We start from the raw sequence: 71,157 nt of genomic DNA, 5'->3' as shown, positions 1-71,157 counted from the left end.
ACAAAATATTAATTTTTCGTTAACTTTAATTATGTTTCATTAGCACTAGTTCTAGCTGTAGTAGTGCTGTACGCCTGTACGCACATCGGTTAAATGTCTAATAAAGCTTACATCACCCCTCTTCAGTTAACACCTTTTTGGTTGTATACTCTAATATGATATTATATTGAGAATATATCCTATATAAAAAATGTAGTACCGTGTTGTATTATAAAATATAATGTTTTGAACTTTCTCACCTGGTGATTACCGATAAGTTTAGGTTGAATGTCTTAATTTTTATGATGGATCAGAGTTACCAATTAAATATTGTTATATATCACTACTAGAAAAATCTGCATAGGGCACAGCACTGAAAATGTGGCTATTGCTATCAAATGGTACAGTTTGGACTTCGGAGTGACTATGGATATCCAAGTCATCGATTAATTAGATGGGGTTTCTATTGTTAAAAAATCACAATTATAGTAACAGTGACTCAACTATAAAGTGGACCCCACAATTTAGCGCCGGTCTTCTTTGTTGGCTTGATTTTTTTTATTGGCTCTTCTTTGATGAAATAAAATCACTTCTTCACACTTCTTTGTTGGAGTTTAGGGGGAACTAGACATGGATAGAAAGAATTCAAATGTATAGTACTGCTGTATCTTATCTTATATAAGTTCTATTATGCGATTAATTGGTATGAAAGTGCGGACAATCCTAAAAAAAGCAACCCTGTTAAATATGAGATTAAAAAGTGGGGAAAAGACAAAAGCGGGATGGTTATCTGTAATGAGGATATATAATCCCTGGACCTAGAGAATAATTATATATATATATAATATGACCTAAACTTTATCACAGAGAAAGACAATACATTCTGGACCTTATCTTGTATATATGTCCAAGAGAGAAAAACAAGAATGAAGAAGGCTGGGGGAAAAAGCATAATGAAAGGTACAGCTAGTACCAACTTGCATTATGCCACATGCATATATATTCACCCCTCTTTATAAATACCAGACTTATATGCTCAATTTAGAACCCACATACAGTTATAATAAACTGACTCTAAAATTATTGAATTTTAAAGAAAGTTAATTAACATATATATATATATTATGCTGACCATCTGGCTCAAGTTTTGCGTGCCATAAATCCTAAGGGTGCGTTTGGTAACGTTTTACAAAATAATTTTTTATTTTACAAATTCTAAAAATGATAAAAATATGTTTGGTTGCTGTATTGAGAAAATGGTTTTTGAAAAGCACAAAATATAATTTATAGTTTACAATGTAAATTAAAAAAACGACTAAATAATGTTTTCAGTGAATTTAGAAAACATAGAGAACACAGATACAAATAAAAAAAATTTACAACTGAAAAAAAAAATGAAAAAACATATGATCTGAACCTCCTCACCACCTAGCCAGACCCACCTCCGGCAACAGCCCTACCTCCCGCCGCTGCCCACCTCACCCATCTCTCTTTATCTCTCCTATATTCCTCTATTTCTTTCTCTCTCCCTCTCTCTACCCATCTCTCAAAAAATATACTTTGTAATCCCTCTATAGTTTCCAATTCTCGCTTTAATAAACGGATCAAGACTCTCCGTAACATCTATAGCAGGAAGCTCACGAGCCTTAACAACCATTACATAGAAAAAATACATTCATTCAACTAGATCATAGGTGCTTGCAGTCTTATCTCCATTAATAATACGACCACCAACAACTCTTCCACCTCCAAGATAGTCGGGCCGGCTGAGGTGGGTTAGGTTTTATAAAACTTCTCTATTTTTTAATTATATATTTTATGAAATTGGTTAATAATAATTTATAATTAATAATTTTTGTAAATATAATTATTTAATTGTAATAATTGATTACTATCAAATGTGTTTTATATAATTACGTTATTAGATGTCTTCTCATATTTTGAGAATATAAAATTTAATTTGTCATTTTTATTTTATAATATAATTTTTTAAAATTATTCTGTAAAACAAACAGGCCCTAAAAATATTATCAGATAGACCCTAAAATATTAAGCATTAGAGAGTAGAGTATGAGTCATCAATTGAGTCAACGGTCAAAGTCGTGCTTTATGTTTTTTTCCTGACCGTCAAAATCTTGCAACGCACATGTTTTGAATAGCACACAAGCCATTTTCCATTTCCATTTCCATTTTGACGACGTTCTGAGAGATTAATAAAATAGGGTAAGTGGCAGACAGCCAGACACAGCCAATTTCTGGTGGATACCCATGTCGAATCTTCTTTCTGTCTTAAAAGTAGACTCAAATAACTTCCTGTTTGCCTGCTCTAAATTATTAGTTATCACTTATCAGCAAATTTATAAAAAAAAAAACTTGAAAAGTTAGGTTAATAGGGTTTCTCTCACAAACTAGGCTAGCTAGCTAGTATGCCTTGGATCAGTTTTAGACACATCTAAGCCATCTAGGCGAGCCAAGAACAAGGATAGTCTAACCAAAGCACATACATCGAGGGTCAATCATTATGATAATATTACCTTTTCAATTAATTATATTATTCCATTACAAAATATATCTTATATATACCTACGTACCCACGTGTATATATATATATATATATTGTTTTATGTCAAATGAAACTTATATATCGTACTTAGTACCTTTTCACTTAACAACTAGCTAGTATGCTATGTGCACGTTGGTGTTACTTTTTAAAAACATAGTTTATAGTTTAAAATTTTAAATATTAATATTAATATACGTATTATAATTTGAGTAAATTAATAATATAGTATTAGCATTATAGCATGCCACCAATTATCTACAAAAATTTCTTAATCATATATTCGAACAAATGTTTAATGCTATCAGATTGTATATTGAAAAAGCATTTATCCTAAATATAGAATTTTCGAACAGTTATTCGCATCCGCAGCTGAACCACTATATATATATACGTATTTGTATATTCATCTTGGCCAATTCAATTACTCAATCATAGAGGAAGACCATACAAGAGCTCGCAGCAAAAGAAAAGACGTACCATATACAAGAACTTATATATTTTCTATAGGTGTACAATAAGGGAAAAAAGAGAGAAGGGGGAGAAAAAGCAGACTGAAAGGTATAGTACAAGTGTGCAACTTGCATTATTGTGATAGAATTAGAATATTTAATTCAAAATTAATTGAGAATAAGTAAAAAGACTCAAGATTTATAAGTATATATGCTAAGTTTTAATTTTTCGATGTAAGACATTACTCCACATTACTCTCAACACGTCTTCGCACGTGTGGTGAGATTTTGAGCCTTACACGTGAATAAATTATATTGGATGACGTGAAAGCACGTGTGGTCGTTGGGCCTTACACACGGATAACCTGGTTCTGATACCATGATAAAATTAGAGCATCTAACCCAAAACCAATTGACAATGGGTTAAGAGGTTCAAGACTTATAAGCACATATATTAAACTCTAATTTTTCGACGTGGGACATTACTCCATATTACTCTTAACATATTGTGCCACTACATAGCAGAAGCCATGCATATTCACTCCAACACTTTGTTTATAAATACCAGACTTTCATGCTCGCTCAGAACCCACTGAATTGCAGTTAATAAACTGACTAGCTAGCTCTAAATTACTGATCAGAAGATCGATCAGCTGAAAGAAAGTTGTGCTAGCTAGCCGATCATCATCGATCATGGCTCAAGTTATGCGTGGCTCCATCATCATGATGCCAAAAATCACCACCGTCCAAATTCCAGGTTGCAAGTCCTACCAACATAAACCCATGATGATTATGTAAGTCATCTTTAATAATTCCTTTCCTAAATTGTTGATTTGTATGTTTAAGTAGGTCTTTATAGAAAAATAGATAAATAGAAACCATTTATTTTGTTAATTAATTAATTAATGTTTGTAAGGTTGTTTTAGCTTATTATTGTACTGACTACTGATCCATATGCAGGCTGCAGACTCATGACGGCCGTATGCATGTAAGGAATATTGGTCACTCCAAAATGTACGTTTTGCTCATCACACGCAGATCAACTACAAATTAAGAATGAATTTGTATTAATTAGTTAGAGAAATTAATTTGAACATTTTTAAAATTTTTGGTTATTGTTGACCTTGGTTTCATCGATCAGAACATGTGAAGCGAAAAAGCCAGGGACTACCAAAGGAAGAGGTGGACAGATTAATGAGACGAGTAGGAATGTTTCTGATCTGAGCAGCCAATCAAACACCAACAACGCTAACAGTGACAACAAAAGCAAAGGAGATGCGAGTGCTACTACAGAAAAGTCTGTGGCTGCCAATTGATCGAGATGGATCTTCGATCTAGCTCCATCGATCTGGCCGGTCTCTCAACTAAACTCAAAGTCGACTGATCGAGAATGATGGGGTCGCGATCGTTGTAGCTACTAGTAGTACTCGTGCCAATATTTAAAGTAGATGAATGCTACTACTCAATAAAGCTGAGTAGTACGTAGTAGCTATGTATATATAATAAGGTACGTAGTTTCTACGTACGTGTGAGCCTATGACTACGCTATAATAAGTCTTCTCTCTCTCCCCCACATATGTTTGTGTAATATTATAATCTGATTAGTGAAGTGTTTTAGCATTCTGCAAGGTTCGATGTATAATAAATAAGATAATTAATTTGGTTTCTCAAGTGTTTTAGCTGTAGTAGTGGGATTTCCACGTCCTATCTTCATCAGCAAATGGTCATGTGCCAATTTCAGTGGTCTTTGCTCTTGGGCTTGGCTGTTCTCATCCCTTGTCAAGCTCGACTGGTTTAACATAGCCTTTTCTGGTCCAAAATGGTTTGCCCTAATTTATATTGGCCTATTTTGCTATGTTTGATTCATGTGATTATTTTGGATCCCACAAAGGGGATGAGTGAAAAAATAGAGATTTACCCTTAAAACTCGGGAAAGGAAGCAGCGGTGAGCGCTACAACCAACGCTCCCTTGTGTTAAAAAAAGGGAACGTTTCTGATCGCTCAAGATCAGATGCACATGTTTGTTGGTGCGTACTAATCGAATCTCTATAATATATAGCTTTCTAGAAATGTGTTGAATAGAGTCCTAAATATTGATTAGATACATGTATATATTTATGGAAATATTGTAACGGCTCAAACCTTTATAATTAGGAGTAATTAGGTGTAAATAGGACTGTGTAACTTCTTTATGAAACCTACTTGTCTTGTAATCACGTTATATATAGCCCCAATGAGAAAGAATAATATATGAAATACTTACCAAAAAACCTATACTGTTTGACAAAATGGCATATATAATATGAAAAATTAAAAACATATAGCATATATATAAATAATTATAAATTCTCAATGCATGTGGGAAGGAAAACAACATATTAATTAAAATTAGTTCCAAAGTTGTTGGCCTTAAAACCTCTTGATCGAGTCCATGGGAAAGCAAATCAAAGAGAATATGCATGTCCCAACTAACGTTAACATTTGAATATCATTGATGGATATGAAGTTATATTTCTGTACGTGATTTTCAGCCGAATAAAAAAAACATCGAAATGATACATTTTTCTTATTTATTTATGTTCTGGGTACGTAATTTTATGCTTAATACTAGTTGACTTAGTGGAATACCTGCAAAATTAAAATGTATTAACTGCAAGATAGCAATATTGAGTATTTTGGCAAAACAATAGAAGTTTCTTTTAGTTGCTAATGGCTGTCGTTAGGGAGTTCTTACAAGGAAGATTGAAAGCCTATCGCACGATGTCAGTCAAGCAATCAGTTCAGAGTCTGAACCTAAAGTGAGTACTAAATATATACTTCATATAAGATATATATACAAGCATGGGAAGATCAAAGATGTCACACAAAATAATTTAATAGTGATTAATTTTAAACCTCCTAACCACTCACTCATATAGAAACTTACACTTCCTTTTATACGTACCCTCATATGTATACATAATAAAAGGTCATTTATAAATAAGTCAATAAAAAATTTCAATATTACAAATACCCAATTTGTCGATATTTAGGTTATGGTTTAATTCTGAAATTTTGGATTCCGCAAAATTTCTAAATGATGTTAACACACATAAGACTAAACATTAATTTTAATTAATTAGCAAATAATCTAATCAAAACGAATAGCATGTATGATCGATAATGGAAGACTCGTAACTTTATAATTATGACTAGGCTTATCATGCCTTAACAGTATATTGTAACACAATTAATGTTCAAAATTCTCCGTATAAATGTGTATTTTCAACAAGTTCCGCAGCTTAATAGTTATGGTCCACTGTGGCCGCTTTGACTGAGTCGTCCTTGGAAGAGAACAAAAAGAGACGACCAGATCAAAAAGGATATTTGACCAAAAAAGATAAAAAAGGATCGATTACAATCAAGTCAATGTCTAGCTTTGGTCACCTAATTGGGAATTAAAAACTACTCAAAAGAAACCACAAAGTCACACACACATGTGATGAATATATACCTGTAAGGCTTATATATATACAAACTCTAACTTTCGGTTGCATATATACGTACAAATAAGTATTTGGTATTGTTGATTGTTTGATAAGAATATATATTATCTATATAATATTAATATAAGACGTTCAAACACTTGTTCAAAGTTTGCGTAGTCCGCACCTAATTAAACCCATATATACATATAATATAGTTTTATATAGACCAACTAAATTCATAGAAAAAGAAGAGAGAAAGAGGGGGGGGAAACCAGAATGAAAGGTACAGTACAAATCGCATCATTGTGGCATTAAATTAAGAAGCCATGCATATTCACTCCTACCCTCCTTTATAAATAGCAGACTTTTATGCTCGCTTAGAACCCACATGCAGTTAATAAACTGAATACATACGTACATATAGCTCTATATTACTAATCAGAAGATCGATCCGCTGAAACAAACTTCTGTTGGCTGATCATCATCATGGCTCAAATTATGCGTGGCTCCATCATCATCATGCCAAAAATATTCACCATGGTCCAAATTCCAGGTTTCAAGTCCTACCAGCATAATCCCATGATGATTATGTAAGTCATCTTTAATAATTTGTTTCCTAAATTTTTTATTTGTTGTGCGTTTAAGTCTTTATATATAGAAGCAAAATAGAAACCATTTAATTTGCTGATTTTAATTAATTTTCGTATGTATATATATATATATTGCTTATTATTGTATTGGTCCATATATATGCAGGCGGCAGACTCATCACGGCCCTATGCAATCCCAGAATATTAGTCACTCCATAATGTACGTTTTGCTAATCACATGCATGCAGACGTACTGCAAATACGTATTTTGCCAGTTTTTATTTCCTTTCGTCAATCGGATTCTTGGTTCTTTTTTTTTTTTTTTTCCACTACTTCAAATCTTAGCAAAGCCAACTAATATCATAACTAATGTTTAAATTAGTTTGTGTTATTCTCCAAACAGTGCACTATTTACTGTGGCTGACATGAGCCACCTAATTCCACTAAAACATAGTTACAACAGTTATAACTAAAATGAAAAATAGTTTCTGCGAGGGTTAAAGTTGTAAATATGTCATTATTTTGGCTATTGATATGTTGGCCCAGCTAATATTTATCGGTTGGTGAATTGGTAGCCTTATGTTTTCTGACAACTCTCTCCTTCCTCACCATTGGTTTCAAACCGATCCCCCTTTTGTTTCCCTGTTAAACAACCAAATTTCAAACTGGTACATGGTTAGTGAGAAGAAAAATCCATAGCAACTTATGCTACCACCAATATGAGCCGCCGCCCACCTTGTAACTGATGAAGGAACTAATTGCAGGCATCTGGCAGTGTGGGTTTGATTGACAACTATTTCATGGCTAAGGTTTGTTAATAGCATCAACAGATGATTATTGGTTCCTATAGTAGTTGCTTACTGTGTGTGTAGCTCTATCATACCAGAAACTTTATCTTTTCACAATTGATGGAATTTATGGATTGTAAATTGGTTGTTTTTAGCAATTCCTCATACTATCTGGGAAGGTAACTGTGTTCGGTGCAATATAACCAAGGAACTGGGAAGGTAACTGTGTTCTCTGACTTGCCCAGTTTTTCCCCAAACTCTATTGTCATTATGCTTTTATTTAATTATTGACCTGTGAAATTTGTTTTTGGCTGAAATTTGTTTGTGGCTGAAATTTGTTTTTATGTGAAAACAAATATTGTAGGAGGTTAGATTGAATTACATTTTATCAAAATTAAAAAATATTGGTGTTTGAGAAAACTAGGATTGAGGACCGGACCTACAGTAAACTCGTGTTTGTGTTTAAGGTGGAAGACAGCTATTGTTGTACTTGTATACAAATTAACCTAGCTGTTGGTTTCTTTGGTGTGGAAGGATGTGTAACAACAGTGGTGAGAGGGAAACTTTTACCCACTTGGCGCCATGTCTGAAAGTTCAAAGTGAATCAAATCCATTTGCCCAAATATTTTACCTCCAAATGTTGTAAAAGTGATGGGAATATATTATTTCTTTAACAAAAAAAAAATTGATTTCTAAAATAAAAGAGGAGTCGGATTATTTTGGGCCACATCCCTAAGCCATTATTTGGCCATATACGTGAAGGCATTATATAAGAGACTTGCTACTTCAGTGGGATACAGAACTTTATTTGTTCCTTTATTGTCTTTTCTTAAGAACTGCGCACCTAGTGGGTGTTAGGTGAAGGTGAGAGTTAAAGTTTGTTTGAGTAAGCATCAGGTAATTAAAACACAACTGGTTTTTGTTTTGTTTGGTTGTAGAGTCAAGATTCTCTTCAGTACATTAAATACTATTGGTGCTGGTAGTGATGTATGTATGCGCGCTATTATTTAGTTTATTCATTACTGTGTTGTAGGCAATCCTCACATATAACAGTCCACCTTACTGTGTTGTATCAGTATGTTACTTTAAGTTTGCAGGTTAAAGATTCCACAGCAACTACTTCATATTTCTTGGACATTTGTGTTGTAGCCTTCCTCTAGAAAAGTATCTAGTGAAAGTGTGTTTTGCCAAATGCGAATATTTTTATGCTCTTATAAACCTGCACACACACACACAAGGCCTAAGTCTATTGCATAAAACCTGGATTCTTACTAGGGTTATGAATCTGGATGGAATAATAGGGCCTATTCTAACAGAATAAATTGAAAATCCTAATAGGGCCTATTCATACATGCTATACACATTGATATAAAAAAAATGACAACACAAAATTAAAATAGTGAGATTGAATCTTCAGTAGAAGTAATGAAACAATATTATTAGAAATATATGTCACTAAAAGGGGTGTAACAAGTATTGAATGAAATGTTTATTCATGACATGTGGACCAACAATGTTTTAAATAGAAGTTTATGCTGAAATGTTTCTTTAAAAAAGAATTTGAATAATGTCATGTATTTTAGAATTGGACTACTTTTAGAAGACTAAGAACACATTTCAATAGTCAATTGTAATGCTCTGTAGTCTTTGGCATCATTACAATTGTATATTTCAGAGAACCGGTTCTCTCCTTTAAGGACTGAACCTACAGTTTTCTTGCGTTTATTTTAACTGCTTGAAGACCGATCCTCACCAGTTGAGGACCGGACCTCTAGTACGTCCCTTTCAAATTTCTGGGGTTGAGAACCGATTCTCTCCATTGAGGACCGGACCTCTAGTCAACAATGTTTGTTTTAAGGCTTGAGGACCGGACCTCACCAGTTGAGGATTGGACCTCCAGTAAGTCGCTTTGAAATTTCAGGGCTTCAGAACCGGTTCTCTCCTTCGAGGATCGGACCTATATTTAACTATTTTTGTTTTTAAGGCTTTGAATCTGGATGGAAAGACATTTATATATGCTATTATTTTGATGTTATACATAATGTCTAATGGATTCAAATAACCTCACTAAGTAGTACAAGAACAGGCTGTTGCTGTTCTGAGTTGAACAACAGAAAGAGGACATTGAAAGAGGAAGACATGCGATGGATCAATGCCGTTCTGAGTTGGACCGAGTTCGAAACATGCATGAAGAGGAGATTATGCATCTGCAAAGGCAGCAGCAGTACATGGAGATGCACTTTGAGACTCGTGTTACAAGTGCTCTTGACAATTACTTCAGGAATGTTGTTTTGCCTACTGGAAGCACGCAAGCAAGCTTGGGTGCGTCACTACAAGTCTTAGCAGAGTGTTTCGAACCACAGCTTCAATGACCACTTCCAGTTCGTGATGCTCATAACCCTTTTGCTGCAAATAGGTCCTATCGTGGTAGTTTTCAGAATGCTTCCTCCTCTCCAAATGAAGGCACAAGTTAGCACGGAAGGCTGTCAGCTGCTAGTGGGGGGAACTTTGCCTCTCGAAAGTGAAATAGTTGGTGATACTGCCAGAGAGGTGTGTGATAGCTAGACTTCAATATATCTGCTGCAACACTTTTGTTTTTGAAACTTATTTTGGATAGTAGCAGTTGCTAATATATCTTAGCTTGTTGGCCAAATATATAATAGCAAGTGTACTTCTTTTGGGCATCCTAGCGTATGGTTGGTTAAGTCTGCTATGTTAATTTCATCAGGGATGAAACTTGCATTTTCAGGTTGTAATTAATGGTTGGTGAATGCAGACTTTTTAAGTAGTTGTGCATATTAGAAAAATGCTTTAGAGATAGCATTTGCAGCAGCAATGTTTGTAATTCCTCTGGCACTCATCAATATGAATATATGTTTATCCTTACGTTTGGAAAACAAGTTCCATTTGATTAGCTTCCCATTTGGTCTTTTTGGAATGTATGTTCTATGATGATTTTATTAGCCACAAAATCAATTCAGCAAATACAATAGTTTCAATGTAGCAAATCCAAGTAATGAATCCACTGTTTGTCATTAGTGTCTTCCAATTTTAATCAACCAATAATTTTCATAACAGATGGGGTTGAATTGTATTAGTAATTCCATGTCACCATATGAATATTGGTGGAATATGTTCAAACCATATATGGAATTAGTTGGTATTATTGGTAGCACATAATCTCCAGGTTGCCACCAAATTGAAATAAATTTCAAACCATTTGTGAAAGAGTTGACATGTTTAACCAACCACTGCAGCAATGGTGAAAATCACTGTTAAACCAATCATTTTTTGTTTAATAAGGCATGACTAATCAGTTTTTTATTATATATTTAGTTTCACTAAACCACCAACAAAAGTTCATGTTAGTTGCTTAAGCCCTTGTCTACATCAATGTCAAATTTGATCTTTGCAGCCACCAAAACCTTGAGATTGGCATGTATTGAGTATTAGCCACCTCAATCTGTACAACTAACAGCTTATTAGAGGCTAGTTGGTGGCTAATAGCTTAAACAACTAAACATTAGTTGTTTAATGGAGGGAGGATACCCTTGAAATTGGTTGGCTTTGATAAGAATTGTAGTAGTGTTCCTTCCATATAAGCCTTTCAGTTCTGTTTTAGAACATGATAAAGAAAGGTGTTCTTGTAGAAACCAAAGTGGTTGATCAAGAAGTATTATACAAATGATAATGCCCAAGTTAATTAAAGACCGCGTACTTTTAGAGACCCTTAAAAAGAATCAAGTGTTAGACTGAGAGTAGTACATATGTTTTAATTGTTTGGTACGTGGTTTATATATGATTATGAATATTTGAAAATTAAGAATTAATAATATATATGTATTAATTAATTACAGAAATTCATTTTAAACAATTTTTTCTAATTTTGGGTTACTGTTGACTTTGGTTTCATCAGAACATGTGGACCTGAACGGTCTGAGACCACCAAAGGAAAAGGTGGAGAGATTAATAAGATAAAAAAAACAGAGACAAATGGCAACAAAAGCAAAGAAGATGCCAATGCTACTACAAAGGAGAATGAGGCCAAAGGCCTTCCATCGGGTGTCTCAACAAACAAGGTCGACTGAGAAGGCCATGGCTACTATCTAGTGGCACTATTTCAAGTAGATGAATGGTGTGGTACTCAATAAAGACGGAGCCTACTCAATATATAATTAGTAGTACTAGTAGCTCTGTATAAGCTAGTTGTAGGTGTGAGCCTGTGACCACGATATGAATTAAGTCTCTCTCTCTCTCTCTCTCTCTCTCTCTCTCTCTCTCTCTCTCTCTCTCTCTCTCTCCCTCTCTCCCCCCTACATGTTTGTGTAATGTATTGTAGAATGTAATCTGGTTAGTAAAGTGTAAATGTTTGATCGATGTACGTATAATAATAAGATAATTCATTTACAATTGGTTACACAAGTGTTTTAATTAGTTTTCAATCTCTCTCTCTCTCTCTCTCTCTCTCTCTCTCTCTCTCTCTCTCTCTCTCATATTTATGCATACATGAATATATAGACAAATCAATACTTGTGGATTAAAGCGGGTATGATAAAGTTATCAAACGACTTGGAATATATATAAGTTATTATATATGCCTAAAATGAATAACGAAATGAAAAGAAAAGAAATATATACAATATTGTCATCTGTTGAAATTGAAAATTAAATAGCCAATTAGTCTGAGTGTAGTCTGAGTGGGATGTACTGAAAGTGTATTTTTCTTGCAGTTGGCGGCTCGGAGAATGAGCGAGCTAGTTCCTGTGCTAAGAACCCTACTAGACATAACCAAGAAATAAAATTTCGGATTTCAAGGAAATTTCGATGAAAATTTCGATGAAAATTTCGACGGAAATTTCGAAGATTTTTAAATTTCGACAAAAATTCGACGGAAACGACGGAAATTGTTATCAAAATACGGAAATTTTGAATGAAATTTTACCATATATATATTTAACATATTATCTACTACATTGATAAAAAATATTGAAGAAACCAAATTATATGGTAGGTTTCATGTGATATGTGATGAATATAATACGCGCTAGAGGCAAATACTATTAAATAAAATTAGTATATTCTTTAGGATATGATATAAGATATTAGGGTTAGGCCCTTTAGGGTATTTTTTATATAAAAATGTATTAAAGTTTAGAATTTAAAAACAACTAAACGAAATCTCAAAAAAGCCGAATCAAATATCAAATCCTTTTTTCTCTTTTCAATTGCCCAAAGGCTCCAAACCTAAATTAACCTTAAATATATATTTTTTTCTTTTTCTTTTTCTTTTTTTGTTCTTTTTTTGTTCTTTTTGTTTCTTTCCTTCTTTTCTCTTTCCTCCCTTTTCTTCCTGACTCCTTTTATTCCTTGACGCCTTTTCTTCCTTGACTTATCACTTGTCCACTTATCTTCTTCTTCTTTTTTTTTTTGGTCAAAGACTTATCTTCTTCCTCTGGTTGTAGTTCATTTCTCTCTCCTCCTTCCAGTATTTTGCATCTCATCGCTTCTCAGTCCTCCCACTTCCTCCCCGATCTCTCCTCCTCTTCCTCCTATTCTTCCTCCTCTCTCCTCAGTCCTCCCACTCCCTCCCCGATCTCTCCTCCTCTTCCTCTTCTCCATCTCATATCTCTTCTCTTTCTCATGACTTTTAGACAAACTTTGGATCTCTTTCAAGACCATAAAATAGAATTCCCGAGCTTGAAAAAATGAAAGGGACCTGAGAAATAGACAGGGGAAGGCAGAGGAAGAGCTGCTGTAAATGAGCGAAATTTCGTCAAATTTCGCCGAAATTTTCGAAATTTCGATAATTTCGGCGAAATATTACCGAAATATCAACGAATAGGTGATAAAATTTCCATGACCCCAAAAATCGAAATTTTATACCTTGGACATAACTAAGTAATTATAACGATTTAATTATATTTACACCCGCTGAGGTTTATCGTTTTTTCACATACACTTTTTGAGATTTCAAAAATTACACATACACCCCCTAAAGTTTTAAAACTATTGCATAGAACCCCCTACAAGAAAAAAAAAAAATTTGTATTGAGGTTAGACCTTACACCTTGAGTAATCTTATTAGGCTATTTAACCCCTTAGCATGCCTTTTTGCATAATTTCTCATCATTTTTCGTCTCATTATAGGGGGTTATATGCAATAATTTTGAAACTTCAGGGGGTGTATGTGTAATTGTTAAAATCTCAAGGAGTGTATGTGAAAAGACGATAAACCTCAGGGATGTAAGTGTAAGTGTAAGTCAATTAATTAATTAACCCCATCCCATATATATTAATCAAGTCTGAGATGGGATTCGATTTAAAATGAAAACTCAAGATGGGCACAGTGGAAATATATATGTAAGATTGTGTAGCTAAGCCCTACCTCATTTAGCAAATATAATTCAGTAATTTGAAGGGAAATTTTGTGAAATATATAACTCACTTAACGAAATGCTTGATAAACTTTTTTAACTCTCATGCACATTCCAAAATAAATTTGAAGGGGCACAATGGTATGATATGTGAGATTGTGTAGCCTTACAGACCTACCTCATTCGATTGATCAGCAGATATAATTCAACAATTTTAAGAAAGTATTGTGTAAATTTCTCTCGAAAGAAAATGATTAGGAGATCAAAGTAGTATTTTCAAAATAACATTATTATTATGATTGTAAAAAAAAAAAAAAAACATTATTATTATTATTAAAAAAATTTAATTCATTTATTTTTATTCTTTTTTACTTACATTAATTGGAGAGAATCAAACTTTGGAACTAACCTAATCCTAACACTTATCCCACTCACCCTCATCACTTGGGCTAACTCTAAAAACTTAGTTATTGTTATTCAATAGTGCTAGGGATTCAAACTTTTTTTGACAACTTATTTTTCTCAAGTTACGTGCATGATATTTATACATTGGACATTAAAAAATAAAAAATAAAACTTAAAAAAAAAAATACAATATCCAAAGTAATGACACATAAAGTGGAAAAAAAAGTTGGGACACTTAAAATTTTTCATTTTTATTATTTTCTTTGTCATAATCATTCTTATTCTTTAAATGACATCAAATAGTTAAAATCTCTTAAGGGGTAGTATTTTTGGATGGCACGAAATGTAATTTTGTTGGTCTTTGGGCTTGTAAGGCTCTCGAGAATGGGCCTGAAAAGTGGGTGCCATACCCATATAAACTATCACTGTTGTGGGCCGGAACATTTAGAGCCATATCCATATGAGTGTCATTCCAAAACCCATATGTGGGCATCAACTAAGAGCCAAATCCATAGCAGTGGGCCTTGCGCGCATGGGTTGGACAAGGACAGCAGGCAGTGGGTCCCGCATGCATGCATAAAAAAAGTGACACGTTGGGCCACGCGTGCACGCCACCTACAGTCCAGATTAAGTAGTCTTGGGGAATCAACGACCTCGATTCTCCGAATGGCTATTTTTTTCTTTGTAAATCAAAACACCAAACAACTTTTTGGAATGATCTGGACGACCAGATTAATCTATCAGTCGGAGATCGATGGCCAGAATAATTTGTCCCTTATAATTAATCAGTTTAATTAATAAAAATTTAAAAAATATGTTAGAAAAATTAAAAAAATAATTATTATTATTATCTAATATTTCCCAATGGCTAGTTCAACATTTTTTCTATAAATAACTCAGTCACACTTCCTCATTTCATACATTTATACTTTCTACACAAAACTTGGTGGGAAAAAAAAAAATTCTAATTTGAGAATTAAAAACAAATATTTAAATGTATTCCATATTAGACTCATATTAAATAGGAAGATTTAGAGTTCAGTTCATTTTATGAGTCTTTTTTAGACTAAGACCGGTAATAATTTAGAGTTTTTAATCAAGTCCTTTTATTTTTTCTTTAACAGCTTTATGTTATATTTTAATTTCAAAATTTTGGGCGCATGCAGCCTCTACAAAGCCCACTTTACACCCTAAGAGAGGAAATACCCTTCAAATCGAGAGAAATACTCTTCAAATCGGGGGACAACTTTATTATTAATTAAAATGATTTTCTTATAAATTAAAAGGACTTTATTATGAATTAAAATGATTTTCTTATAAATTTTAAAACACCTTCGGTCTCCATCTAAAAACTGTTTTTATAAAGAACTCAAGCTTAATTATCTCTATTAATAATTTTCAAAAATATTAAAATTATAAATTGTAAATTAATGACCACTTAATCCAAATTAGGCCTAATCTACTTTAGTACAACAATATAACTCTCAGTTATAATTATCAACATCCTTGCAGCTAAAGTATATATATCACTCTCAAAATTGTCTAAATTGTTTAGACAATTTTGAGATCCATATATGATTATGGCTCTCACCAACCACTGGCGTAAGGAAGTAACAAAGTGCCTTATATACTACATGTATATTTACCACTGCTTGAATCCAGTAGCAAATAATACTGTTGAGTGTTTGACTTACTCCAAGGGAAGTTAACAAAATTAAAGAATTCTTTTGGCCTGTTTCTCAAGTGATTTGGATCCAAGGACATGTTAGGAATTTTCTAGCTGTTTAACTCACACATTGTGCAAAACACAATTAACACACACAGAAATAGACACAGAGATTTATAGTGTTTCAGCTAAACTGCCTACATCTACTTAAGCACACACACTTTCAATATTTTGAGAAAGATTTACAAAAAGGAAGAGTAGTTCTCTCTGCACACTCAACTCTCAGCTCTCAGCTCTCAGCACTCTCAGCTCTACACTATGTTCAACATATATGGCCTTCGTACCAAAGCCCTTTTATATATGCATGGGATGAGGCCATTTAGTCAAGGCTCCAACCACTACTGTCTGTCACATTTAATAATGAGTTGAAAGCATGCACCAGTGATTCCAACTCTGCCAAACAGCTTTGTCTCCACATTAATGATAACAATCTTCCACTAGGAGACAAAGACACTTCATCAGTGATTAGTGATTAGTGGTGTGCTCAAAATCTATCTTCAGGCTAGAAAACCTATTGAAGTTGAGCACAGCTTCTAGTTTCTCAGTGGTAACAGTCTTTGTCAACATATCAGCTGGATTTTTGCCGCATTGGATCTTCTCAAGTGTTAGCACCCCATCTTTTAAGAGAGATCTGATGAAGTGATAACGAAGTCCGATATGCATGGTCCTAGAATGACATGCTGAATTTTTTGCTTGATGTATTGCACTTTGACTATCACTATGCAGAACATTTTATCTGTATGAATCCCAATTCTGTTAACAATCCCTGTAGCTATATGATCTCCTTACTGGCCTCTGTCACAGCTACATACTCAGCCATCTGTAGTGGATAGAGCAACAATATTTTGTATCTGCGAAATCCAACTAACTGCTGTGGTGCCAACTCTGAAGACATAACCAATAGTACTTCTTCTACGGTTTACTTCTCCTGCAAAATCTGCATCTACATAGCCTTGAAGTTTCAAATTGTTTTTTCCAAAGCATAGACATTTGTCAATAGTGCCTCGTAGATATCTTAGGATCCACTTCACTGCTTCCCAGTGAGTCTTTCTTGGATTGGACATGAATATGCTGACAGCTTTCATTGCATGGCCAATGTCGGGTCTCGTACAGACCATGGCATAGATAAGACTTCTAATGGCTGAGGCGTAAGAAACCTTAACCATGAAGTTTCTCTCTTCTTCTGTTTGGGGAGATTGATCCTTGGATAACCGGAAGTGGCTAGCCAAGGGTGTGCTAATTGCTTTGGCACTGCTCATGTTGAACCTTTTCAAGATATAGCTAATGTACTCAACCTGCGACAACTGCAAGGTACCATTTTGCTTGTCTCTTGTGATCCTCATGCCAATGATCTGTTTTGCTGGACCCAAGTCTTTCACGTCAAATTCCTTTGATAGTTGCTGCTTCAAATTTTTAATCTCGTCCGTGTCTGAACCACTACTAGCATGTCATCAACATAAAGTAGTAGAATCATATAACTGGACTTGTACCTCTTAAAGCAGCAACAATGATCAGCGTTGCACCTGTGGTATCATTGCCTCTGCATGAAGCCATCAAACTTCTTGTACCATTTCCTAGGGGCTTTTTTCAGACCATACAAGCTTATCTTCAGTCTGCACACGAGATTCTCTTTCTTTTTCATAGAGAACCCTTCGAGTTAGTGAATGTATATTTCCTCTTCCAAGTCACTGTGAAGGAAGGCGGTTCTCACGTCCAACTGCTCAAGATGCAGTCCCTCTGAAGCAACAATACTCAAGACTGACTTGATAGTGGTCAGCTTCACAACTGGTGCAAAAATATCGGTGTAGTCAATACCTTCTTTCAGATGAAAGCCTTTGACTACCAAGCGGGCCTTGTACTTCTTTGAGCCATTGTGCTTCTCTTCTATCCGGTACACCCACTTGTTGTGAAGGGCCTTCTTTCCCTTGGGCAACTTAGCTAGCTCCCAAGTCTTGTTGGAGATGAGAGAATTCATCTCATCTTTCATTGCAAGCTCCCACTGGCTAGCATTTCCTGCCTGACATGCCTCATCATAGAACTCAGGCTCTCCTCTATCAGTGAGCAACAAGTAGTTTATATACTTCTTGTTTGGCACATGAGGCCGAGAAAATCTCTTAGGTTCAGGAGTAGGAGGTGGGGGTTGTGATGCATCAAACTACTGGGTACTGCTCTGCACTACATGTTTTTCTGGTTCGGGGCTCACGGGACTATCTGGAGCATCATCCGGATCTACATATATTGGATCACTCTGTTTGGAGTCACAAGAATCTGTTGCAGCATGTCGGTTTTTGTACATCACCTTTTCGTTGAAGATCACATCTCTGCTCCGAATCACTTTCTTGTTCTGGTCATCCCAGATGCGGTAGCCGAATTCATCCCCGCCATAACTGATAAAGGTGCCTTTCAGGGATTTGGGATCAAGCTTGCTCCTGGCTTGATCACTGATGTGTGCGTAAGCAACACAACTGAACACTTTCAAGTATGAAAGTTCTATCTCTTTACCACTCTATTCCTCCTCTAGTATCTTGTGCTCCAAAGGTACTGAGGGACCTCTGTTGATTAGATAAGTTGTTGTGTTGATTGCTTCTGCCCAAAATTGCTTTGGTAAACGTTTGATTCAAACGCTCAGCTACACCATTATATTGTGGTGTACCCGGCACGGTTCTCTCCATTATGATGTCGTGCTTATAGCATAACTTCTTGAAACTGGTGTCCTCATATTCACCACTGTTGTTAGATCTCAGCTTCTTAATCTTCAAACCTATCTCATTTTCTACCATTGTTGTCCATTTTCTGAATATATCAAAGACTTCTGACTTGTGTCTCAGAAAATAAACCTATACCTTCCGAGAGTGGTCGTCAATAAAAGTCACAAAGTATGACTTTCTGCCAATGGATGAGACATTTGTCGGTCCCCAAACGTTGGAATGGACTAGCTCAAGTTTCTCCTTCTATAGGGTTCGAGCACATGTCTGGAAGCTAACTCTCTTTTGCTTTCCCAGTATGCAATCTTCACACATGTCTATTCCAACTAATTGCAGACTTGGTAGCTTCCCCTTCGAGTGCATGACTTTGAGTCCTTTCTCATGCATGTGACCAAGTCTCTAGTGCCATAGGTTTGAGTCTTCTTTTCCTGTGGCAACTAAAATTGACTTGCAAGAATATGCTGTCATATAGAGGGTGCCGCTCTTATTTCCTCGAGCAATTGTCATTGCACCCTTTGAGATCTTCCAAGTGTCACCATGGTAGGTTGTAGTATGACCTTCATTTGCCAACTGCCACATTGAGATTAAGTTCTTCCTCAGGTTGGGAATGTATCTGACATCTGTCAGCTTCCATACAGACCCATTCAACCTAATCTGCACTTCACCTTTGCCAATAATATCGTAAGGACAATCATTACCAAGATATACTTTTTCAAAATTTCCAGGTACATACCTTTTAAGTAACTCTTTACGTGAAGTGGCATGGAATGATGCTTCAGAGTCTAACACCCAAGAATCCTCCTTGCTCTCTAAAGAGCATATCAATGCATCTTCTGGTTCTGAGGTAGTGGCAACATTCGCTTCTGCCTTTGTTTCTGGTTCCTTCTTTGAAGCCTTGCATTGATCTTTGTAGTGCCCGATCTTGCCACAATTCCAACACTCGATAGTCTTGGAGTTGTTGGAATTGTTAGGATTCCTAGATCTCTCACGATTGTTCTGTTTGCCGCGACCATTTCCTTTGTTTGAACTTCTGCCTCTACTTTCCACATTTAAAGCCAATCCAGAAGCGAAAGCACCATATGACTGCATCTTGATCTCCTCCGCCAAAATCATACTTACGGCATCATCGAATTTTAATTTCGATTTACCTGCGGAGCCACTTATCGTAGTAACTATGCCTTTCCAACTTTCAAGTAGCTGCCCGAGAATTAGCAAGGCTCGAACTTCATCACTGAATGTGATTTTAATGCATGTGGGCAGGAAAACAACATATTAATTAAAATTAGTTTCAAAGTTGTTGGCGTAAAACCTCTCGAGTCTATAGGAAAGCAAAAGTGGGTATGAATGTTCCAACTAACGTTAACATCTGAATATCATAGTTGGATTAAGACTCTATTTGGGATTGCGGTGGAGAACCCAAAAGCTGTTGTGGATGACAATTCTCAATCACCTACAGCAGTTTTGGTGTTTGGTAAAAAAATTAAAAATTGATTTTCTCCACAGCAAAAACAAAAAGCATATTTCTATGTGCTTTTGAAAGCTACAGTGAATCACAATAATAATGAATATTTTATTTTACCCATAATACCCTCATTGATTTTTATAATTCTTATTTGTTTATTTTAAATTAAAAAATATGTTCATTGTTAGTTATATTTTATATTGTGATAATTAATTATGATATTTTCTTCGTACGATTAAAATTATAATATACCTAAAAAATAATAGACATACTTTTTTAATAATGTTGTTCTTAGAAAAATTAATGCTAATAAAAATTTGTAGCTAAAAATTTCAAAACATTTTATTTTTACCAAACAAATAAGTGAATGACACTTTTAGCATCATGTCTATTTTAGTAATTATACACAGTCACAACACTTTTACATTTATATTTACCAAACACTTTGATACTGTTTTTGCATTTATAGCACTTTTGAAAATATAATTTACTAAACACTCAACTGATTTACTTTACAGCTGACTTTACTTCACAGCTGTTTCTCCTCACAGTAATATCAAACTAGTTCTAAGTTATATTTATGTAATTTTGATTTTTGAGCCGAGTAAAAAAACATCGAAATGATACATTTTTCTCATTTATTTAATTATATTGTGGGTACGTAATTCTATGTTTATTAATACTAGTTGTCCTAGTTTTTTTTTTTTTTTTGGTCAAGAATACTAGCAAAATAGCAACTTTGAGTATTTAGAAGTTTCTTATTAATTAGTTGCTAATGGTCGTTGTTTGTGAGTTTTTAACAAGACTGGATCGCCGGATCTCAGTCAAGAGAGCCCTCCAAGCATTATTGTAATACAACTAGTTTTATGTTTAATAATGTTGTGAGTACGTAATTAATTCTATGTTTATTAATACTAGCTGTCTTTGGTTTTTAATTTTTGGTTACTGTTGACTTTGGTTTCATCAGAAAACCTGCTGAGAAGTCACAGCCCAGCAAAGGAGGCGGTGGACAGACTAATGTTAGTACAACGGGCACTGGGAATAAGGAAGACTCAAAGTAGACTGCGCCATGGCTACTAGCTAATGGCACTATTTAAAGAAGATGAATGGTGTGGTCCTCATTAATAAAGCCGGAGGCTACTCAATATATAATTAGTCGTAGTAGTTGCATGTGTATTAGGTAGTTGTACGTCTGATCAGCATGTGACTACGATATGAATTAATTAAGTCTTCACCTCCTCTCTCTCTCTCTCTCTCTCTCTCTCTCTCTCTCTCTCTCTCTCTCTCTCTCTCTCTCTCTCTCTCTCTCTCTCTCTGTGTTTGTGTAATGTATTGTAAAATTTAATCTGGGTAGTGAAGTTTCAATGTTTAATAAGATAATTTGGTTACTCAATTGTTTAATTTAGTTGTGCTTCTAAATTGAACTAAAGTCTTCTCTTTCTAGATCTCTCTCTCTTATATCTATGCATACATGCAGACATCAATGTTAGGATGCATTAATTTTATGCCCTAATGACATAAAATTTCATGTCAAGTAAAATATTAATAATATTGAAGCCATCTCATAAATCACTTGCCACGTTATATTTTTTAATGACCACTTGTATATAAACTTTATTGTAAGTTTAACCAAACTTGACTTAAAAAAAAAAAAAAAAAAAAAGATTCCAACTCCAAACCATTTAACCCTAAATACCATCACATCATCTCTTATCTAACATTCTAATCTAGTACATGGAAGAGTTATGTTCTAACAAAAACAAAAAACAGATTTCTAAGTACTTTTGAAAGCTGCAGTGAATCACAGCAATAATGAATATTTTATTTTACCCATAATACCCTCATTGATTTTTATAATTTTTATTTGTTTATTTTAAATTAAAAAATATGTTCATTGTTAGTTATATTTTATATTGTGATAATTAATTATGATATTTTATTTATACGATTAAAATTATAATATATCTAAAAAATAATAGGCATACTTATTTAATAATGTTGTTCTTAGAAAAATTAATGCTAATAAAAATTTGTAGCCAAAAATTTCAAAAACAAGTAAAAAAACATTTTATTCTTACTAAACAAATAAATGAAAAATACTTTCAGCATCATGTCTATTTTAGTAATTATACACAGTCACAACACTTTTATATTAATATTTACCAAACACTTTGATATTGTTTTTTACACTTATAGCACTTTTGAAAACATAATTTACCAAACACTCAACTGATTTACTTTACAGCTGACTTTACTTCACAACTGTTTTACTTCACAGCTGTTTCTCCTTACAGCAATACCAAACTAGACCTAAATTATATTTATATGATTTTGATTTTTGAGCTGAATAAAAAAATATCGAAATGATACATTTTTCTCATTTATTTAATTATATTGTGGGTACCGAATTCTATGTTATTAATACTAGTTGTCCTAGTTGACTACCAGCGAAATAGCAACTTTGAGTATTTAGAAGTTTCTTATTAATTAGTTGCTAATGGTCGTTGTTTGTGAGTTTTTAACAAAACTGGATCGCCAGATCTCAATACAACTAGTTTTATGTTTAATAATGTTGTGAGTACGTAATTAATTCTATGTTTATTAATACTAGCTGTCTTAGTTGACTACATGCAAAGTTAAAAACTTAAAATCCATCAACTGCAATGTAGCATCTTTGAGTATTTTGGCAAAACAATAGAAGTAATTTCTTTTTAATTAGTTGCTAGGTCTGTTGTTAGTGAGTTTTTAACAAGACTGAAAGTTCCCATTGCTCGATCTTAGTCAAGAGAGCCCTCCAAAAATCAGTCCAGATTCATGAATCTAAAAATCAATACTAAATGGAGTATACCATAGATAGATGTCACACAAAATAATTTATATGATACAAATAATTTTATCACTTAAATAGGATTCTAGTTTCGGGCGTCTAGCCCACTTGCCTTGTGCTATGAGTCTATGAGACTATGACGGTGACCAGGTTTCTTGCACAGTTGCACCCCACCAACCAATACGCATGGCCCACTCATTAAAATAATAATAATAATAAGATAGGTAATACTAAATGATGATAACACATTTATTTTGTGAAGTTTTTTAACTGGGAATCTTTTTGTGGAGTTTATAGATCCTTATTGACTTTTGTAGAGTCTACACAATTCACTGAATTCAGTGCTAGTTTTTTGTAGAATTGTACCGAGTTAGATTACAGATTTTTATTGAATCTCATAGAATTTGACTGACTTTTTTCATGATATGTTATAAATGTAATTAAATAAAACAAACAAATCATAAGTTCTTATGATCATATTGGCATAAATTAAATAATTTTTTTAACATAATTAAAAGATTCATACAAACCAAATCCGAAAAATCATAATAATTAATTAAACTATTACCACGTACTCACCAGTTATGTCTAGTACATAAAAATTGGTTGAAAAAGAAAAAAAGAAAAATCAAAACTGGCGCTGCGCCATGGCAACTCACCTGGAGACACCATGATTGAGGTACTCCCCAAACACAGCACATAGATGAAATTCTTTTAATTATATATGTACATGTTGTCTTTAATTACTTAGAGCATGTGCAATGGTGATCAATTGACAATTTAATTGGCATCTATTGATAATTTGAAACAAAAATAATTTACAATGATATGTCAATTGAGAGTAATTTTACTTACTCCCTTTAATTCAGGTGTATATTCATCTTTCATCTAAAATATTGTATGTGTTTAAAAATATAACCATAAGTTAACCCTTTATATTTAATTATTACTCAACAATAAACAATTCATACAAAACTTTTTAAAATATTTAAAACTTCAAAATAAAAAAAATAAAAAAAACTTAAGAAAACCCATAGCCCACCCACGTGTGCATCTCCCCACCAACCCCCACCCACCCCTACCCCTACCCCTATCCCTACCCCTACCCCTACCTCTACCTCTACCTCTACCCCTTCTTATTCCTTCTCCTCCTTCCTTATCCTATGAGCATCCAACCCAAAACCAATTGGCCATGGGAGAAGTAGCTCAAACCCTTATAAGCCACTAGTAAGGCCCTCACATCTTCAATGTGAGATTTCTCTTAACACGCCCCCGCACATGTGGTATCATTTAAGCCTAACACGTGGACAATTTATATTGAGTGACATAGGAGCATGTGTGGCCGTTAGGCGCATCATATAGATAACCTGCTCTGAAACCATGATAGAATTAGAGCATCCAACCCAAAACCAATTGGCCATAGGTGGAGAGACTCAAGACTTATAAGCACATATGTTAAGCTCTAGTTTTCCGATGTGGGACATTACTTCACATTACTCTCAATACGCCCCCGCACGTGTGGCAAGATTTTGAGCCTTACACGTGAACAAATTGTATTGGGTGACGTGGGAGCACGTGTGGCCGTTGAGCCTTACATGCGGATAACTTGGCTATGATACCATGATAGAATTAGAGCATCCAACCCAAAACCAATTGTCCATGGGAGAAATAGTCCAAACCCTTATAAGCCACTAGCAAGGCCCACACATCTTCAATGTGAGATTTCTCTCAACATTTAGTTACAGAATACCTTCTGCAACTAAACCCCAAGGTTATGTCTTCACTAATCGAAAAAGAGAACCCAAAGCCCAAAACTTTAGCCCTCTCACATCTCCTTCAAGCTTACATGTTTTTTTTCCTCTAGCCAAAACAAAAACAACTACAATGGTTTTTATCTTTATAATTAGGTAGAAAGCACATTGAATTTTAGAAGCATATACCTTTTTTTTTTTTTTTTTGTCACAAGAAAACTGAATCTGATATCTACCTTTCATACAAGGCCCATGTCATCACCAATCGAAAAAGAGAACCCAAAGTCCAAAACTTGGGGTTTAGTTGCAGAAGGTCTGGGATGAGGAAGGAGGAGAAGGAAGAAGAAGCGGTTGAGGCTGGTAGGGAGATGCACACGTGGGTGGGCTATGGGTTTTCTTATTATTATTATTTTTTAATGTTGAAGTTTTAAATATTTTAAAATGTTTTATATGAATTGTTTATTATTGAGTAATAATTAAATACAAGGGATTAACTCATGGTTACAATTTAAATACATGATAGCATTTAAATGGAATGGTGAGCATATACCTGAGTTAAAAAGGATGAGTAAAACTACTCTCGACATTGATAGGTTAAAAAATTGACTTGCCAATTACCAAGATCGATCTAGAGTTGCAAGAAAAAAGTAGAGGGACCCACCATGGAAAAAAGTGAAAGGAGGAGAGAGATTGTGTCATGTGGCTTGGTGTATAAATTTTTTTTTTTTTGCCATGAATTATATATGGTTTTATAACTTTTATTATATGAATTAATGTATGAATATTTTATTATATGAATTATGGTTTTGTATTAATATGGTTATTTTATAGTTTATAATCTAAAATAGAGAAATTTAAATTTGGGTATTGATTTAAATTATTAAAAAATATTAAATATTTGGCTCATTTTAAAGATCTTATTGAGATCATTTCAATGATATAATTTTTAAAATAAATAAAAAAATAAATTTTAATTTGTAAGTGAATATACAAAAAATATTAAAAAATATATAATTATAGACTTGAATTATTGCAACAAAATAGACTTGTATCAAGTCAATAATTGAACAAAGAGATCAATAGGCTTGTATTGAATTGTCTATTACATTTACTATTGCACATGCTCTTATAAGCACTTTCTCCGCAAACTTTTCAAATATAGCTTTTATATGCCAGTTTGATTATAATAGTAATGATTAAAACAATAAAAAATTAGGATTAAATATCAAATCTCAATAATTTTTTGGTATAGCATGAAGACCATATAATATTTCAATTGAACTATCAAATTTAAATGTAGTTTTTTAGATTAGGTTACAAATATGTTGGCCTCTTTAATTTTAGTCTTTTCCATTTGACATTTTTATCCTTTGGCCCACATATGATGAGTGCTAGTTAAAATTTATAAGGTTTTGACAAATTTGCCCTTGAGGCTTTTATATTATATTGAAAATTTGCTAATGTAGTCTCAACTTCACATTTAGTTGTGACTCTCACAACTTCAAATTTAGTTGTGATTGAACGACAGTCACAGTTTAGTTGTGACTTAATTAATTGAATTTTTTTAGAGAAATTATACTACAATATAGTATAAATAGAGGTCAAAACAATACTTTTACTCAAAATAATATATAGTATAGCGGTGTGAGTTGTCTTTTTCAATTTACCAAGACAGTGACAGTTAAGTTGTGACTGGATTGATTTTTTATTTTTTTAATACAATATAGTATAAATTAATGTAATATTTGTGATGTAATATTTTTTTTTATTTTTTTATTCTAGTAGCATGTGATGTAATATTTGTAAATTCTAATACATTTTACTTTATTAATTTGTTTGACTTTTCAACTAGTAGCTAATCTAAAATGCTATTTAATTTTAGTACCTAAATTAACAAGTTATTAAAATTTAGTAGTTAAAATCAATAAATCTTTAAAATAATAGATAATTACAAATAAGTCACCTTCCGCAACTTATTTAATAGATATCCACTCTGGTTTGAATGAATCGTACGTCCATGGAAGAGAACAAAAAGAGACGACCTAATTGATCAATCACGACCAGATCAAAAATTAAGGTTCGATCGATCTTTAACACAATCAACTCATGTTTAGCTTTGGTCATGCAGCTTGGGAAAGACTTGTCAAAAGAAACCACAAAGTCACACACACATGTGATTAATTCACATTTGAAATATTGACGAAAAATTATGTTGTATAATCAGTTGTTAATTTCCTTGACCAAAAAAAAAAAAACTGTAGGGCTTGTATATCACCTCTTTACTTAACAACTTTTACTTGGAGTTAAAATTTAACATAAAATCGTCAAAAAAAAAAATATATATAATTAAAAATTCTAAATTACTACTGATTTTAGTCTAAGAAAGACTCATAAAATAAACTGAATTTTAAATATCTCTTGAATATATAAGAAGAAAAATACAAAAAAACAAAAGAGAAAGAGGGGGGAAAGCAGAATGAAAGGTACAGTACAAGTTGCATTAATGTGGTATTATATTAATTAAGAAGCCATGCATATTCCGTCCAACACTTGTTTATAAATAGCATTGTTTTATGCTAGCTTAGAACCCACATGCAGTTAGTAAACTGATCGACTACATACACATAGCTGTAAATTACTCATCAGAAGTTCTGTTGGCTCATCATCATCAGGGCTCAAATTATGGAAGACCCCATGTACGTTTTGCTCATCACACGCAGACTACTGCAAATAATTAAAGATTTTGCCAGTTTTTATTTCCTTTCGTTAATCTGATTCTTGTTGTTGTTGTTGGTTTTTTTTTTTTTTTTTTTTGCTTTTCATATAAACCTAGCTAGTTCTGTTTTTAGAACATGATAAGGAAAGGTGTTCTTGTAGAAACCAAAGTGGTCGATCATGAAGTATATATAAGTAAATGATAATGCCCAAGTGAATTAAAGACCACGTACGTACTTTTAGAGACCCTTAAGATTAATCAAGTGGTAGTACGTACTCTGAGAGTACATATGTTTAATTGTTTGCTGATTTATATATGCTGATCGATCATGAATATTTGAAAATTAAGAATTAATAATATGTATTAATTAATTAATTAATTACAGACATTAATTTTAAACATTTTTTTAATTTTTGGTTACTGTTGACTTTGGTTTCATCAGAAAGTCACAGACCAGCCAGGGAAGCGGTGGACAGACTAATGTTACTACAAAGTAGACGTACTGCGCCATGGCTACTAGCTAATGGCACTATTTAAAGAAGATGAATGGTGTGGTACTCATTAATAAAGCCGGAGGCTACTCAATAAATAATTAGTCGTAGTAGTTGCATGTGTATAAGGTAGTTGTACGTGTGATCAGCCTGTGACTACGATATGAATTAAGTCTTCACCTCCTCTCTCTCTCTGTCTCTCTGTTTGTGTTATGTACTGTAAAATTTAATCTGGTTAGTGAAGTTTCAATGTTTGATGGATCTATAATAATAAGATAATTTGGTTACTCAATTGTTTAATTTAGTTGTGCTTCTAAATTGAACTAAAGTCTTCTCTTTCTAAATCTCTCTCTCTCTCTTATATCTATGCATACATCAATGTTAGGATGCCTTAATTTTATGCCCTAATGACATAAATTAAATTTCATGTCAAGTAAAATATTAATAATATTGAAGCCATCTCATAAATCACTTGCCACGTCATATTTTTTAATGACCACTTGTATATAACCTTTATTGTAAGTTTAACAAAACTTGACTTAAAAAAAAAAAAAAAAGATTCCAACTCCAAACCATTTAACCCTAATTAAATACCATCACATCGATCATCTCTTATCTAACACTCTAATCTAGTATATGGAAGAGTTATGTTCTAACTTATTCATTATTTTACTATTGACAGTTTGTTAAGGAAGCTAATTAAGGAATACGTACATTTGTAAATTGCAGTTTGCAAATACTAGAATTTTATCCCCTTACTTTGAGAACCGAAGGCTTTGCTTTTTGGGGAAAACTGATTCTATTTCTCTTATGGGTTTATTAAATAGTAGAATTTAAATTGAAAGAGAGTCAACCAAAAAAAAAATTGAAAGAGAGAGAAGAAATGTTGTAAATGAAAGCTTTTTTATCACAGTATTAGAGAAGTCGAGCAGTACGTACACTTCTAAGGTTGAGATAAACACATGATTCTGGATTGCAAGACAAGAATTAATTCTTGAGAGTTGGGAATATGTTTTCTTCAATCTGTTTCCTCTTCAAGATCAAACCCAATTCCTTTTCAATATTTGCATCAACAGATTTTTGAGATCAACTAGTGGGAGAAACATTGTTCGACCAAAAAAAGGAGAGGTAGACACACTTAATTATTAAAAGGGTTTAATTTGAGATTACTTGGGTACGTAAGATAGTCTTTTAATTAATGATATATTATATAAATAATATGATGTGGCAAATGAGTAATGTGGTATATACAAAATAATTTTACCAAATCAGATTAGGGTACATAAATCTTGTGTCATAGTAAGGCACAAAATCTTTCCCCTATATATATATATGTATATAGGGTACGTGACAAATCAATATTCATAGATTAAAGCGAGTAAGATAAAAGTTATTGAACGACTATATATTATATATATTCTGAAGTCTATTATATATGCCGAAAATGAAAAAACAAAAGAAATACACTATATATTGTCAGCTGTTGAAGTTCAAAAATAGCCAATCAGTCTAAGGGGGATGGACTGAAAGTGTATTTTTGTTGCAGTTGGCAGCTCGGAGAGTGAGCGAGCTAGTCTCTATATATGCTACGAACCCTACTACACATAAGTAACCAAGTAATTGACCGTCACCAGAGTGGTGCTGGTCAAATTATACTTTAATATCTAAGTCAATTAATTAACCCCATCCCACATTGATCGAGTCTGAGATGGGATTCGATTTAAAATGAAAACTCAAGATGAGGCACTGTGGAAATATGTAAGTTTGTGTAGCCTTACCCTACCTCATTCAAAAAATATAATTCAATAATTTGAAAAATGAATTACTTAAATTCTCTTAGAAGAAAATGATTAGGATATCAAAGTAGTATTTTCAGAATAACATTATTATTATTATTAACTTATTAGTTATTATTCTTCTTCTTTTCTTCATCTGAATTATTCTTATTCTTTAAATGACCACATATAGCTAAAATCTCTTAAGAAGTAATATTTTGGATGGCACGAAATGCAATTTTTCTGGTCCTTTTTGGGCTTGTTAGGCCTTCTACTTTGATTGCCTCAAATGTAGTCCATACTCATATTTGGGCTGCATTTGGGTTTCAGCAAACATCAACGGGCAAAGTTTGAAACCCAAAAAATCACCTGCAACCCAAACTTATGCCTTCATATGAACGCTGGCCCACCACGTGATGATGCAGAAAGGAGATAGAGTGACAGCATGTGACGGACAAGAAGACTGATGCGGGCCCACAGTCTGAGGCGAAAATATAAATTTGAGATTTCTAACATAATTATATTCAATATTAGTCAGACATTTGACTATAAATGTCTCATACCCAAATTTTGATCTGAACACCATTTGCATTGCAAAAACTGAAACAAAAAATTTTGACACTATTTGAGACTTAAATTAAGTTTGGGTCACAAATTTTAACTCACACCGTTGTAGAAGACTTGAAAAAAAGCCCCGTTGAGTGATTTGGATCCAAAGAGACAGACCCAAGTCACCCCACAAAAGACAAATTTTGAACTCTACTTCAACGCTTATTGACATTTTCTTTAGACATATAAATATATAATAGAGCAATAATTAGGTCGTTATGTTCTCATGTTTAAGGAGGCATGTAGCTTTCTAGCTCGATACCTTCAAACTATGTGTAATATTTATAACACAATTAGTAGCTCATCCCTTCCAAGTCTAATGTGGGAAAACAATATACTAAAATTAGTTCCAAAGTTCTTGGTGTAAAAGCTCATGAGTCATGAGTCCATGGGAAAGCAAAAGAGGATATGCATAGGCCAACTAACGTTAACATTTGAATATCATTGATCGATTAAGTTATATTTCTGTGATTTCAGCTCAATACGAAAACATTGAACTGATACATTTTTCTCATTTATTTAATTGGTATGGAACTATGGGTACATAATTCTATGTTTATTAATACTAGTTGTCTTAGTCGACTACCTGCAAAATTAAAATCCTTTAACTGCAAGATAGCAACTTTGAGTATTTTGGCAAAACAATAGAAGTTTCTTTTTAGTTGCTAATGGTTGTCGTTAGTGAGTTTTTAACAACGAAGACTGAAAGTCCAGATTGCGCGATTTCGGTCCAGAGAGCCCTCCACAACTCAGTCATGGTTCCTGAACATGAAGTTGATATCAAATGGAGTATTCCGTAGGGAGATATCACGCAAATTAATTTAATATGATACAAATAATTTTATTTCTTAAATACTAATAAGACAAGTATATAAAAATTAGTAGATGATGATAACACAAAGAAGATTAAAAACTAATTTTAATTAATAGGTTTTTAAAATGGCTAAATTTCACTTTGAGTCCTTGTATATGAATGAAAATACTAACATGTCCTTAAATTTCAACGATTTGTAAATTAAAAGACCAAAATTATAACAATCTACATGAACCAAAGTGAAATTTGGTTTAAACTACATAGACTAAAAGTGAACTTTAACTTTTTAAATTTAAGATTTTCAAAAGATTAATTTTTAATATAAACCTGATGACATTTGAGGACATTGTCACATATAAACGTCAGCATCCATCTTTTAACTATTTTCCACGTCAGATTTTTTTTTTTTCATTTCCATTTTTTATATGTTTTTTAATCCATATTGCCATGTTACACGTTTTTGGTTATTGATTGTGCAAATCTCCATAAATTAATTATTTATCAATTAATATCCATGATTATAGGACATTGATTATAATTTGTGTAATTCCTTATTTATAGCAGCTCATTTTTTAGTTTTAAAAAAAGTATTTCACATTTATTTCCTTCATTTTCTAATAAGGTTTGTTTTAGGTTATTTATTTCAAATTTCAAAACCTATAGTTACAAAACTTATAACTTAAACAACCTATAGTTAAAAAACCTATAACTACAAACCAAAGTACAAACCTTATTGGAAGAGAAATCTAAGTAAAAAACCCATGACTAGAAACCTAATTAAAACCTCTTCCTACGGACCTTTAATAAATAAAAATATATTACTGTACCAACAACATAATGCAAATCCTCCTATTTTTTTTGACATATAGGCAAATCACTCATTGATTTTACGTTTATTGAATATAGACATATATTTAACTATTTAAGGGATTATGCAATTGAAGTTACTCTTTAATTTTAGTTTTAGAGAATTTTAAGGGATTTGTGCTTGTATTATTAGATGACATATGACCTAAATATTAGGTTTACTAATGACATCTTATGAGCTGATGTGGCAGAAGTTTAAAGAATTGTCCTTATATTAAAATATATTCATAAAACAATAAGGTTAGAGTCTAAAAAATATATTTCGAGAGCCCTTATATTTAAATGTCTCTTTAATTAATTAATAGAGTATTTACCTAAAAAAAAAATTACGTACATGTATGATAATGAATGAAAAGATTAGTGACTTTATACTTAGTATTTTGTAATACAAAGCTCAGAATTCTTGGTATAACCTTCAACAAGTTCCGAAGCTAAATTGTGGTTTGACTGAATCGTCCATGCAAGAGAACAAAATTAAGGAGACGACCTGATCAAGATATTCAACATATATAATCAAGTCATGATCATGATTTGGTCAGCTTGGGAAAGACTAGCTAGTCGATCAAAAGAAACCACAAAGTCACGCACACATGTGATGAATTCACATAATAGTACGTACACATGATTTGGTCAACTGCAAAAATTAATGCTCGTATTTATATATTGCCCTTCACCTACAAAAAAAGACAACGGTAAAGTTTTCCTAAATATAGTCTATGGCCATATATGAGTGTATGTCATAATCATAAAATAAAATATATAAAAAAAACCATGCAAATAACACTATGATTTAGTCTCGAAGTTCAGGGTTTTAAACCTTTAATTGTCGTCAATATGGGAAAGAAAAAAAGCAGGATATATGCCACCTTAGTTACGTTGACTTAATCATTGGACCAATTTATACTTTTTGTTTTTGAGTACTTTTCATCCGTATGAAAATTTCAAAATAGTTTTCTTTCTCCATTTATTGCCCTATTTTTTAGTGCTAGCAAGCTAGTTGCAAATACGTATCAACAATCATTGCAAGTACGTACCCTATAAATATATCCGACCTTTCAGCTCCAATAGATATCACACAAAAATATAGCAGAGTTTGAGTATAAGTTTTTAGCAAAACAATAAAAGTAGCTTTTGTTGCTAATATGGCTTTTGTTAGAGGCTTAATGTCAAAGACCATGCTCCAAATGCCCATGTTGAAGACCATGCCATGCAAAATTATTATTGCGTAAGTTGATTGGTATTCCTATAATCCTATATATATATAATATTATTGTGTAAGTTAATTGATTGTTAGTCGAGTGTGTTGGAAAGTTGAATAACTATAAATTTATAATTGATCTATGATTCTATGATTTGATGAGATTATGATTTAATTATGCAATGCAGTTATGATTTGATATAATTATGTAATTTTGAATATATCAGCCTTTAATTTTGTGATTAAGAGATAATTAAGGAATCCGGCCGAAAAAAGATTTAATTAAAGGATTAAGAATTAGACTTACTTTCCCAGTTAGATATTGTTTTAGTACAATAAATTCGTCCAAGACAGAAAAGAATAAAACAATTCACAAAAGGTATTTGTGATACTAAATAATATAGCAGACTTTGAATTTTAGTTTTGAGCAAAACGATAAAAGTTTCTTAAGTAAATTGTGATGGCTGTTGTTAGAGGCTTCATGTCAAAGACCATGGTCCAAATGCCCATGGTGAAGACCATGCAATGCAAAACTATTATTTTGTAAGTTAATTAATTGGTATTTCTATATAGTTATTATTGTGTAATAATTAATATTCATGATTTTGTTTTTTCGTTTAGGAGGTGTGCTTCTGGACCCCAAATCCCAGATCCTAGTAGAGGTAGCCCTCCACAAATCAACGAGGAACCAGAAAAGAATCGTATCACGGATCAAGAGCAAGATGGTGCCAACAGCTCAAATAACTATATCAAAGATGATGAAATTAAGCCAATTCCGGATCCAGCACAAGTAAATTATGATAACACAGACAACACTGCCAAATATGAATCTCAGATGATTAGTGAATAAGGTGGTTCTGGTTCATCCGTCTGCTTGTTTTGACATTACTTGACTTTTAATTTAAGTTTCTTAAATATTACAAATCTAAAGGTTATATTGTAGCTTTGAGTTGTATAAGAGAACTACACGATTCAAATTATTAGAAATAAGGTAATGTCAAGGCAGATAGATGATGCACATTATTCATGGTTAATGGCCATGGCTGCGACCAACTGACCAAGCATGTGTTTCTTTCTGCATGCGTTTTCAGTTTTATTTTGTTTGCCAATAAACTTTGTAATTGCTGGTTCTGTCAATGTATGTATGAATAATTTGGAATAAAGTTTGTATACAAGTTTTGATTTGGTCCTGCATGTTTGGTGATGATGATTAGTTGTTTCTCTTTTTTTATGTAAAATAATAAAATTGAATTAGCAATTAATACAAATACACACTTTAGAAAAAGCCACTTATTTCATTAAACCACGTATTTCATTAGATAATATTGAATAAAGAGCTCCCACCTTTTTTTGTATCAAAAACACCTTAATCACATGACTCACCATCTCACCCCATGTTTTTGTTTAAATTTCTAATGTATTCTCCTCTGCTTCTGTTTCTAAGTGACCAAACCACATAAGCCCTGTATGAAATTTCAGGTATAAAAGCTTCTTGAGCTACAAAAGTAACATCAGTGATTTCAATTTGACCTTCTTTCTCTCTCCCTTTTTGGTTTTTCAAAGTTGATGTCAAATTGCATTACCTACGCTCCTCCTACATCAGGGTGTTTCCCATGTCTCAAGTTCCTACATGTCACAGTTGATCATCCTGATAATGACTCAATGGAAAAGCATTTTTCTTGTTGTTCTGTACTCCAAGATTTGACTATAGATGGTTTTGAATTTCAAGGTCTCCACACCTGAACTAAAGACGTTAAGAATAGACGCATACAGTAATAGCCGCATTGATCGAAGATCATGATCATGAGTAGTGTTTGAGACTGAAACCATGTTTTCCATTTTGGCAATTTATGATTTCAAATACTATGTTATGCATAAGCAAATGTTTAATTTCTTCATGAGTTTATGTTTGATCAATACTTAATCTTTCATGAAGGCTTGTTGTGTGCCTATTTTTGATAATTTGTTCGAGTTGAAGTTGGTTCTTCATGATCGCTATAATTGGAAATTGCTAATGGAATTGCTCATGAGATCACCTAATCTAGAACGTTTCGTCCTAGAACAGAAAGATGTAAGATTTATTTCTACTTATGTTATATGGTACCAACATGGACTCTTTACTAATATTAATTCTCATTTCATTCATTCTTTTGAATAATCGTCAGGATGAGGAATGTATAATTTCAGACCAAGAATACTCAGGGGATGATTGGAATACACCAGAGTTTGTGCCTACTTGTTTGTTATCACACCTCAAAACTATCACCACAAGGGGTTTCAAGGGACATCTGGACGAGATGGAAGTGGCTAAATATTTGTTAGAGAATGGTGAAGTTTTGGATAAAATGACCATTGATACTAATGATTATATGTATGCAAAAGAAGAGTTATACAAGGATTTTTCAATGTACCAAAGGGGTTCAAGGACTTGTAGACTTGAATTTATATAATATTAGCTTTTACAACGACTTAATGTATGCATAAGAAGCTTCTCATCTTATTATGCTTTTTTCTTCTTTGGAGACTCCCATCTAGCTTATTCTCTTTTACATACAAAAGAACTTAAGAAAAAAGAGTTTGTGCAGTTTTCCTTCCATGATATTCTAAACCACTACATGAGGGAAATTGAATCCCACCTTTTTCCATTCCTTTCACAATTTACCCTATTTTTTGTTCCTATTCTTTGTACCTAACGTAGTGTTTGAGACTGATATCATGTTTTTCATTTTGGCAATTTATGATTGCTGTGTGCCTGCTTTTGATAATTTGATCCAATTGAAGTTGGTTCTTCATGATTGCTATATTTGGGAATTGCTAACGGAGTTGCTCAAGAGATCACCTATGTTGGAACGTTTTGTTTTGGAACATAAAGATGTAAGATTTTTCCCACTTATGCTATGTGATACCAACAGGGACTCTCTACTATTCTCATTTCATTCATTCTTTTGAATAATTGTCAGGACGAGGATTGTATTCCCTCAGAGGTTGAACTCCAGTTCTGGATTTTAGAAGAATTCTGTTATTAAAGTTGTAAACTGAAGCAACATCTTTGTTGAACTTAATAGATGAATCTATTTGCACAACTTTGTTTTTATCAACTTTGTGTAGCTGGGGAATTCAATTATGATAAGAACCATATGATTTGATCAGAAATGTGCTTTAAGGTGCTCTGTTGTATGCTTCTTTCACTGTGTATAGCCTCTTCGTAGAATCTTGTTACTTCCCAAGCTCTATGCCACCAGAAGCATCGAAATGCATGTGTTTGAGAATCCGAGTGCACTGTTACATTCACACCTCAGTACCTCATAGCTGCAGAGATAGTCAAAACGCAGTCGTTGCAATGCTCTTGCTGTTAATTCTCATTTTCTTAGCTTTTCCTGCGGTTTCTCAATAACCAAAAGGGGTTCAAGGACTTGTCGAGTAGAAATAATATGTGTTGGGATCAAATACCTTTTGATCCGAAATTTTTGCAAAATTTGAAATTTTACTCATAGATCGCAACTCGTAAGTGAAATTTTTTAACAAAAAAACTGACAAAATTAGATAAAAGTGTGACATTATAATTTTTTTAAAATTCTAAAGACAGATTGATTCAATTTTTAATTTAAAAATTTAATGATAAAGTGCGCGGTCATAATTCATGATTCATGTGAATGACTTGTAACGAAGCCTATAATTTAAGCGAATTGGTCATATTCCCTTTTTCTTCAGAAACCCCTAAACCATCTCTTTTTGATAGTTAAACCCGTTCCTCTGGCTCTCCACGAACTTCCTCTTCAGTCACAACACCACTGCTCTAAAGCCCCAATAAAACCCCGAAACCCCTTAAGCCCATCACCCATGTCTGCCTTCAGAGCCCTCCTTTCCCACCACTCCCGCTCTCTCCTTAAACCCCAAAACCCTCTCTTCATTTCCCAAACAACCCACAAACCTTCTTCATTCTTCTCCATCTTCCAAACAATCTCTTACTCTCACCAACCTGAAAACCAAACCAAACCCAGAAAGCCTCTAGACCTTCTTTTCAAAGAGGCTGTCGAACTATCCCCAAAACCCGAAAACTCGGAGAGCGAAAACGAAGACAACCCATTGAAGAAGAGCTTGAGGGACTTGGAGAAAGAGGTAAAGAGCTTGAAAGCAAATTCGAGTGGCAAAAGCAGACCGAAGAAGAGAGAACCCAAGAATTCTGAGGGTAAGATCAGCTTGTACGCCATGTTCAAAAACAAAACAGATGGCGGTGAAAGGTCTACGGAGTTGACAAGAGAGAGCTCAAATGTGTTCAAAGAGTTGTCGCCGGAAATGGAAGTGGTTGTGAGTCATTTGCACAAAGAAGGGTACTTCAACAATGCCAATTTCGTGTATATCTATGATAATAGGTTGGATTTCAGTTGCTTTGACAATAGCTATGGCCGTGGTTTTATAAAGTTTGCTGTTGAGAGGTTTGCCAAAGACAACCAAGAGATTGCAAAGTAAGCATTTTTTATGCTTCTTGCCTTCCGTTCTTTTATTTTATTATTTAAGTTTACTTTTTGATTGCTCTATTTGCTTCTGTATGCTCCCTTTCATGGTTGCTTTTTTTATCATTTGTTTGGTATGGAGGAAATAAATGATTATGAAAGTTTACATTTTATAGTTCTCGTCAAATGTTTCTTTTAATTTCCTGGTAAATGGGTTTTCTTCTCTCTGTTTCCTGATAATGAAGAATTCGTCTAATTGGAAATGGAAATGTTTCTTTCAAAGGTTTACATTGCTGTCATTTTTAAGTGAAAATGGGAATGGACTTTGGACATAAAGATAGCTGTTCGTTTAATTGGCTTAAAAGGAGCCACGCTTATGAGGGTGTCCATCATTCTCATTATCATTTTATTATTTTCCAACTTGCCACAGGATTTGTAATTTATATACTATCATTAGTTGGATGGGCAATGTTCATGGCTTATTGAGATGGCTACTACTTGACTAGCAGAGTATCTGTTCTTTCTTTGAGGGGAGAGTTGCATGAATGGAACATGGACCTGACACAAATATTATACATTGTTTCTATGCTTATACCTTGACTAGGGCCTCTGAGAATTCATTATAAATTGTTCTACTTTTACCAACCAAGCTATGCTATTTCCTTAGAAGTCACAGGTTCATGATTGGTGTTCAATTGCTATAGGTATGAAAGTGTGGTCCATGCTGAAAGTATGTTGTAAAGTCTTCTTAACACATTGTCTAGGAGCAACAATAAATTCTCTGTGGTTTCACTGCATATTTAGGACTACTGTCTACAGACCATGTCTAATTTTCACCAGAAAAGATCAGACCTTTCTTTAGTAATACTAATTTGGGGATGCTTGGCGATTTGAGTTGAGAAGTCGTAATGTGGAGTTAGGAAGGAAGAAGACGATGATTTCAAACAATCTTTGTATTGCCTAGGTGCACCATTCCAGCAACCCTGAGAACTGAGACAACAATTTAGGGCAACCTGATTTCCAGCTTGGTTTCTGTATCATGAGCAGCTCTCCCTTTACTGACCCACAATTGGGTTCAGCTCTGTTAGGCTGTCAGTTATAGACCATTGAGACTTTGCAACTAATGCAAGATATGTTTTAAGTTTTGAATTCAAGTTTATGAGTCCATGATATCATTAAGTTTCGCAAACTTCTTAATGTGCAATTTTGTTATTTGTTTCTTTTAATTTGATGTAGTCTTCTAATCTCCATGTCGGTGCACTTGAAATTGATTTTCCAGATGGTTGTCAGGCCGTGACTTGAAAAATGTGGCCCTCTTTGGTTGTCCTTCTCTTGCGAGAAAGAGTGTTTTTGGTGCTAAAAGATTGCGTAAATTTTTTGAAATTCCAGAAGATACTGTGAGGCCAATTGTCCTATAATTTTTCTCCCTCCCACTGACTTTATTTCACCTCAGCTAATTTTGAGGATTGTATTGATTTTTTTGTTTTGTTTGTGCTTTTGGTGATCTTCAGGTTTGTAGTAAATGTGCCTTGAAACTGTCATGCCAGTTTGTGAATCAGAATGTGTGGAATGGAGGCATCAAGAATTTGAAGCTGACTGATGTTATGAATACTCTCACTTTATATGCTTTGGATTCTGTGCCTCCACAGCTGGTTGTGCCTGATGAAATAAAGTCTTCTGTTAGTCGATTGCTAAAGGAGGTTTTGGCGCTAAGTCAAACTATACTTCATGAGCCTACCCTAGGATCTTCACAAGATTGTTTAAGGTAGGTTGAGGCTTAGTGTCTTTGGTAATTGCTGTCTTCTGGTTTCATTTTAATAACTTTTCTTCTACACCTTTTTCAACTTTTGTAGGGGTGCAAGCGCGCGGAATGGAAGAATCCAACCCAATTAATCAATTACTCCAGTGGGTAAAAATTTACCCACTGGAGTGGGTGTGCACAAGGCCAGGAGTTTGATCTAGAGATTATGTGATGCTTGGTGTTCTATTTGCTTGTCTTGTTCAATGCTCAACCTGATGCCAAAGAATTCAAGCTATGTCCAAGAATAATGCAATTCTCCAAGGTGACTTGTAATAATCTTTAGAAGACATAATCTGGCTTCCCCATATTAATGTGAAACTGTTGTCTTGGATAACTCATAAATGCTTATATTACTCTTAAATCCCTTAAACCTATATAGTAGATTGTGTACATGCCTTCATGCTCACTTTTGTGTTTGCACAGAATTATATTCTATATATTTTTACTGGTTTATCAATTTTGTTCATCCAAGTTATATTAGTGATGGAACTGGACACCATTATTGGCTTCTTTCTATGTGGGGGGGAGCAAAATCTTCTTGCTTGCTTGCTTCATGTGGTTGCAAATGTATACAGATATCTGATCGCCCATATATTCTGTGTTCTACGCAGGCAGAACATGTTTGTAATCAGCATCATAAAATAAAAAAAATAAAAAATACCCCAGTTCTCTTTAGTTCTAGTCTTCTAGACCGCCTTTGTTATTATTTATTTTAAATTTGTAGAGATCACAGCCAAGATCAGTGGTTCCCCTTCTGAGATACATGAATGGTGACTAAATTAATGTAACCCTTCTGACAAATTTGAGCACAAGATCAAAAGTATTCTGAGTATCTAAATCTCTGTTTCTTGTATATTTTAAGCAGACTCCATCAAACATTGGGTTCAAATGTTGATTAGATTAGCACAGATTTGTCTCTTAATTTACATTTTTGCAAGTCAAAATGCTCAATTCATTAAGAATTCTAATAGAAGGTGAAACATTATCAGATATAATCTTCAATGATCTGCACTTAGTTGAGGAATTGTAAGCATGAAGATTATGTCTGTTATAAGTGGTGATGTTAGCCCAAGAAGCATGTGCCTGAGACTTTGGTATATGTAGGTGAGTTCATCATTGCTTTGTTTATGGGAGACTATATATGTTGTTTATTGGTATATATGTTTTTTATAAAATATGTTTTTCCTATATAATAATATATCCAATATAAAATTAACTCTGAAAAAACATTGATTGGTCTTATAGCTCAATTTTTGCACGTGCTTTTGTTCTTTGTTTTTTGGCCCATTTATCTTCTATAATTCGGTTTGCCCAAAAAAAAAAAAAAAAAATCTTCTATAATTCGGAGCTTTAACCCAAACGCGCGTCAGAGAGCCGTGCGCGCTCTTTTTCTTTTAGGTTGCGAGTGTTCCCCACGCGCTCTACTGGGAAGTGTTGTGATGTGAGTCCCTTTTGAGGGCGGGGGCCCACAAGGTGATGGTGTGGCGTGGGGTCACGTGAAAGGAGCAGTAGGGTGGGGAGAGGGGTCGCATCATCGTGTGCTGCCACGCATGACGCATACATGGCGATCATTCAGGCCGGTCCCAACTCTGACACGTGCACCGAACTCTGACACGTGTGAGATTTTTTTATATTCAATTTTATTTTTCATTGGATGATGGGTAGTCTCGGTCTCTCACGCTCACATGAAAATGAAAATATTAAATACAAAAAGACGAATACTTGTACTGTTGTGGACAGAGACGGTTATGGGACCAAGCAAGAGAAATCGACACGTGTCGACCAGTGATCGCATCTGGTCAGAGTGACGGTTGCAAAATTAGGCTCCATAATAAATAACAATCGACTCGGCCTGGGTAACGCTGAATGAAACGTCTTCGTTTTGGGGGTCAACTTGTTATGAATAGCATGTTTGAGAAGTGCCATGTGCAATTGTGCATGCTGGTGCCAAGTTTCATGAGTTGGACTCTCCTTGGTTTAATTAATTAAGGACAAGGATTTCTGTGTACACATATCACTTCATAGTAATTGTAACTTACTGGCATTTGTCATGACACGTGCGCACATTATGTATTCTGTCTTTTTTTTTTTGGGCCACTTATTATGTATTCTCTCTAAAGCCATGGGCTTCACTGAAAAATCTTCAAACTGAGTGCTACTTTTGTAAATTTCCAAAATAAGCTGAAACTCCTTTAATAGCTCTAAATTAATGTTGATTTTAGGAAGAGTTAAGTGAAGCAACTGCTTTAGACTATCAAATATTTAGGGCACTAAATTTTTTGAATTCTCTACATATTGTATGAGACCCAAATAACCTAAATTCTTTTTATAAAGCTCCAATCTAAAAATAATTAAAAATGACAAATTATATGAATGTACATGGAGCATAGATGATTATATTTTTATGTTAGCATCAAACTCTCATAAATGATGACCAGTCATATATGTAGGAATTTTAGTTTTGAAACTAAAATGATACTTTTATTACATCTTTCTTTGTTTTCAAGTGAAATTGCTTTAAGAAATGAAAGATTTTCAATTCTAAAATTGAAATCTCATTAAATCAAATTTACACAACATCAATTATGTTTGTTTTTGTCCAAACTCGAAACCAACACTTGTTCTAAGAACTCAATATGATTCAACTTCCATCTTCTCTCATTCCTCTCCTCTCTTTTCCCTCTCTATTAATTTTATTTTCTCATATTTAACTTGAAAAATTAAAAAATATTAAACAGGTTCCAATTTCAGAATATTTGACAGTCTTGGCCAAAAACAAAATTTCCGTAATTTCTATGGTTCCTTTTCCAAAGGCATTATTACCTCTCTCTCTCTCTCTCTCTCTCTCTCTCTCTCTCTCTCTCTCTCTCTCTCTCTCTCTCTCTCTCTCTCAAAGCAGCAATGGCAAAATAGTAAAATAACAGTAAAATAGGGGTAAATACAAGTACTCATCGTATTTAGCTTGATCTTTCACGTTTTATTCAAAGCCTACATTCATTTCATGCTGCTTTCACTTCTCATTTTCCCGGGGTTTCATCAAAAAGTAAAACTAAAACCCACTTCCGATTCCGACACCGTTTTCCCGTCAACCCCTCAAATCTGACCCGCTCCCACAACCTTAACCGGATCTGATCGGATTCATCGATCCACCATATAAAAACCAAGTCTCCCGGTCGAATTCACTCCAAAACGGCGCCGTCGCGCTGGAGCTTCCAGCAGGTTTCTGAGACTTCATTAGTAATTGCTTCTCAGCTCATCTTCTCCGAGTAACGACGTCGCTTTGGTGAAAGCGCGTACTAGAGAGATGACGTCGGGGACGCGGCTGCCGACGTGGAAGGAGAGAGAGAACAACAAGAAGAGAGAGAGAAGGCGGAGGGCTATAGCGGCGAAGATCTTCGCCGGACTGAGAATGTACGGAAACTACAAGCTCCCCAAGCACTGCGACAACAACGAGGTCCTCAAAGCTCTTTGCAACGAGGCCGGTTGGACCGTCGAGCCCGACGGCACTACTTACCGCAAGGTAAAACTCAATTTTCACCGTTTTTAATTGCCTGTATCAATATGCTGAAATTTTACCATGATTAATTCTTAGACGAACTGCAAATGCAGCTCAAATTATCAAAAATCGCTAATCGTACAGTAATTATGGTTATGCTTTTAGCTCCAAGCGTTAGATAGTTTGTTTTCATTGATTTTGCGGGGATTGGTTGGGAGTGTTCATGCAGATTGTTTTTGAGTGGATGCATCAATTGATCATCCTGTTCCTATGGAGCATTGTTTTTGTGGCGCATGTTAGCAGCACTGGCCGGGGGTGTTCTCTCTCGGCCGTCTGAATTTTCTGATTAACTAATTAGCTAGGTAGCTAGCTAGGCTAACGTGCACCGCGGGCAGCGGTCCATGTTGGCAGGGCTGCTGTCGGGAATCAAAGGCGTAGGCTTCTGCTAACATGCGCTGGTGGTGGTAGCGCACATTAGATGGATGAAATAATCAGTGGGGCTAGATAGATTCTTTTGCTGCCATCTTTCTCGGTCACCGGCGTACGTTAGATCTAGTCAGCTCTGTGATGTCTTTGGCTTTGGCTTTAGCTCGTCTTTTTTACTTTTTCTTTCTGTGTATGATCGCTTTTGCGCGTGAAGCACAAGATTCTCTCTATGCTTTCTTTGGTTCCCGATGACTAATAATCTGAACTTCTGAAGCCCCTGGGAACTACGTACGTAGATCTCGAGGCACGATTCATTTTTCAAAATTTACTTCCCGAAATACCCACTTTGGTGTGGAAATTCCAAGTTTTTGGTGGTCTCTCTGAACTTTTTCGGTGTGAACAAATTTGGTTAGTGAGAGTGCAAAACTTTTTACTTTGTTTATGGCAACACAGACAGAGCCTTTTCTGGTTTGTGCTCAGTTTTCCCATTTCGGAGATTTGCTTTCCTCTCATACCAAACTTATTAACTTCTTCTTTTGTAGAAGTTATCCTTTGTTAATTTTCTACATTGAATGAATTTTTCTTTTATCAAAACATCCATAATTAAAATTACATATAAGACCAGCGAACTTCTTTTTTTTGGGTGCTATAGTTCTAGCCAAATTTACTAAGGAAATGTGAGCAATATGGCTAAAGAGAAAAAAAAAAAAAAAAAAAAACCAGGACATGACCAGATCTGTTATGTTAAGAGCCATCGTCGCAACATGTAAAGAATTGTAACCAAGTAATGGCCGCAGTCATAGAATTGTAAGGAATAAAATCCTACTTTTTTAAATTTGGTGGTGGAGGTATTGAATAAACAAGTATATAGAGTAAGTTTGGTGTGCATTTAGAATCAACCTTACCATCCAGTTCAGTTAGCAAACCATGAAATGGTCCCTTAGGAAACAGCATAGTGGTTAGGTGATGAAGTTTTCCCAATACATTTTGGGTTTGGGTTCAAGTCACAGTAGTGGTATTGTTCTATGTAATTAGAAAAAGACAAAATGACTGATTGAAATTGGTGTCCATTTAAATCCTTGCCTCCACATCTGCCTTTGGTATTGACAGTGAAATTGAGGTTGTTACTAACTGGTAATGTGCCTTATCCCTGCAAATGATATCTCATTACTTGAATCAGTGACGTTCCTTTTCCCCCACTAAAGGAGAAGTCAATGTTCCCAATTTGTTATATTACTTTGACTCCCCAGCTATGCTAGCTAGCTCTCTTGCAATAATGCAATTATCAACATATCACACCATTGCCTGAATATTTCAGGACATGATAAATGGGATATGCTCTGAATAAACGGAATTTGACATGATCTATGGTTGACATAGTGATTTCCTTTACCAACCGTAAGACTAATAGGTGTTGTTTTTCAAGGGGGATTCATTATATATTTTCTTTTTAACATGGATGCATGTAAGGCTTAAAAAGATCAGAGTTCTTTTGTATTTGCTTTAATTATCAGTCTAGTTTACTCTTACTGAAACTTCAACCCTGGCTTTCTGCAAATTCATTCAACTTTGTGGTTATATTTAAAGTTCATTACATATTTTAGTTTTTTGTTATGTGCTGCTAATCATCTTCACATATGTGCAGGGATGCAAGCCTGTTGAACGCATGGACGTGGTGGGTGGATCCACAGCAGCTAGCCCATGCTCGTCTTACCACCCAAGCACCTGTGCTTCCTACAATCCAAGCCCAGGCTCCTCCTCCTTCCCAAGCCCAGCATCATCTTCCTTTGCGGCTAATCCAAATGCCGATGGCAGTTCTCTCATCCCATGGCTCAAAAATCTCTCATCTTCATCCTCTTCAGCCTCCTCTTCAAAGCTACCTAATCTCTACATGCATGGTGGCTCTATTAGTGCTCCTGTGACCCCTCCATTAAGCTCCCCAACTGCCAGAACACCCCGAATGAAAACCAACTGGGACGACCAATCTGCCCGCCAAGGCTGGGGTGGGCAACAATACTCCTTCCTGCCATCTTCTACTCCACCAAGCCCTGGTCGACAGATTGTTCCTGATCCAGAATGGTTTGCTGGGCTTCGGATCCCCCATGGACCAACTTCTCCAACATTCAGCCTTGTCTCTTCAAACCCATTTGGGTTTAAGGAAGAGGCTTTAGCTGGTGGTGGATCCCGAATGTGGACTCCTGGGCAAAGTGGGACATGCTCTCCTGCCATTGCAGCAGGCTCTGATCACACTGCAGACATTCCAATGGCTGAGGTAAATTCTGATGAATTTGCATTTGGATGCAACACAACAGGGTTGGTTAAGCCATGGGAAGGAGAGAGGATTCACGAAGAGTGCGGATCGGATGATCTAGAGCTCACTCTTGGGAGCTCAAGAACCAGGTGTGTTGGTATGAATACTTGATATGCTAGATCCAATGAATTATTCATTTACTCGCTTGAACCGGGCTATTTACAGGTAAAAGATTGCACAAAGTGAACCTGAACCATGTTATGTTGTATGTAAAGGATTGTGCAAAGTGAAAGATCACTTGTAACTGTATGAACTTTGGCTCCTTGTTTGTGCTATTCCCACAAAAAGAGTAAAAAGAAAAGGGAATCAAGGTGAGCACAACTAGTTTGGTCTCTTTCATTTATTTTTTTAGTTTTTTCTTTGCTTCTAGGTCATATTTAGTTAGTTATTTAAAGTTGTGGGGTGGTTTTACAACCCTTTGGTCATTGTCTCTTACAAGTTACAACCTAAATTTCATTGGAAGGATTTGTATACATGTATGAATTGGCTGCTGCTACCTTTGGTTTGCCATTGAAAGTACTGTTCAATGACCAAAGGGAATTGGGCTGTAACTCAATGGTCAAACCTTTTCCAAGATTGAATAGAGTGTCTCTTTACCATTGCCTTCTGTAAATTCTTTGAGTTTTGACATCATTATGTGTTTGGCATGTTATTTGGTTCACTTTCTCTTTTGGCTGTATATTATCGTAATTCATCCTTGTTACTTTCGTGGTGATTGCTATACGTGGACAATAGAACAAGAGGTGCCTGTTATAATTTTATTACTATTAGAATTTGGTTAATCAAACAGAGAAAGAATCAACCACTTTATATAGACAAAGACTGCTAGTGTGGACCAAACCACTACTGCGTTGCCACTGAAAATCAAGATATATTGGAACGACCACAGGGGTATGTCGCTTTGAATCTTCATTTTTACAATCTTTTGACCAAATAAAAGCCCTTGGGGTCTGGTAAAGTTCACACCATGATGGGGGACATGAGACTTATTTTGTCCTCCTCAGTCCTCAGTTTTCCAGTGAAAATTTGGTAGACAAAAGGCTTTTAATTGAAAAACAGAGAAAGAAACTTGACTCCATCCATCATCCTAGTAATGTGCTGCTTGCTGAGTTGTGACACATGCATACAAGAGGTCGATCAAGCTGATAAACCATTGAATATGCTCTGCTCTTGCTTCTTCTTCTTATTACTTGGTAAGAAATAGCATTGGGTTGGCCAAGTAAGACAAGCTCTCTACAAAACAATCCATGAAGTCGACCCAGCCTTTCATAAATTTCTTAACTACTTGGTTGCTCTTAGGGTCCACAAATGCAAAATCTCCAGAGAACATTTGGAGCACTACTTCACCACTATTTCTAAAACAAAATGGCTTGATAAAACCAAATTCCAGGGATATAGTTGGTACTTTTAGTCCACAATTTCAGTGCATGAATCCAATAACCCACATGTGAATACGAACACAGCTACCACGTCCCCCTAAAACTTGAGATCTGTCCAAAACAAACAAGGCAATGGACTCCCCATATCTTGAAATAAAGCATCGGTCTGGTTCTCTTCTCAAAGCTTTGGGCATGAGGGCTTCATGACCTCCCCAAACAACTCAGTCACCATATCAAACGACACAATGAGATTTGTCCCGTTCTGCTTATGAGCCCAATGCACAACACAATTGACATAAGCATATGATCCACAACTATAAGCCTCAAAACTATTAACAGCAGCACTAAGACTCTTCCATGAGCCTCTAGCCAACGACCAAACCTCAAACTCACATGGGGTTTTGTCATTACTCACAATCCCCAAAACCTTGTAGTCATTGGTATGAAAATCATAGCCCAATGCATAGTTTGATCCACTACTACTTTTAGCTTGTATCATAATACTAGGCTCAGGCAAATACACACACTTTTTAACACAAGGGTTCCAAATGATCATGGCAAAATTCTGAATTGGGGTTGAGAAATGAGAAGGAATAATTATGATTTTGATGTCATTTGTTAGTATTATTTGACAAAAGTCACGTTACATACAAATTGAGAAAAAAAAAATTAAGTATGAAATTAAGACAAATAATACTTTAACTATTAAATCGAGACAAAGAAAGTTCAAGTATCAAAATAAGAAAATCTTTTTTTTTATTAATTTGAAACCTTTATTAAAAAAAAAAATCTTTTTTTTATTAATTTGAAACCTTTGGCAATGGCCGTAAAAAAAAAAAAAAAAAAAAAAAAGAAACCTTTGGCGTCACCAAGTGCCGTGACTGCCGTCACAATGCAATTTATTTTGGAAAAATAAAAAATCATTTTTTTTTATGTAATTGCCATTTGGTCTGTGACGGCATTTACATCCACCAACCGTGACACCAACATTCCCCGCCAATGTAAATCCCCCTATCCTCTGCGCCAGTCACCACACATCCCCACAAATGACACATCCTTTCGCCGCTTGCGTGGCGTCAACGGAAACCCTGTGCGCACTACGCACCCCCCGCATTTTACCCCATCACTACCTCTCCATCTCACACTTCTTCACACTTCGATGGACTCATTGGAGCTTGTGAATCCCAAATCAAAAGCCCTAATATTATTCACTATGGCCAGGCCCTTTCTTTCTACATTCACTTGTTTTTTTCGAGCTTATAGTAGATTCAAGTTTTGATTTCCCTTTCAAAATTTTCGATTTCTTTTTATGTTTTTAAATTCGGATTTTCTTTACGAATTTGGACTGAAAACCCTAATTTCAGTGTTGGTGTTTGTTTGACACTATCAGAAGCTCGAAAAGCTTTGTTTGCCATTATTAGAAGCTCAAAACCCTAATCTCACTGTTTTTGGATTCGACGATTCAAAGCTGTTGATTTTTGTGATATGAAGAAGCTCTGACTGTTTCGGCGAAACGCAAAAAGCTTTCAACTTTCACCGAAATGTCGGTCGAGAGGTCCTTCGAAGCCTGGGAGGAGGTGCAGCGGCACGGTCAGGACCTAGCGGATCGGCTGGCGCAGGGCTTCACGGGTTTGATTCAGACCCACATCAATCCGCCGTCGTTTCCTTGGCCCAACCCTCACAACTCCAAGCTCTTCGACCTCGAGTTCCCGAGCCAGAGTTTCGGCAAGAGGGACCTGGTCGACCTGGTGGCCGAGAACTCGGGGATTAATGGGGTCTCGGCGATTCTCGATATCGGTAACAGGATAGGGCAAGCCGGGGCAGATTTCGGGGCGTGCTTGAATGGGATGGTTCAGCAGTTCTTTCGGAGCTTGCCCGTGCCGTTTCGGCTCGGTGAAAATACTGTGGTGGTGATTCGGTTGGATTCGGATAAGATTCATCAGAGAGCGGATGCGGGTATGAGTGCTAAGGAGGATTTGGGGCCATTGACGGAACGATTGATGGATTATAGGCTCGTGGAGAGTGATAGTGGTGGTTCTGATGGCTTGGTGGATGAAGAACTTGCTGCCCTGAATTTAAGGTCTGCTGGTCTTCTGGGTAGACCCCAGGTACAAAATTTTCAGTCAACTAGTATAGTATGCAATAGTTGTACTTTTCATATCTTCATCAATGATATTGTTATTTCTGTAATAACTGGCTGCATTTTGGAATTTTTTGGGTGTTGGTTGTCTTTCTTGCCTGATGTATTGAAAGAGCATTTGAAGACTTTTTTATGTCCATTTTGAATTTATTCTTTCTTCATTGAGTGCAGGGCACCATGAACATCTCATCAACTTACGATTGTAGAACACAAGAGCTGGAAAGTTCTTTGGTCGCAAGGGGAGATTTATGGAGAGTAGAGGCTTCTCATGGAAGTTCTACATCTAGAAATGACAATTCACTCTTCCTTGTCCAGCTTGGGCCGGTACTCTTTGTTCGTGATGCAACTCTTCTTCTGCCAGTGCATTTGTCAAAGCAACACTTGCTTTGGTATGGCTATGATAGGAAGGTATGATCAAATTTCGGTTGAGTAATGGTATTTTTTTACATACAACTTAATTTGTTATGAAGCATAATCATACATTTGAATATGGCCGCTATCTGTCTAGAGATATTATGATAATTAGCATTCAAATTTGTTTTATGTTTGAGCTACTTATCTCATTTTCCCCCAAAATCATATGACCCCAAACCGACTATTTGAAATAGCTTTTCCACCTTGTATTATTCTTAATTGTTCCAAAGTTATGTCAGTGTGTCATTATCTGCATGAGAAAGGAACAATCCTTTGTTAACTTTCTCTGTAATAAATAAGAACTTTCAGTCCAAAAGAAGTAAAAATTTCATTAGAAGTTACACCTACAAAAGTTTCATTTGAAGGTTCCAGACGGACACCAGTACACCAGAAGTACGCTAGAAGAAGAAAACAGAAATCTAATTTTGTAAATCAAACAAAAAGTCTACAAGATAGTAACACATATCGGGTGGCCTCTTAAGAGACTAAGCAAAGTGACTCCTCAACATCTACTGGTAGTCTCTTAATAGACCACTCAAAGTGACTACTCAACTGTTTACCGTAAGTTCCATAAGATAATGGTCAGTTCCTTCGGAATAGTGTATTAAAGTTGAATCCGTCTGAGCTATTTTTCCACAGTGATAATACTTGCTTATCTTTCTAATCCTTTTATGTACTTATTTGTTTTGGTGATTTTCACCGTTCTTGGATCTTTAGTGTTGGTGTTGTGGATTGGTCCATATCATGTATAGCAGCTGCATGCTTTTCAACATTTTCCAGTCTCCTTGCTGTGTTCTCATAAATGCTTTTCCACATTTATTTCAATTTTCAGAATGGGATGCATTCTCTTTGTCCGGCTGTGTGGTCAAAACATAGAAGGTGGCTCTTAATGTCAATGCTCTGTCTGAATCCCTTAAAATGTGTAAGTTGATTACTCACTTGAGAATATGTATGTCCTCACATTTTTTTGTCAGTGTCAGTCCTATTATTATGTTCTTGGGGCTAATTTGACTCATACTCTCTACCTTCCTCTGTCTCTCTCCCCCCAGTCATTTGTTGATTTACAGTTTCCAAATGGGCAATTTACCTATGTAGCTCATGAAGGGCTTAGTACAAGTGCTTTCTTACCTGTGTGTGGTGGCCTTCTACAACTTCAAGGTCGTTATCCTGGAGAAATGAGATTCAGTTTTTCTCGCAAGGTTAGATTGCAAAGTAGTAAAATGCTTTGAACAAGTAACTGTAGTAGTTTTGTTCTCAATGTATCAAAACAGACTGATATACAGTTTTCTTTGAAAAATCACACTGTTAAATGTTATTAGTTGATCTTCTTGGTATTTGTGAATTAAGATTGTTTAGTTGTTTTCTCAGAACAAGTGGGGAACACGCATAACACCAATGATACAATGGCCAGACAAGTCTTTCACACTGGGTATTGCACAAGCCTTGGCTTGGCAGAGATCTGGTCTCATGGTGAGGCCTACAATTCAGCTCAGGTTAGGTTTTATGCTGTCTCTCTATTTGTTTAATTGTATATTATTGTCTTTCCATCAACTATACACCTGACTTGTATAGCCACGGTTAAATATGTGTTTAGTAGCCTCTCCCAAAGCAAATTGTTTGGTGACCACATTGCTTATTTTATTTCTTAATATGTGAAGCCCCATTCGCACTTTTAATGTAATGTGGCAATAATTTAAATCAGGACGTTGTAAATTACTTTCTAACATCCCTGTTATTCTTGTGTATCAAACTACTTATTTCTGCTTTTTAGTTTTGGTCTTCATTGCACTAGGGCAATATTTTTGTTCCTTTTAGAAATGCATGTACATCCATCTTTCATCTACATTTGCTCTTCAACATTCATGATATTTAGCATTGACATATTTCATGTTTTGAATTTTACAATGGCCAGTTTATGCCCTACTTTTGGTGGAAGCAATCCTGGTTTGCGGGCAGAACTTATTCACTCAGTGAAGGAGCAGCTGAGTCTGATATGTGGTTGTTCATTTGCAACGCAGCCTTCTGCATTTGCTTCAATATCTGTAAGTTATTGCTACATCGGTATACATTTTATCATTAGACTCATGAGGAATGCTGTTTTTTGATTGTTGTATAAAGTATATGCCATCTCAAGTTGCAAATATGTTCAGGTTCTAGGTTTTTTTGTTTTTTTTTTAAACTCTATTCTCCTCACTGGTTTCTTTCCTACTTTCTTCATCTTTGTCTGGTCTTATCCTACAGGTTGGCAGATCCAAGTGGAATGGAAATGTTGGGAACTCGGGGATAGTTTTAAGAGTGGATACTCCTCTTAGCAATGTTGGTCGACCTTACTTCTCTGTTCAGATAAACAGTGGTGTTGAGTTTTGATTGTTTGTTTAATTCCCCTTGGGGGGCTTAGTTTGCAAATGTAAGTGTATATAGTCTCAAGCTCGATCTGAAATACAATACCACATGTGAATATGCGAATGAATGCTCTGCTAATTATACCAATCTTCCCCTATTTTTCCTGTATTGGGAGATTTATTTTCTTTTCATTAACTTTTGTTGTATAGTTGTTTTTTATTCTTTTTTGCTTGTAACGTTTAACCGAAAATTTTGGTCTTCGAAAGACAATATCATTTTCATGATTGATTATCTTCAAATATGACGTCGTACTTGATAAATGAAATATTCAGTAAAGTGATTGTGCAAGACATTGAAAGTTAGTTAGGTTGCAAGTTGATTAATGTGCAGTAGAAGAGTTTCTTAAAGCAGCAACCTTTCAATGATCAAGGGCTATTTAAGCATCACAAAAAAAAAAAAGGTCTATTTAATTTTAAGCATACAACCAGTTGCAAAATAATGAGTGGATTGATGAGAATACAACCTGAACATAAATGACTTGATTTATATTGAAAACATATAACAATATTATAAATTTTGACTGAAATAACGCAAATTTTCTCTTAATTAGTTAATTGTCGGAAAATTTTGGAACTTCTGTAAACTTCAGAAAAAAAAAAAAAAAAAGTGTAGCAATGTTTTTGAATTACGGAATTCTTCAAATCAAGTCAGCTATGCTCTGGTTTTACTCTCATCTTTTTGTGCATTTTTGTTTTACTATCCATCTCAAAAACTCTCTCGCAATAATATATAACGAAAAAAAAAAAAGGCTATGACTCATGCCACTGGATATAAGACTCATGGCTCATGGGAAAATAAAATCACGCTTTACAAACCGTCAAGTTAGCCAAATTATTTTGTTGAAATAATGCAAATTTGAAGTTATTCATGTCCATCCTGCACATCAGTATAGGCTATAGAATAATGAAACACCAGCTGCATCCTCATCATGTTCCTTGGAAGCCCTTTAGCTGCTTTTATATATGCCAGAAGACAATGTTTGAGTGATTAACTTTTTTAGTACTCTAACCAATTTTGGGTCTTCCTCTTAGGACAATCATAGGTCTAAAAAAGGCTAGGATGAACACCAACTCTGTCAAGAATGACACAATACTTGTCCACACAATACTCCTCCAATACCATACAAACCTTTTCAATTGAGGAAGCTCAGACTTAAGCACTAATGATCCAGCATGTATTTGAGGTATGCCTGCAACAGATTGGAACTCTGCTCTTTGTTCTAGTTTCACCTTCAAGCAAGCAGTTGGCTCAAGGCCTTCAATGTATTCACTCATTTTTATGTTCAGAACTTGGGTTTCTGCTTGTAAACCAGCAACAAACCCAGAAGCAAGAATTCCAAAAAGCATGGAACAAACATAGATTGACCTGAAAAAGGCCCAACCTACATTCACTGCAAGTGACTTTTGTGCTGATACTGCTGAAGTAACATTAGTAGATGTAACACTCCACATTCTCAGCAGCTTTTTCATCAAATACCGTCTTATGAGTCTCAAGGTTTGAAATGGAAACAACAAGAGCATGAAGGAAAAGTTCAATAACCAAATTGGACATGTGAGAAAGCTGACCACTAGACTAAGTTGAAATCGTATAATTTTCATCAGTAATACCACAGTGAAAGCCAAAATGTTCAAAGGAAATGGATTGTGGCTCCCTGAAGGAGAGTTTACCACTTCTGATACATGAACAAAATCTCTGCTTGAGTGAAGCAAAGGGTTACCAGATTTTTTGCATACCCTTCCATTGTCTTGCAAAGTAGTACTAAGGACTCTTCTTTCTTCATCTGCATTATTCTCACAGCCTTGGGTTGAATCCAAACTAGACCTCCTTACTTCTCCATGATCACTAGCTAACCTGACAAGAGATTCGCATAAGGCAAGGTTGGTTTTTGGTGTTCTTGGATCCATGAACACCTTGTCAGCCCCATGTAGAGCCAGTTTGAGCATAGAAGATTTCATCGTATTGAACAATCTTTGTGATTTCACATTACAATTGGGTTCAAAACCCCATAAGTCATTCTGGGTCTGTAAGAACCTATGATCACCATTATCAGCAAGATCAGCTCCAAGCATTTTTGGCTCATCCATGGCAATGAATTTGAACAAGTGGAACTTGGAACTGGGTACAATAAGGTATAGAGACTAGTGAGTATGAAGGACTATAGCTACTACATAACTGTAAGGACAATTTTATAGGTGGGAAATGATGATGTGGCATAACTGTTATTTCTTGGATTGCTAAAAAGAAAGGGTGGTTGAGATTGGATGGTGCAGCAACAAGTAGGAAGAGTTTTTGGGGTATAATTCTGCAAGATAAGTTGCAGCGCGACACACACTTCAACTGCACTTATTTACTTAAGCGCTGGTGGAGTGTGCCTGATGTACAGTGATTGGTCTGATAACATGGGCACACCTACCCAAGTGTGGGCATAACTAGCTAAACTAGCAATCTCCATTTCTTTTTCTTAATCACTTCAACTTAGATTAAAACTGCATAGATGCACCAAAACTAATCTTAAAATTTTGGAATGCAGTTGATGTGACAGTGCTTCATTAAACTCGTTCTGAATCTTATTTATTCATACCAATTTGGAAATTGCTTTGCCACTTACTATTCTCTATATAATATTCAATTCTATCCAATTTGCATTCTTGCAATGATATTATTATACTCTTTAATTAACGTATAAATTAAGGAGAGTCCTAGCATGAGAGTGCAAAGGACATGTTGATGCACCCTTGCAAAATGTTTTTGCCACCAACAGGCGCACAGTTATAACCAACTCTTTAATAATTACAAAACATATGTGTCTCACTGTCTCCTAGTAAAAATTATCACTACCCGTTTACAAAAGAATCTAGACAAAATTCAAATGACAAAAAGAGATCTCCTCAGCTTCCATCACTCTAAGTTTACATCATATAGATCCTTAAGTAGCTTGTTTGATGAAGATTCTTCCAGGGTCTCATCCTTACTTGGGAGAGAAACCGAGGAATCAACCCATGGACCATCCATTGACGCGCCCATTACATGACTATCTTGCGAGAATGTGGAGAGTTGTGTTTGGCTGTCCTGTGATAACCTCTCAAAGGCTTTGAACTTTGCATCCTGTTCCACTGAACCGCGCTTGACTGTTGGTGCTTGAACCGGAATTTTTCCTTCAAGCATACTTACTACGGAAGACATGGGTGGTCGGAGAGTGGGTGATGGGTTGGTGCATAAAAGCGCCAAGTTAAGCATTGTCATTGCCTCCTCTTTAGAGTACTTTGAACCAAGACTTGGATCCACAAGTTCTAGCAGGTTTCCTTGCTCTTGTAGGACATAGGCCTTCAATTACATGTGGAAAAACAAAGACATTTACCACCTTATGAATATATTCCAAGTGAAAATTGCAAAGCCTAACATGCACTAAAAGCTACATGGATGCAATAGATGAAAACTAAGACATTTAGGAAAACAGGGTGTTTGTCTGCTGAAAACCATGTTCAAAAGGTTTTCCATTTTTATTTAGAGCACAATGATTCTGTTTATTTTGAGGACTCTGCGAACGTTGATAACACAGTTTCAGTTTCCATGTGAGCTTTCCAAAACACACTAATTTGGAGAGGTATAACTACACATGAAGAGTGGAGCGAAAAGATCTTCAAAAAGATTTCAGAATACAATGCATGAAGCTTACCCCATCAAGAAGATACACGAACTCCTCCTTTGGCCTGTAATTTGTGTTGCTCTTTCCACTGACAATTTCTAAGGCAACAATACCAAAGCTGTAAACATCTGCTTTGTCAGTCAAGTAACCTCTCATTGCGTATTCAGGAGCCATATAGCCTCTGCAGAAATAGCAGATAGCTCCAGATCAGTTAGTAAAGTGCCATTAATCAATAGCGAATTAAGGCTAAGAGAAGCATATAAGAAATTCCTAAATGAAGAAGTATATCTTTTATGTTTCTATATTTCCCATCTATCTATTATGCATTTCTTATTTTCTCATTGTCTGATAAAACAAACTCCAGGCCAAAAATTCATTATGTTTTTAGTAGCCATATTAATACATCTTAGTGAAGCTAAAAGATGTGAGAGAGAAAGCTCACATTGTTCCAGCTATTCGTGTGCTGATATGTGTGTTCTCTTCTTCATCTAGCTTAGCTAAACCGAAGTCAGATATCTTGGCATTTAGATCCTTATCAAGCAGCACATTGGTCGCCTTGATATCCCTGTGAACAATTTTCAACCTTGATTCTTCATGAAGATAAGCTAATCCCCTTGCTATCCCTATGCATATCTTCTTTCTTGTTTTCCAGTCCAAATTTAGCCGTTGTTCGTCACGACCTACAAATATACGAGAGGGAGAGAGAGAGAGAGAGAGAGAGAGAGATTCAGATACAAGACTTATTCTAAATTTATTACATTCTGCTGAAGAAGTTGCAATTACTTACCAAAAAGTGCACGGGCAAGACTATTGTTTTCCATGTATTCATATATAAGCAACAGCTGGTTTCCTTCAATACAGCAACCAAAAAGCTTCACGAGATTTGGGTGCTGCAAAGCAGATATCATGCCTATCTCATTCACAAATTCACGGTTCCCTTGCTTTGATTTAGATGAGAGCTGCTTGACAGCAATTACAGCACCATCTGACAGTACACCCTAAGAATCATGCAAGGTTATTTCAGAATCCTGTCTATATGAAGAGTATTCCTTTATCTAATCATCAAAAATTTCACATTTGTGCATGCATTAGTGCCAAGGCCAAATGTAAAAAGGTAAATAAATACTATCATATTAATCCTTACCTTGTAAACAGGCCCAAAACCTCCTTCACCTATCTTATTTAAAGGATCAAAGTTATCAGTGGCAGCCTTAATTTGTCGTAAAGTGAAATAACCTGTTTGTAATTCTAGCCCACGCCGCAGTTCTGCAACGAGGAAAGATTGCAGATATCTATGATACATTCCCTACTTGCAGGTATGACAAGGAACAACCTTATATGGCAGATATTATCCTTACCTTTATCTTCAAGGTCTTTTCCCCCTAAGTAACCCATGAATCGGAGGACTATCAAAATCAATACAACAAGCACACATGATGCTACTACAATGCCGGCAATAGCTCCAGCAGATAGCCCCCCTGTATCAACCTTAAAATCTGCAAAGGAAGGAAAAGTTCTTAATGCATGCAAGTAGAAAGAAAGGCAGAAATCCTAGAATATAACTGAAACTTACTCGGTGTCACTGTAATTGCAGATATAAGAGGTCCATAGACACCTCTGAAAGGAATGGCAGTAGTTCCTTTCCCTGCCCAGTATAAGTGGATCTCTAGAGTGCTATCATTAACAAGAACATTATATTCTTTGATGATGCCCTTACCAACACCTCCTGCTGCCTCCATAATATTGAAATCCTTCTCAACCGAATTCCCCTGTGCAAAAATCAGATTAGAACTTTACTACCTTCAACCAAATTTAAATATACAGTAACTCCATCGAAGCCAAACTAAATATTGTAAAGAAATCAATTAAGAATTACAAATGATAAATGAAAATTTTACAATAATAAAAATCCACTTTTACTCACTTGAATTGAGACATCAAATATGCGCTTCCCAAGGTCGCTAAATGTATTGTTATCAGTATACATTATTTCAGCAAAGTGGAGCTGCACTTTGTAACTGCCCTTTAGCATGCAAAGGCCATAGTACTTGAGTGAGAGAGGGGCAAGGCGTGCCGTTTGATAAAATTCTTGACCATTCATATTCAGAGAATATTTGTTTGTTGTTATGTAATCTGAATCAGATTTGCCCATGTAAACCCCTGTACTGCTATAACCCCATTTTTCAGATGTGGAAACGAAGTGTGATGGTCCCACACGGTTTAAGTCCTCTTCATATTGATTACCCTCAACTTCCATCGCCCTACCCCCACAATTGATAAACAAAGAATGGTCTGCAGGTGTAATGGGAACTGTATTAGATATGACACCCATAATGACCATATAGAGCTCCAGTAATAAGCTGGTTCCAGTTCATGAAAGCAAAATCTTATATGAATGTAAACTCACGTTTCGATTTTGAGGAGCAAGGGAGTCCCTTCTGCAAGCACCATCTATTTGTTGAAAGAATTAAGGCTCAGTCATACATGTGTCATATGAAATTTGATGAAAAATAAATAAATAAAAGTTCAAGTAAGCAAAGAACTTACGAGCTTTGTGGAGACGAAAAACTAGAAACTAAATTCCTGTTTAATAATAAAGGGAAATAGTAGATAACATAAGACGAATAAAGAGCACATAATATGTATATAAAAAATTTAGTGAGTAACATAGGAGGAATATATATGCTTTGATTTGTGAGTGCCTTCGCACAGGCGTGTGTGTGTATTTTCTATTAGGAAAAGCTTTGGATGTTAATAAACTTACACAGTCAACTGTTGGCAACTAGCCGTAGGTGATCCTGTGAAATTGTTGTATGATAAATCCCTGAAACAGATTTTTCATGCATTGATGACAACTCTAAATTCAAAAATAAAAGAAATAGATGAACTTGAGATCAAAGTCGGCCACATGAGTCGTATGAAAGGCCAAAGTAATTCTACAGTTAGAAATAAATAAACACAGATGAAAAAAAAATTCACAGATTAGTAAGAGTAATAGACTAACAGGTTATTTTTGCTGTTCGATATCCAACTTGGTACATCTCCAGTCAGTAAGTTGTTGGTCAAAAACCTGCACCCATAGAACTTACGGTCAAGATACAGATATAGCTACTTTGAGAAATAAATAGAATGTGTAGTATTTGAAAGAATAAGCTGATACTTCATTAATTTAATTGACTTACATGTAATTTAAACCATCAACTCTCTGAATTGTCTCTGGAATTTCATCAGTCAACTTGTTAAAGCTCAGGTCCCTATAAGAGAGAAAAAAGTCTCAACTCTTAGAGGAGTATTTATTATTGACAAGTAATAATTTATTTAAGGAATGTTTATAAGAAATAGCCTTCATTTATAATTAATAACCCAACACACAAAATCTGGATAGAAAAATACACAGGTGATGATATAAAAGTTTAATGAATCCAAAAACTCGTATTCTTCTTCAATTCGTTGGTGATAAGTAAATTTAAGCATTTCTACAAGTGTGCTGATCCTAGGCACTTACAATGTTTTTAATTTTGTAAAGTCTCCAATGTAATCCGGGATTGATCCACTAATTGAGCAATTTCTCAGAATCCTGAGCCACAGAGATGAAACCAAAATTCAGTAGGTTTAGCAGAATTGTGAAAAAAAAAAAAAAAATTACACTGAACAACAGTTTCAGTAGGCTTATGTGATATTGAACTTACAATGTTTCCAAATTTTTGATATCCTGCAAATTAGGAAAAGGCATACTTGATGCATTCAAATCAGATATTCTCCTGATACAGAAGACACATCAGAAATAATCACTTGTATTGCTGTAGATTTCCATTAGTAACCATGCACCGGATAACTACCCTAACTATGTAAGTACAAGATAGAGGAGTATGCTCTCACAATTCAGTTAACTCTGTCAGCAAAGATATGGTGGAAGGAATGGGGCCTTCCATGGATGTGCCTTGTATATCCCTGCAACAGATTTAATTGTTCAGTGGACAACCATATCAACATTAACCAACAATCAGAAACTTGATTTCAAGGAGTAAAATATGGAAGATAAAAATGATGAAGAGCAACACTCACAGTCTGTCAAGTTTGGTCCAGTTTCCAATAAAATCAGGTATCTTCCCTGATATTCGGCTCCCATCTATCCTACTGCAGGCAGTAAAAGAAGATGAGAAGTTCTTTTGTTTAAAATAATAGGTATCCAAACAGTGAGTGATGTTTCATCACTTACAAATCAGTTAAGTTCTTTAGATTTGCAAATGATTCTGGTATTGTCCCTGTAAAGTTGTTCGCAGAAAGAAGGCTGCAGAAATAAGAAAGCGTTGGTTGAAGCTGACAGACAATTAGTTCGTATTGATCAACAAAATCCACACACATTGGTTGCAGAAACAAATGAAAGATTAGAATGACAAATAGCAATGTGAATGGAAGTCTTACAGTCTTCCCAAGTTACTCAAACTCCCAAAGCTTTTGGGAAGAGGCCCTTCAAGCAGATTGTCTTCCAACACCCTGGAAAAGTGCAGTTTAGCAATCAAGATTATAAATATTCACTCTCTTTCTCCAATTAGGCAAAGAACAACAATCATTGCAAGACTTACAGCTCCCTGAGCGTAGTGATGTCGCCAATTTCCGTAGGAATGGAACCACTGATTCGATTTCCCAAAGCAGACCTGCAGCATACCAATAGTTACATGCTAACACAGGCATGATAGATAAAATACACACATGGGCATAAATAAAGGCCCTCATTGATACGAAGGCATATAATCACTTACAGAATGCGAAGAGGGGCACGAGAAAGGCTGCTTGCAGGGATTGTTCCATTGATGTAGTTGCGAGTTAAATCACTGTTTAATGAAAAATGAAAGAGCTTATTCTCTTTGTTTATTGTCTTTGGTCATTAGATAAAAGACGTCCCACTGTTGAAGAAGCTCATACCAACAATTAAGTAAAACATGTAGCATCACTTACAGTTCTTGCAGATAAGTAAGATTTCCAAATTCTTCAGGTATTGCTCCCGTTAAATTGAGACCCTTCAGCAGGCTGTCACACCACCATTTAAGTAAAAATAATATATATAGAACAGGAAAGAAATAAGCCAAATATTTTACGTGATCAAGCTAAAAGTTTTAGCAGAGTAATTCATAAGCAACAAAACATCAATGTGATAAAGTCATACATGTTTGTAACATGGCAAGTGTTGTTTCCGAAGGTACAGTTGCATGTGACATTGCTTAGAGTATCGTCGTTGATGTGTCTGTTAAAGGCTGATCCACCATCTTGACAAGAACTTTGGCTGATGTTCCAATAAGAGATCTGTAGTTTGTTGGATATTGTTTCAAGAGTATTCACTGTTACATGCAGATCAATTAGTAATATGAATAAATAAGTTTACTATAGAAATAGCGATTAGAATAAAAATTTAAAAAAATATAGCGCATGTGCAACCTCCAGTTTTTTTAAATTTGGAAGGGGCTTTTTCCACAACAAATTATGCTAAAGAGTGCTTCTACTGGCACCAAAAGAACTACTCATCACACCAAAGTTTTGGTGAAATTTTTGATGTCAATTTTACCCCTCATCAAAATTATTCAAAAGGACTACATACCCTTTTAAAAAAATCGTTCATTATTCACCACACCCAAGCATAAACCCATACTACCACCCATCAACCCAAGCTCAACCCTAATCTTGAAACTTAACATTCTCTCACTCCATAGACCCAAATCACATTATACCACCCATATTCAGTTTTTTATTCAGACCCACACTGAAGAGTTTTTATTGGTCAATGGAGCATCGAAGTCAAATTTGCACATGGAGAATCATATATATCAATGTTGGTCCTCTTTGAACCCCCAAATTTGCTAAGTTGGCTCCCTGCTTTTTCCAAATTTTTAAACTCGATTTACCCTTAAAAGAAACTAAAACACAAAAATTAAAAAACAAAACAAAAACTGAAATGTACATTTACAAGCAAATAAAAAAAAAAGCATTTAACAGATTCTTGAAGACTTAGGCATCATCTTCAGTACAATAGGTCACATGGTGAACATTCATATACAGAACAAATGGTCAAAATTTATATTAAATAACAATATATTTTTTTCTTTTTTGGGGTCTGACCATTCAGCTGTCATGGATGGCAGAAGGAATAGTCAAAGATTCAAAACTATGCATGTAGCATTGTAGCCCACGTTCACACTGCAGAACATTTGATAATTGTACCAGTCAACCCAAACCCGATTCCAGTCTTACCAAATAAGCTCATATTAATCCAAAAGTTATGGTATCATCTGCAACCTACCCATTTGTTTTCCAATTGTGTCTATTCTGAAAAAACAACAAGAATGCTAACAAGTAATAAACTTTCACTTATTTCTGCATTAAAAAATATTCGCTGTTTACAACTCAGCTTCTTTTGAAAAAAAAAAAAAACTAATATGGTCAAAAGACTCAAAACCAATAAGAAGGCCATGCCACCTCATGCAATTATTGGTGCCCTGTGGATAAGAGGCATCACCATACAACCCGAAAAACCATGCCACCCATATGACAATCACCTAATGCAGTCCCTTATATAAATTATGAAAACCCAAAATATAATAATAATAATTAAAAAAACAAAATATAATAATAACAATAAACTAAAATAAAGAATTCAAATATATCAAAATTGTAGATTTTGTGACAGGCACCTTAACCTAATAGCATCAATGCAACCACCTAGACCCTTTATTACTGTCCATTCTGCAACTTGCATTTACATAGATTATTTTAGGACCTTTATGCCCCTCATGACAGTTTTTTTTTTCTCTCTCTCTCTCTCCATTGGACTTATTAAAGTGGGCAGGAGCCGCAGGACAAGACTGTAGAAATATCACAGAGCCAACAGGGAAGACCATGGGATCCAAACATAGCAACTCTTCTGGACCCACAACCTCATAAATCGACAACATGTGTGTCAGATAATAAAATTGGGGGACATTAAAAGGGATACAGATTGAAATTGTCAAATTGAAAACATTTAGCAAGAAGATGATTGTTTATACTATATATATTATGATGCTGGGTTCTTTCAATAGTAAGGGTATTACTGTAATTGAGCAAGATGGCTCATGGCTGGTCTTGGCCTCTCTAGCTAGAGCCGAAAATTTAGTAAGAATTCAAGCTGTCATTATGAATGGGGAGTTTCCCCTTTCTATTTTTGTTTGTAATTCTGCTATATAGCTTTTAACTGCCTCTAATATTGTGTTTTTGGATGTGTGAAGTTTTACTCGTCATCTGACCCAACGAAAAAAACAATCTTATTTGTCAAAATCAATTGACAGTGGTTCAAAGAAGAATGAAAAAAGCCAGATTATAAGAATCAAAGATTTTTCAAACTAATTGAAACATAAAGCAATCAATTTGGGAAAAGAACAAACAACTTTTATGAGAAAATCAAGGAAAATAATGAGTTTCTTTAGAATCCTAGAAGCGAAAACGCATAAGTTTTCAAAACCAAGATCGGAAAGAAATAAAGTCAGGAAATTGAGAAAATAACATAACCCACTGTTTGGATGCACAGAAAACAGGGTAAAACATAAGAATGGAAACCGAAACAGAGCAGGCACACACACATAGATAGATAGGAGAAAGAGGGCACCCAAGCACAGTAAAAAAAATCAAATTTCTTTTGCTTTCCTACAATTTCTCAGCAACCAAACAGAGCAGTTCTAAACTTATACTTCACAATGCATGTTAAATTTAACAACGAAATCTTCAGCAAAGCAAAAGACCCAGAAACGTTTTGTTGCCAAATTTCAAAAATTTGAAGCGAAAATGATCAAACTTACCTTCTTCTAGAGGCAGAAGTTGAGCGTGAGAGCCAAACCCAGTGAAGCAATTCACAGCCAAAAACCCCAAAACAACAACGAAAACAATCCTAGAGTTCGAAAGCACGAACCCCATTTTTACTCTGAACCAAAATTGCTTTCGATGCTTCCAACAAAACCAATGTTAAACAGAACAAAACGACAGTAACGCAGCGACAGAAACAAAGGAAGCAAACAGAGGGAGTGGTTGGTAACTTGGAGGGAAAGAAAGGGACAGAGAGAGAGAGAGAGAGAGAGAGAGAGAGAGAATGAAAGGGAGGAGTTTGAACTTTGAAGATTACTGGTTCATGTACAATGAATGAAACAATAGAAGCAAAAACACAAAAAAAGAGAAGTGTTTTCGTTGGTTGGTTTTGAAAACACAAAGAAGATTGAGAGATAGACACGGAAAGATAGGTAGTAAGAGTGAGAGGGGTGGCGGTAAGAAGAGAGTCACTCTGTTTTTTTCTTTTCGTTGTATGAAAGGGTCAAACTGCAGGGGCTGCCCTGCCTCCAACAACGCTGTTATGGCGGCAATATAAATAAATCGCAGTTTACAGTTCGCCGACCTGTCTACCTTTAAAACAGAGACCAATAACCCCACGTAACTTACATATGTAATAATCATAAATAATAAAATAATAAAAACATTTGTACCAAAAAAAAAACATGAACTAGTGAGTACTGAGTAGTGAGAACTAGTGACTACATAATGAGTATATAAAATAATATATCCCTTTTTTATTGGAAATAATAGCATACAAACTATTTAAAAAAAAAGAGTACATAAAATAATATATACTTTGATAGTTAAAATGATACTAATACCTTTGATAAAGGCTTTGGACAAATTCTAATAAATATGGTGAGAAGTATTATTACCAATTGGCATATAACTCACAATTGGATTCATATTAAAGAAGAGAAATTTATGTAATAAGTTAGTTGGGCTCTCACAAGTGTGGGTATGAATTATGAAACCCACATTTTATGATGCAATTTTCCCAATCCAATGTTGATTTTCCACCAAATTTGAATAGTGAACGGATCTTGATAGAATTAGAGTCTTGATTTAATGGTGTTCTAGACTCTAGTGAGTACCCTTTTTCTTTTTGGGCCTGATGCTTGCCATAGAGTACTCTATTATTTAATTTATTTCCAAATATAATTATGATTCATATATATCCCTGTCATTATAGGGAAAAGCAATTTGTCTTTAGTCACCCTTAAAAATTGATAGGTTTATAGATGAGTTAAGAAAAGTATTATAATAGTGGCAAAAAAAAAAAGGTTCTATAATGCGGACAATTTTTGATACTTAAATATGAATGGATTTATTTTTCACAATTAAAATATAAGTTAAAAACTAAAAAATGGGCAAGTAATATATATTGATTGATTAATAGCTATTTCCCTTGTTTGGTCGATCGGCTGAGTCAGATATATAGTCACATGGCTCTTTACACAAGTTGAAGATGATCATTCACTTTCCTTCTGGTCTTGTTGGAATAAAACCCAGTTATGGCATTCCATGACCTTCACAGGCTCACAGCTTTGAAGAAGTACCATGTTTTTTACTGCATCAATTCAATTCAATTCAGAATCAAATACGTCCACCTTTGCATGAGACGTTGATTGATTGAAAAGCTTTCAAAAAGATGCAAATAAAGGAAAGCTGACAAAAGGGTCTAGGACTATAGGGGAGACTGTTCCCTTTATAATCAACTTTGGAAAACTTTTATTTGGGGATTACGTGTTGGTCAACAATTTTCGATATACATACGTGTTTGAATGCAGAAGTGTGTATAAAATAATTTGATTACTGTTAAACTTTAGGGTCCCCTAAAGGTCCTTCAAAAAATTATAAAAGATTAAAATGATGAAAAGTTCAAAAAAGGAAAAATATTTCTTTGAAAAACTTGGACTTTCCACGCGTACTGTGTCGGAGAAATTGTCAAGCACTGAGTTGTACATGCATGATGCATGCATATTCGTAACGTGATTAAATTAAATAATTTTGACAAGGAAATGGTATATTATTATAAATATAAATTTTACCTAACCTTTACCACGTACACAGATTCAAAGTTTCAAAATGCATTGCTTCGAAGTTTGAAGTTACGAATTGTCATTGTTTTGACTTTTGATTAATGATTCAATGGATTTATAGTGATTTAGAACAAAAATTAAATAATCAACCTCAAATTCTTATATTATGAAGGATTACAACCCGAAATTGACAAACCGAGCCAATCCATTCTAATTAAAGTCAGTCGGATTTATTAGGCCTTTTACTATAGTGATACTCAATTTTAATGAACCAAAATTCATTTTGGGTCTCAAATAGTGTTGAGATCCATTTCTCACTCTAATGGTGTTAAGACCCATTTTGGAACTCAATATTTTATACCTATTTAAAATATAGTTAATATTGATTAACTGATATCTAATTTATAATTTAAAACTCAAATTATTATAAAAATTATATCATTAGTTTTATTTTGATGAAATCTTTAAAATAAAGTCAATATTCAATATATTTGGAACGACAACGACAATCTTGATACGAACGACGATAAATATTAAAAAAAAATTCACATTAAAACAACTAAATATTAGAATGAGTACATAAAATAACAACAACGGTCCATTCATTTGGACCGCACATCACCAACGGTACATCGTTAGTGTTGTGCACGCACGACATGAGGGAATTCAACTAAGCATGTGCTGACAGATGGGACCCACTTTGCAGCATGTGTCAGCCAGACTCCCCTCCTTCTCTCCTCTGCTTTATTCACGTGGGTGGGCTGAACAATGTTTTGGGTCTCATACATTTTGGGTCTCAGTGTGACCCAATAGTGGGTCACACAAATGGGTCACGGGAGCTTTGGGTCACAATTTATGGCCTGTAGTGAGGAGTTGTGACCCATTTGATACTGAAAATGGGTTTTTGGGTCACAAAATTTGGTGTATAGTGGAAGGCCAACTATGCCTAAATACGAGCTAAAAGAAAAGGGGGAGGCTATTCCGACCACTCTAAAATACTGAGTTGACCACCCTAAGATTTTTTTTCCCATTTTTTCCTATTTTACCCCTGCATTAAAGAAAAAAAAACACATCCCCATTAACAACCCACCCACTGCCACCACCACCCCTCACCATAATTGGTTCAAACCAATCTAACCAACAACAAGAACACAACGAGAGGATCGAAAACCATACATGGATCGACCCAATTCGTCGTCGAAATCTGTCGGAAACGACGACGAAAGCCGCAGAGCTTTACTATGTCGATTAGCCGCGCACGGTGGTCGGATGAGCAAGGGAAGACCAGGGTTGGACTCGTTGTGACCTGGGGAACAAAACCCAAGTGGTCCGGCGTCTCAACTCTGCCGGAAAAGGAAGATCGCTGGCGAAGGGGCCGATCGGGTCTTCACCTGGGTTCGAGTTTTCTGGGCTTTCCTGGTTTGAAGGCTACCATGGGGAGAGAGAGGAGAGGCAGGCGAGTTGACAAGTGGTGGTCTCCCCGCCACTGATCGCCGGATGGCGACACACCGAAGAGAGAGAGAGTGACTAGTCGGGTGGGTGGGTGGGTGGGAGGGATGGGGTTTTGTGGTTTTTATTTTATTTTATTTTATTTTATTTTTTTATTTACATTAAGGGTATATTAGGAATATTTGTAAAATAAATAAGGATGGTGGTCAATTCAGCATTTTTTAGTGGTTTGCATAGTCTTCCCCAAAGAAAAAAAATTAGAAATCCAACACTTAAGACCTAAAATATTAATAGACAGGCGACAGCCCATAAAAAAGAGCCCAGCTAGCTAGCCCAACGTCTGGCCTGTGAAGGGAGTGAAGCTTCCTCTGAACAAAAGTCATTTTCTTTATATGATCTACTCCAATCCTATTACATCTTTTTTTTTTTTTTTTTTTTTTCTTGTTGATCAATAATCTAAGTACATCTTTTTATATATACCACTTGAGTCAAGATCAAAGTGTGCTTATATGAGGGTTTTTTATTATTGAACATTAATCGCAAAGCAAAAAATCTTAGTCGACACTTGAATTGTCAAACAAATTAATTATTACTTATATATTAGAAAATGAAATGTTTATGAGTTCTTATTGCTTATTATATAAAATAAGTCTCTCAAAATTTTGGATTAATAACTACTTAATTAGGTCATGGAATCACAGCTGACAATGCCTAATGTCCGATCATTCAACTTATTTTATGGAAATAGAACATTAATTTGTATATGTAATCATATATAATTGCTTGCAAGCTTGCAACCGATCAGTTTTAAAGTAGCTAGCTAGTCAACTGATCATCAAGCAAGTTGAGAATAAAGAAAGGCATGCATATATATTAGAGCTGTACTTATCATACATATCATCATGAGAACCTTAAACAATGGGTAGCCCCTTTGCTCGTCTTCATTGAAGGAGTTTTAGATAAGAAAAAGAATCCAGGAGGGAGTCCAGGTACATTACCATGTGGGTGTTTAAATCAATATTGTCAACTATTTTAAATTTTATAATCAATCATAAAATTAAGAGTTGCCATTTTCACGCTCGATCATATTTTGTACACTTACACTATTCTTCCTTATTTTTATACATTTTCTATATTTTAACTTATTCAACTATCAAGACATATAAACAAGAAAAAAATTGTAAATGTACAAAATTAGAGTGAAAAAATTGTGACTATTGTCTAAATCAGAGTAGGACAATTTGTCTTGATTAAGTTGACTTTCAGCAGCAAAGTATTGCATGTTGTCAACAGATGAGGAGAAAGCCAAGTTGGGTCTTCTTCAACCCAAGACACAAACTGAGAAACATCAAGGGCATTCTATATTTCTATGTCTCCATATATATTGACACCTTACAGAAAGAAACTTTGGCAATAAAGATTGCACATCCTGGACCAAAACACCATCAACTCCACCACAATTAAGCACCAGACGCACAAATACTTCAAATTCATCAACAGCAAATTCGTCCATGTAAGAAAGCATGCGTTCATACAATAAAGCAGCTACTGGAGCAGTCTTGCCATGAAAAACAAGGTCATTCTGTGAATTCCATAGAGCTAGCCAGCCTAGCTTAGCCCAACAGATGAAAGTAAAAAGGTCAAAAATGTATACATTTTGTTGGCACGTAAAAAGAATGAAGGTCTACGTGGTTGTCCCTTTGCTTGCTAGAGCAAGAACGCATTTACCGCATTTCCGTAGTTTACATTTAGCCAATACCAAATGATCATCATATCGGATCTATATATATATATATATATAGTTTGCATTATGATCGAAAGGCATGATATTGATCGATAGCTATTATTCCTTGTTTGGTCGATTGGCTGAGTCAGATATAAGTAAACTAGCATTTATTTGTTTTGGGTCAATTCAAATGTTTGACTTTGACATTCACCAATCTTAAGTAATAACATGTAACATTAATTGCTGTTAATGTACTGAAAATGTAAGCTGTCCACATATAGATTGACCAAATAAAAAAAATCCATATGCAAATGACTGGACATCATCCTTTGTGATGCTAAACTTAAGGATGTGACCTTCCTTCACAAACACAAAATTAATTTAACAATTAAATATTGAATATGTTATAGGGTACGGTAATATTTTCTTACTACAAAGCTAATCACAAACAAATTAAGCAAAGCATATATAAAGCACCAAAACAAGAAGATACAACCCATCCCAAAATCAGAAGACAGAACAGCACCTCCGATCGACAACCATGGCCAGCCACCAAAATTATAACCCCAAAAAATCCTTTCATATATACAATTAAAGTAAAGATCAATGTGTCATCATATGAGAGTTTACTTAAATATCATAAAATGAAATATTGTCTATGAGTTATTATTGCTTAAATTATATGAAACATGTCTCTCAAATTAAAATTTTGGAATAACAACTGACAATGCAATTTATAATGTTCATTCGACTTTCAAGTATTATACCTACTCAGGCTACTCTTGACTTATTTTATGAAAATATATATATAGTACATTTTTATATGTAATCATAATTGCTTGCAAAGCTTAATTTACTTTATAATTAATTGTTTCAGTTATAAATTAGTCAACTGATCATCAAGCAACTTGAGCATATATAAAGAACGGCATTTATATTTGAGCTGTACTTTTCATACATATCATCATAATTAATGATATCCTTACACAATGTTCTAACTTCTAACCAATGGTCAGCTCCTTTGCCTGGCTTAATTGAAGTTGAAGAGATCGAGGAGGAATCCAATTAAGTTCATTACCAAGTCTTACAAACTACCAAGTGGGTGTTTAAACTATTTTTAATTATTTTAAATTTCATAGTCATCATGAGAAAATTAATAGCATAGCATTTTTGTCAAAAATTTAAAATCACATTGTGCAGGGAAAATTTTCTTTATTAAGCGGCAAGTATAGCTGTCAACAGCAGTTTTCTGCCACCCAATCTACCATATATACAAGGCTTATTAGCTATTATAAGTGGTTTTTTTTCCTTGAACTATCTTAATTCTAAATTTCTAATCCGTTTGGGCATCATTCTTCATCACTTGTACTAACTTTAAAAGCACGTATAACCTTACTTGAGGACCTTTACTACATGCAGTACCCTACGTACCCCCGAACCAGCAGCTTTGAGCCAAGCAAGAGCAAGACTGCGCGCCCTTGTCCCTAGCTAGCTTCCCTTTCTCCATTTCCTCCCCCTTCTTTTTTTGTTTTAAACTCCTCCTACTCACCCAAAATAATTTATGGATGTATGTACATACTTAATTCTTATCTTTTTATATAAATAAGAAGAAATTACAGATTTAGTCCACTTATTTTATACTTAGTTCAATTTTGGTCAACAATCTTTTTTAAGTACTGTTTTGGTTCACTAATTATTCCATTTGTTCAATAAAGGTTCAGATTTGTTTTCTCAAATTTAGTCTGTCTTTTACCCTATCAAATCTCACCTAAATTCAACAAACATATACTTGTTTAAAAGCTATGCATCTCTTCTTTAAAACTATATAAAAATCATTCAAATTAGAGTTAAAAACTCAAGATAATTGACCCTAAAGTAGGGTACTCAAAATTGTCAATTTTTCAAATTTCACCAAATCTCAATTCTCTTAGATTCTAATACTCCAAATTGATTTCTATTACTAAAAAATGATGAAATATAACATATATTTCAATTATAATTGAAGAAAACACAACTCAAAAAATTTAAAGTCATAAATTTGGATCTTTATTGAACAAGTGAAA

The 71,157-nt window shown here is 34.9% G+C and overlaps 6 protein-coding genes and 1 pseudogene across 7 annotated transcripts; 5 read left to right on the top strand and 2 right to left on the bottom strand.

Moving 5' to 3' along the window:
- Positions 1–3,553: 3,553 nt before the first annotated feature.
- On the top strand, positions 3,554–4,662 carry LOC147297885 (uncharacterized). Its single transcript, XM_086229461.1, has 3 exons — positions 3,554–3,785; positions 3,952–4,005; positions 4,133–4,662. Exons 1-3 carry the CDS (start codon positions 3,685–3,687, stop codon positions 4,305–4,307), a joined length of 330 nt encoding a protein of 109 aa, XP_086085587.1. The 5' UTR covers positions 3,554–3,684; the 3' UTR covers positions 4,308–4,662.
- A 30,460-nt stretch (positions 4,663–35,122) lies between these two features.
- Positions 35,123–36,582, top strand: LOC147297884 (FBD-associated F-box protein At3g52670-like). The gene is made up of 5 exons (XM_086240608.1): positions 35,123–35,285; positions 35,482–35,627; positions 35,722–35,986; positions 36,255–36,430; positions 36,517–36,582. Exons 1-5 carry the CDS (start codon positions 35,123–35,125, stop codon positions 36,580–36,582), a joined length of 816 nt encoding a protein of 271 aa, XP_086096734.1.
- A 697-nt stretch (positions 36,583–37,279) lies between these two features.
- LOC147297883 (craniofacial development protein) lies at positions 37,280–40,268 on the top strand. The gene is made up of 4 exons (XM_086229281.1): positions 37,280–38,022; positions 39,290–39,407; positions 39,522–39,775; positions 39,864–40,268. The coding sequence occupies exons 1-4, from the start codon at positions 37,397–37,399 to the stop codon at positions 39,901–39,903; spliced, it is 1,038 nt and encodes a 345-aa protein (XP_086085407.1). The 5' UTR covers positions 37,280–37,396; the 3' UTR covers positions 39,904–40,268.
- Positions 40,269–42,784: 2,516 nt separating this feature from the next.
- Positions 42,785–46,705, top strand: BEH4 (BES1/BZR1 homolog 4). Of its 2 annotated transcripts, XM_086228292.1 has the most exons (3): positions 42,785–43,331; positions 45,379–46,133; positions 46,210–46,705. In XM_086228292.1, exons 1-3 carry the CDS (start codon positions 43,116–43,118, stop codon positions 46,211–46,213), a joined length of 975 nt encoding a protein of 324 aa, XP_086084418.1. In that variant the 5' UTR covers positions 42,785–43,115; the 3' UTR covers positions 46,214–46,705. The 2 variants fall into 2 exon arrangements, with proteins under 2 accessions (XP_086084418.1, XP_086084414.1); XM_086228288.1 differs by having other exon boundaries at positions 42,786–43,331; positions 45,379–46,705.
- Positions 46,706–46,725: 20 nt separating this feature from the next.
- On the bottom strand, positions 46,726–47,922 carry LOC147297881 (uncharacterized; annotated as a pseudogene).
- A 556-nt stretch (positions 47,923–48,478) lies between these two features.
- Positions 48,479–52,511, top strand: LOC147297880 (uncharacterized). Its single transcript, XM_086246091.1, has 7 exons — positions 48,479–49,531; positions 49,735–49,971; positions 50,810–50,899; positions 51,027–51,176; positions 51,346–51,470; positions 51,890–52,019; positions 52,219–52,511. Exons 1-7 carry the CDS (start codon positions 48,965–48,967, stop codon positions 52,342–52,344), a joined length of 1,425 nt encoding a protein of 474 aa, XP_086102217.1. The 5' UTR covers positions 48,479–48,964; the 3' UTR covers positions 52,345–52,511.
- A 2,556-nt stretch (positions 52,512–55,067) lies between these two features.
- LOC147297879 (putative LRR receptor-like serine/threonine-protein kinase At1g53440) lies at positions 55,068–64,382 on the bottom strand. Its single transcript, XM_086252575.1, has 24 exons — positions 63,853–64,382; positions 61,194–61,365; positions 60,986–61,057; positions 60,790–60,861; positions 60,613–60,684; positions 60,452–60,523; positions 60,246–60,317; positions 60,092–60,163; positions 59,906–59,977; positions 59,716–59,787; positions 59,532–59,603; positions 59,209–59,280; positions 59,031–59,096; positions 58,791–58,850; positions 58,574–58,609; positions 58,434–58,477; positions 57,951–58,318; positions 57,600–57,795; positions 57,385–57,522; positions 57,171–57,292; positions 56,814–57,024; positions 56,469–56,706; positions 56,057–56,207; positions 55,068–55,704 (listed from the first exon to the last, which is right to left on the bottom strand). Exons 1-24 carry the CDS (start codon positions 63,965–63,967, stop codon positions 55,279–55,281), a joined length of 3,063 nt encoding a protein of 1,020 aa, XP_086108701.1. The 5' UTR covers positions 63,968–64,382; the 3' UTR covers positions 55,068–55,278.
- Between the last annotated feature and the right edge of the window lie 6,775 nt (positions 64,383–71,157).

This window comes from Dryas octopetala, chromosome 1 (assembly GCF_963921425.1).
Source record: "Dryas octopetala chromosome 1, drDryOcto1.1, whole genome shotgun sequence".
Lineage (NCBI taxonomy): Eukaryota > Viridiplantae > Streptophyta > Magnoliopsida > Rosales > Rosaceae > Dryas > Dryas octopetala.
The sequence above is the reverse complement of the archived record's forward strand: the minus strand, read 5'-3'. Positions and strand labels throughout refer to the sequence as shown.

What these genes read in the sequence shown, in the direction of transcription:
- LOC147297880 (XM_086246091.1), top strand. Translation starts at nt 48,965, where the DNA reads ATGTCGGTCGAGAGGTCCTTCGAAGCCTGGGAGGAGGTGCAGCGGCAC. An exon ending in GTCTTCTGGGTAGACCCCAG is followed by an intron (nt 49,532 to 49,734) that starts GTACAAAATTTT and finishes CATTGAGTGCAG; the next exon opens with GGCACCATGAACATCTCATC. An exon ending in CTGCATTTGCTTCAATATCT is followed by an intron (nt 52,020 to 52,218) that starts GTAAGTTATTGC and finishes CTTATCCTACAG; the next exon opens with GTTGGCAGATCCAAGTGGAA.
- LOC147297879 (XM_086252575.1), bottom strand. Translation starts at nt 63,967, where the DNA reads ATGGGGTTCGTGCTTTCGAACTCTAGGATTGTTTTCGTTGTTGTTTTG. An exon ending in AAAAGACCTTGAAGATAAAG is followed by an intron (nt 57,293 to 57,384) that starts GTAAGGATAATA and finishes TCCTCGTTGCAG; the next exon opens with AACTGCGGCGTGGGCTAGAA. An exon ending in TCGTGTATCTTCTTGATGGG is followed by an intron (nt 55,705 to 56,056) that starts GTAAGCTTCATG and finishes ATGTAATTGAAG; the next exon opens with GCCTATGTCCTACAAGAGCA.
- LOC147297885 (XM_086229461.1), top strand. Translation starts at nt 3,685, where the DNA reads ATGGCTCAAGTTATGCGTGGCTCCATCATCATGATGCCAAAAATCACC. An exon ending in CATAAACCCATGATGATTAT is followed by an intron (nt 3,786 to 3,951) that starts GTAAGTCATCTT and finishes ATCCATATGCAG; the next exon opens with GCTGCAGACTCATGACGGCC. An exon ending in AATATTGGTCACTCCAAAAT is followed by an intron (nt 4,006 to 4,132) that starts GTACGTTTTGCT and finishes TTCATCGATCAG; the next exon opens with AACATGTGAAGCGAAAAAGC.
- LOC147297883 (XM_086229281.1), top strand. Translation starts at nt 37,397, where the DNA reads ATGTCTGCCTTCAGAGCCCTCCTTTCCCACCACTCCCGCTCTCTCCTT. An exon ending in GACAACCAAGAGATTGCAAA is followed by an intron (nt 38,023 to 39,289) that starts GTAAGCATTTTT and finishes TTGATTTTCCAG; the next exon opens with ATGGTTGTCAGGCCGTGACT. An exon ending in TCTTCACAAGATTGTTTAAG is followed by an intron (nt 39,776 to 39,863) that starts GTAGGTTGAGGC and finishes CAACTTTTGTAG; the next exon opens with GGGTGCAAGCGCGCGGAATG.
- BEH4 (XM_086228288.1), top strand. Translation starts at nt 43,116, where the DNA reads ATGACGTCGGGGACGCGGCTGCCGACGTGGAAGGAGAGAGAGAACAAC. An exon ending in ACGGCACTACTTACCGCAAG is followed by an intron (nt 43,332 to 45,378) that starts GTAAAACTCAAT and finishes ACATATGTGCAG; the next exon opens with GGATGCAAGCCTGTTGAACG.
- LOC147297884 (XM_086240608.1), top strand. Translation starts at nt 35,123, where the DNA reads ATGTCAAATTGCATTACCTACGCTCCTCCTACATCAGGGTGTTTCCCA. An exon ending in AGATGGTTTTGAATTTCAAG is followed by an intron (nt 35,286 to 35,481) that starts GTCTCCACACCT and finishes TCAATACTTAAT; the next exon opens with CTTTCATGAAGGCTTGTTGT. An exon ending in TCGTCCTAGAACAGAAAGAT is followed by an intron (nt 35,628 to 35,721) that starts GTAAGATTTATT and finishes AATAATCGTCAG; the next exon opens with GATGAGGAATGTATAATTTC.